Below are 72,089 nucleotides of genomic sequence, written 5' to 3'. Positions count from 1 at the left end.
CTCTCATAACCTATAGTTTTATTATGAATCTCATTCATATAATTAATATTTGAATCTTATTAAAATATATATTATTTTCTCATAATATGGTTTAATTTTGAATCTATATTTAAAATTAATTTAAAAATATCATGTATCTTTATACATTATATTAATTGTATCATATACAATTAACACTAATGTTTCCTTTATTATTTGAACAATTCAAATTCTTCCAAGACTTTAACAATTCTTATTTTACCCTTAATGAGCTAGTGGAGAGATCTAATAGACCTACAGATTAGAAGCTCCAATGATACAAGATTAATTAATTAAACTCTTTAGTTAAATTAATCAATTTGCATTAACTACCAGTCACTCTACTAAAAACCTACAATTGAACTCTTCGCACACTAGATATATTTTTATGTCCATGGATATAACCAATCAATAGTAAGTCGACCTTTCACGAATTGCTTATAACTACAACTAGGTTAAATTACCATTTTACCCTTATAGTTACATCTTGTTGGGATTGGTGTCTTAATTCTCCCGAAGTCTCGTGGTTTTGTAAAGATACACATTGTTCAATGAACAAAATAAGTGTTATTTAATTATGGCATTTACTCATATCCAATAAACAAAACTCCTTGGTTATCTTATGTGAACTTATGCATGTATATGTGATATATAAGTGGATCATGCCTTAAGTGATAACCCAAATAGGTCTGTAGTATAAGGATTAAAGTGGGATACCTGATCCTGGTGACATTATGGATACGGCCCACTTTGTAGAGGTTTGCAAGTATTGTAAACTACTACAGATGGTAGATCCTGACCATTCATGTGGAGACATGGAGCGGGGGTGTCCTACACAAAGAGTTTGTATAAGACCTGGACCATGAGATGACTAGACTTTGTATATAACGTCGTTGATACTAGAGATTTACATCTCACCTAAACGACCATATGTGACACGACCTCAATTCTGAGTGTTTTGAGAACTCCTGCCTTTGAGGGCGATCTTTTGATTAGTATGGGTGAGAGTGGTCAGATTGCCAACTCAACATACCTACCTTTTTGGGGACTTGTCTGATATGGGAGATGGGAACTCAATCCACAATATGAAATTCACTCATTTCCCGAAGCAGGGATAAGTAGAGAGATTGCTCCCTTAAGGGCTGATTCCGGGGCTTGAACATAGTGGCCACAACTTCTCTTTGGAAGAGAAGACTCAGTCATAGTAGGACTATGACTTATGTTCATTAGAGGGATCAATGGTACCTAAGAAGACAGCTGTAACTACAGGGGTATAACGGTTATTGGCCCAGCTGTACTTACGAGAAATCTGTGAAGGGTTGTCGCTCTGTTCATTGGTTAAGATGGGCACATAATATATTTGTAGTAAGGAGTGTTCAACTATCGGTCTTTAGTGGAGTGCCTGGCAGTTAATGGATGGTGGATCCCTTGACTAAAGAGTTTAGTCAATTATTCATGTACCATTGGAGCTTCGGAGCTACAAGTCCATGAGGTCCCTTTGGTAGCTTGGATTCTGTTGAGGATCAGTTCTTGGTGTTAATTTTAAATGTTCAAATTGACAAAAGGTATTTTGATTATATATGATATAATCGGTATGATGTATGAGATACATCTAGTGGAGAATTCATGTAAATGAGATTTACAATAAGTACCATGGAATAGAAAAAGAACTATGGTTTATATGTTTTATGAGATGAAATATTGAAACTATAGGTTATAAATATAGTATGATAAGTTGGTTATCATTTATATTTATAATAATATTAATTATTGGATGACTAATACTTTTTCTTTTAAATAACCAAAGTAGTGGGTGGTTATTGGATCATGGTAACCGTGAGTTTAAAAGAAAAATTGGTTTTCCTATTTTAAAAAGAAGTTTTTCACAAACATTTGAAAAGGTTTTTTAGTTTTCTCTCGCGAAAAAGAAACGCACGAAGTCTTCAAGTAAATTTAGATTTACTAAACGACGGCTGGGTGAGCTAAACGATCGTGCAGTATTTACTAAACAATCGCATAGCTTTGCTAGACGATCGTGGCCTAAGGTAAACGATCGTGTAGTGTCTGTAGGTGACAGACCGAGCTAAACGATCGCATAGCTTTATCTAAACGATTAGGCATCGACCTATACGATAGGTCTCCGCCATCTCCCACTTGCCTAGTCATGTACGTGATCGTTGTTTCCTCCGTTCTTCTGCCTCATACCAAGTCCGAACAGAGCCCACCCTCTGGATTCTCACACCGAGAATACCAAGGTCGCCTTGTTGGTGGTGTCAGACTCAACTTGACACCATCGAGGTTTTCTAGAGATCGTTCGTGGTGCTGTGGAGGATGGTCGTGTTGTTGAGGAGTTCGTGCCTGAGGCGGTTGTTGAGGATGAGTACGAAGAGTTCGTGACCAAGGAGATCGTTGAGGACGAGGGCGAAGTATTCATGTTGTGTTCATGCGGTGTTGCGGTCGTGTAGATCGAGTGTTCGTGGTCGCTGTTGTTCGAACGATCGTGCACATTGAAGCATGAAGATGCGTCTGCATTTGTTCGTACAGTTTTTCCCTCTGTACATTTGAGATTCTCATGCTGTAATTTCTGTATTATTTGCATAACTGCTTGTTTGAAGTCGATTGTAAATGCATTGTTGATTCATGATTGTAATTTGGAATAGTCTTGTTCCACTGCTCATGGAAATCTCTCTTTCGATTTCCTTCAATTGGTATCAGAGCCAGATTCTCTAATATTCCAAATTACAGATCTGAATTGAATGCCATTTTCAGTCGCGGTGGGTTTCTGCATTTGTAGTTAACCGTTTTTTACATTTGTAGATGAATTTGATTAACGTTTCGGGTTTAAATTGCCTTTTCGTTAGAGCTTTAGTTATTACAAAGTGTTAATTATAAAGGCCCCTATGTTTTTGGACGAAATTAACTTTGCAATCGAGTCTGTAATTCGAAAAGTTTGAGTTCGTCAAGTCGTTCGTGTTGAAGCTTCGATGCATGGCGATGTAGTTCTCAACGAAGAAGAAGACCAAGCATTGGTTAGATCGTGTAGCCTCAGGTAAACGATTGTTGGGATTTAACTAAGCGATCATCGAGATATTTTTTTTTAGACGATCGTGTAGTATTTTCTAAACGATCGTTTAGCTAATGTTAAGCGATGGGGTAAATCGTTTACCATATCGTGTAGCGTTGGTTGCGCGACCGCGTAGGCGCTGGAGGTAGGCGATCGTAGTGGGAGCATGCGATGCTCGTCGTTTAATAGAAGGCGCGCGTTAGATGATCATGTAGTTAGCAAGCTTCATCACTTAGTTGCTACCTATGAGATCGCTCGTATGTGATACATAGATGCTAGCTAACCAATCGCTTAGGCGATAGTGCTTCACGGCATCGTAGTCGCTTAGACGATCGCGGAAGGCAGGTGTTTTGCGGAGCGCACTAAGCGATCGTGTACTTCAGACTTCATCACTTAGTAAAGGTACACGATCGTGTAGTAATAACTAAACGACCGTTTGGATTTTTCTAGACGATCGTATAGTAAATACTAAACGATCGTTTAACTCTGGAGCGCTGGTAAGCGATAGAACGAAGTGTTTATTTTATCATGTAGACGATCGTGGGATGCTTAGTACACGATGGTTGGTTGGAGAAGCAATGCTTTACTGAGTGGTTCAAGACCCGGTTCGCCTATTTGAACCGGAGACTCCTTATCTTTGTAATAGTTAGCTTTCCTTTTGCGTTTTAAGGCAATTTTACCCGGTTCATCAACTTTTATTGCTTATACATGTGATATATGGTTCTTATATGTCAAAGTGTTTGTTAGTTAAAAACCCACCTTAGGTTGTGCAATTATTCATGCATCATGTATTATAAATGTTATAATCAAGCATGAACAAATTACTTGAAAGCATGCACATGCATCATGAAATATAAGAGTTATATTTTGCATGCAGTGAGCATTATCATGCATCATCCTTTTATTATAAATGTTATAGTCTAAGGGTGAATGGAAGCATGTCTTACTTGTTTCATTGCGGTTTTGTATAAGTGTTATATAAAATAAGTAGCAATGAATGGACAATGCATTGAACATGACAGTTAAGGCTATTTATAATCGTTATGAATGCCTTGCATGTGTTAGCTTCGCATTGTGGTGGTTGTTTCCGTTTATAAGTGTTATAAAAGAAATTAGACCTAAAATCAATAATTCAGAGTTGCATGCAGACTTAGGGTGAACTCAAGTTTTTAAAAAGGATTTTTAAAATTGAATTGAGATAGACCTAAGTTCAAGTGGTTCTAAAGAGTTTAGTAACCTAGATTAATCTTTTAAAATAAGTTTAATAGGATTAAATTGGTTGGAATAAAAGATTAAATTTGTTGTAAACCTATCTATAAGGGACCTTTTGTCTAAGGCGGGTACTGGCTAGGCTGGGGTTCTTAAGTTGACAGAAACGTAGCACCCTTACCTGGGAACCTACCTGGAAAGGTGAATTAGATAGATTTTCAACATGCATGTGACGATTTGATCAAAGACTCCATTAAAGAGTTTAATGGATGATGATCAAAAGTTGTTCAACTATCCAAGGTAAATGTTATTCTTGGGAAAACCTAAAAGTCACTTAGTTAAAATCCTTAGCCGTGTTTTTTCTAAGTAAGTTAAATCCTAGGTTATAAAATACTCAGTGGGAGGAAGAGGCAAATCAGATATATCTATGATTCCACTCATGTTTCTCCTTGTATATTCACACCGTGAGATTCATGCTTGGCCTCGAGATGCCCAGGATGCATCCCCCTTCGAATGGTGTTTGCATGAGTCAATATCAAGGTGAACGGAGAGAGTATTTATAGTAAGTGGGTGAAGGATGTGTGCCAACACGTCCTATGGTCTCTGTCATTGATTCACATCGTGAGATCATTCTGTACGCCTTTGTGTCTCCTTGGAAGCGTCCCCCTTCAGATGGGTTTTGTGCAGTTGGTCAATATCAAGGTGAACTCCAGAAATGGATAGGGTCGCTTTAGGTTTTGCCCCAATCGGATTTTTTCCCTTTGGGTTGGCCTTTTGGGACGGACCTTTAGGGCTTAAAATGGGGGGTCACACTTACGGGAGATTGTTAAGTAAGTTAATGATCTCTTGGCTAAATCAATGATGGCTTGTCGTTATAGGAACAAAAGTTTTTTTGGTATTAATTACTGGTTGAGAACTTCTCAATTCAAAGGAGGGATAACTGACCTCCATTCGGCGGCTTTTGTCCTAAACCTTTGAAGCGTCATTGCGAAACTAGATGTCACACGGGGTTCGTGTTAGTTTTGCTAAAATCTTATTGGATGTTGTTTTGTTTTACAACGAGTATTTGCTTAAAACCTAACATAGGTCAATGTGTTTTTCTTTTTAGCAACTCGTTAGTATTTCCGTTTAAAGCTTTTAAAAATGATCGGATTATATACAGTGGAAAGAATCGTGTGAAATGAATTTCGTGGCAAACGACCTTGATCCCACTATTCTCCAAAAGAGGAGACAATACAGTAAATATGATTTATTGGTCTTGGAGACGTGTCTGGTAGAGAATGATGATTCTGCTTGGATCCTAGATTCAGGTGCTACCAATCATGTCAGTTCCTCTTGCCAAGGATTTAGTTCTTGGCAAACATTGTCAAAGAAAGAGATGACTCTTCGAGTCGGTACTAGTGAGGTTGTTTTAGCTGTCTGTAGGCAGGCTGAAGTTATTTGTTGACAAGAAACGTTATCTGTTATTGGATAATGTTTTTGTAGTTCCTCATATTAAGAGGAACATAATCTCGGTTTCTTGTCTCATTGAACAAGGCTATACCGCCTCCTTTTCTGAGATTGCTCCCTTAAGGACTGATTCCGGGACTTGAACATAGTGGCCACAGCTTTTCTTTGGAAGAGAAGACTCGGTCATAGTAGGACTATGACTTATGTTCATTAGAGGAATCAGTGGTACTTAAGAAGACAGATGTAACTACAGGGGCATAACGATTATTGGCCCAACTGTACTTACGAGCGATCTGTGAAGGGTTGTCGCTCTGTTCATTAGTTAAGATGGACCCATAATATATCTATAGTAAAGAGAGTTCAGCTGTCGGTTTTTAGTGAAGTGCCTGACAGTTAACGGATGGTGGATCCCGTGACTAAAGAGTTTAGTCAGTTATTCACGTACCATTGGAGCTTCGGAGATACATGTCCATGAGGTCCCCCTGGTAACTTGGATTCTGTTGAGGATCAGTTCTTGGTGTTAATTTTAAATGTTCAAATTGACAAGAGGTATTTTGATTATATATGATATAATCAATATGATGTATGAGATACATCTAGTGGAGGATCGATGTAAATGAGATTTACATTAAGTACCATGGAATAGAAAAAGAATTGTAGTTTATATGTTTCATGAGATGAAATATTAAAACTATAGGTTATAAATATAGTATGATAAGTTAGTTATCATTTATATTTATAATATTATTAATTATTGGATAATTAATACTTTTTCTTTTAAATAAACAAAGTAGTGGGTGGTTATTGGATCATGGTAATTGTGAGTTTAAAAGAAAAATTGGTTTTCCTATTTTAAAAAGAAGTTTTTCACAAACATTTGAAAAGGCTTTTGAGTTTTCTCTCGCGAAAAAGAAACTCATGTGATCAAGTAAATTCGGATTTACTAAACGACGGTTGGGCGAGCTAAACGATCGTGCAGTATTTACTAAACGATTGCATAGCTTTGCTAGACAATCGTTGGTCCAAGGTAAACGATCGTGTAGTGTCTATAGGCGAGAAACCAAGCTATACGATAGCTCTCCACCATCTCCCACTTGCCCAGTCATGTATGTGATCGTTGTTTCCTCCGTTCTTCTGCCTCATACCAAGTTCGAACAGAGCCCACCCTTTGGATTCTCACACTAAGAATACCAAGGTCGCCTTATTGGTGGTATCAAACTCAACTCAACACTGTCGAGGTTTTTTGGAGGTCGTTCGTGGTGCTGTGGAGGCCGGTCGTGTTGCTGAGGAGTTCGTGGCCGAGGCGATCGTTGAGGACAAGTGTGAAGAGTTTATGACCAAGGAGATCGTTGAGGACGAGCACAAAGTGTTCGTGTTGTGTTCATGCAGTGTTGCGATCGTGTAGATCGAGTGTTCGTGGTCGCTATTGTTTGAGCGATCGTGCACATTGGAGCGTGGAGACGCATCTGCATTTGTTCGTACAGTTTTTCCCCCTGTACATTTGAGATTTTCATGCTGTAATTTCTGTATTATTTGCATAACTACTTGTTTGAAGTCGATTGTAAATGCATTGTTGATTCGTGATTGTAATTTGGAATAGTCTTGTTCCGTTGCTCATGGAAATCTCACTTCCGATTTCCTTCACATCTAACTTCTTAAGTACCACTTATCCCTCTAACGAACAAGCAGTTTTAAGTCCAACTATAAACTAACCCCTCTCGGTCCCATGAGGGATGAGACCTCATTGTTTAAGACCCGGAATCAACTATTTAGAGAGTAATTCATCTATTTTTCCTAAAGGTAGGAATGAATGAATTCTATCTTGTGTAGTTGTATTCCCAACTTCCCACTCGGACAAATACCCAAAATGGTAGGTTTATTAAGTCGGCAAAACTGGCCACTCTCATCCATACAGATCAAAAAATTACCCTTATAGGCAGGATTTCACAACTCATTCAGGATTAAAGTTAAGTCGGTCATCCTAGTGAAATGTCAGTCTTTTCAAGTAACAACATTATAAAGAAAAACCAATCATTTCGCAGTCCGATCTTATACAAACTCTTTATATAGGATACCCACACTCACACGTCTCTATATGAACGATATGGATCAAATCAATTGTAATACTTACAAAGTGGGTCGTATATGTAGTGTCACCAAGATAGGCACCCAAACTTATCAATATATTGCAAACTTTTTAGGTTATTACTTGAACACGATCCATTTGTATGTCTGCCAGTTCAAGCTACATTAAATAACCTTGGATCTTAGTTTTTTGGATTGAGAAATGTAATCTAAATATCGAATAAAATACTTTGTATTTTATTAAATAAATAACTTGTATTTATAATTAGAAAACTATGAGATCCATGAGATTTAGGACACTAAATCCAACAGTTGTGTCATATTCGACTTTGCTAACTCTCTTAAAGTTCTTTCTCGTACTTCGCCAACATCGACTTCTTGACTTTCTACTTGCTCTTGTTCTTCCTTTGTATGTTCTCGTTCTTCCTCAAGTCTTTCTCTGGTTCTCTTTTTCTGTCAGATTTGCTTTTCTTCCTTGCATATATCTATAAAGAAAACAAGTCCAGAGCTCCCAAAAGAGTAGGTCATAAACCAAAGAAAATCAACCACACACAATTATTCTACTTTTGGTTTTTTTAGGAATTCAATAATTGACTAAATAAGTTGCCTAAATTCTCTGATAACAACATCAATTTGTTCAGAGTCTATTGGGACCAAGAACAAATGAATTTTTTACTGCTCTCACGAGCTTGTAGGCTAATGGAATAGGGTCGTCTCATAGGGAATCTATGACCTGTTTAGCATAATTATCAAATTCAACTATTACAAGGAGGGTTTTATAGGTGATCATGCAAGAAAATTAAAACCAAACGCTAGGTAAGTTTCAAGGAAATAAAGTGAGCACTGAAAAGATTTTTAAGAAATTCAATCAAGAAAATTACTCAAGGATAGGAACGAATTCGACATGTTTTTCTATTATTAAACACTAAAAATCATGGTAATCATAAATAAATGCACAATCATTCAATGAAACTAATCACTGAACATCCCTAATTATCAAACTAGATTGGATCCAATTTGAACTAAATTCTTCAACATCATTTCGAATCAAAGCAACCTAGATAATGATCTGAATTTGCTTAAGTGCGTTGAGATGATTATTGTGACGGTTGATAGACTAGAAAGCCTAAATCCAACATGTAATTTATCTCTTGAGTTAATTTGTTCATGAATGTCAAGATTCAAGGACTAGCCTCTAATTAAACACTCACTCCCTAATCATGCTACTAAGTTCATTGTTTATGCAAAGTGCTAAATGAACATTACAAACAAGGAATCATTTATCAAGAATTGTCAAATCCATCAAAATGTGAAATATAATCAAAATTCAAGAGAGTTTACAACAATCTTATTAAATAAAATTCAAGTTTTCAAGAAAAAAAATAAGTCTAAAAATCCTATCCCCAAGTACAAATTACCTTAGCCACTCATTATCATCAAGAATCTTCAATGAAAAAAAAATATATTAGGAGAATGATTGAGAGATGGAAGATGGAGATTGGGGGCAGCAGATGAACAGAAGTGGGGGCTGAAAATCATGATGATCATTGACCTAAAATTCATGAGGTATTTAAAAACATTAATAGAGTGTTGCAACGTTGAGGAGAATGTAGCTATACTCTTACCGTAGTGTAAGCTCCCAGCATTACGGCGTTAATTGTTACGCCCTTCAAATGATCAGGTGTGCACACGAGGTGGAAGTTCTATCAACGTTTCAAGCGTTGCAACACTCCATTGCGGTGTCGTGATGCTCCAAAAAATAGGTTCTTTTGCTTTTTAGCATAAAGGAGCAGTGAGGGTTGCTATGCTCGGTCAATGTGATGCTACTATTTTTCTGCGTAACTCTATGCTTGGTGAGAGGGTAGCTACGCTCAATAGTGGCATTTTTGTAATTTTTACTTTTTCAATTGATTGATACATCTAGAGCTCCATTTGAACACGTTTCAACCCTGATTTTGCTTTTTTGGTCTGTTCCAACTCCTAAATGCTCAAAGCCTACAAAAATCATATAATAACCCAATAAAACAAAAAAAAAAAAAAAAACTAGCATGAATTAAACTAGGAAAGATAGCTCGTTTTAGGAGCTATCAATGATCTTTTATAATTTATTTGTTTCATTAATATGATTTAATCAAAACAGCGTATGTGTTCTAGAGTTGAACTACATCAACCATTCTAAATAAACGAAAATAAATAAATAAACTACATCAACCAAAACTTTTTTTTTTTTTTTTTTGCAAACACTACTTTTATTTATAAATTTATTCACTTTCCACCCGTAATTTTAACGAAGAAGCCAAATATTGAAAACTAAAAAATGTAATTTTCAAAAACTTATTTTAATTTTTAAAATTTGACTAAGAATTTAAATATTTTTGTTTAATGTTGAAATCATAGTATGAAATATAGAAGAAACAAGTACAAATTTAAAAATCAGAAAACTAAAGACGAGATGATTATCAAACATGATCTTAAAAAATAGTTTTTAAAAGAGCAAAACTATTGTTTCATTTTTTGAGTTTGATATGTAAGGTTAAGGTGGAGAGTGTTGAAACTCACCTCTTCATTAGAATCATATATCTTAACCAATTACACAAGGTCTAAAAATAATGTTTGCAAAAATAATAATAATAAAAAAAAAAAATAAACGTTATCAATTAAGCTCTTAGTGTGGGTTAGAAACTTACTATTATATTTTCCTCTTTTGGGTTTAATTAAGGTTTATTTTGTTATTAATTACTTATTTATGGGACCGTTGTAATTAATATAAGTCATCTCGAAAGCATTCTACACTACACAGATTGTGGTTCGAGGCGTACACACTTCATTATGGTGCCACCACTTTTCCCAAAACCATTAATCAACTTACATATGTTGTCCACTTAATTAACCTACAAAATTAAAGCACTATCCAACTTTGTCTCTAAATCAGAATCTCATTCGCTTTTAAGTTTAATTGATTCACACTGCTCAAGTTTTTCAAAAGCTAACTAGATTACCAATCAGGCAGATCCTCTCGAGGGTACTGTATTCTGATTATTCAATGATATATACAAAATTAACATTATAACTACAATAAATAAGTGTTCAAAAACAAATTTAGGCTAAAGCATACCTCAAACAAATCACGTCATAAGATTTCCTTGTTTGAAACACTAAATCACTCAAAATTATTTATTTAAGAGATGATTTTTAGTTCAAAATAAATATTAAAAAAATTATTTTAAATAACAAAACTGCTAAAAATATTTACAAATAATAACAAAATATCATAATCTATCTGTAGATACAGACAGTAGTTTATCATGGATAGACAATAAAATTTTGCTATATTTATAAATATATATATATTTTTTTTTTATTTAAAAACAACCCATTATGTTGATTCATTTTTATTATACTGTTGTAAATAAAATTTAAATCTATTTTTGAAAAAGTGCATTAAATATAAAGAAACTCCTCTATGTAGAAAGACAGTTTTTGGAAAGTTGTCTCTTTAATAATGTATGCTTTATCTTTATTCAGTAATCTTTTTGAATTTTTTTGCTTAACTTTTAGAAAGCAATTCCTTAAGAAGTCATTGTATTATATATGATCTAGAAAATGAAATTAAGCTACCCTAAACTTAATTCAAGGTCCAAAAATATAAGTAGATTTTTTTTTTTCTTTTCTGTAATTAAATACAAGTAAATTTTGAAGGATAAACATGTCACTGATTCTGTAAATAAACTTTCGAATATCACTTGAATAACACGATAATATTTAATACCAACTCAATTATTAAGGGAACGTTTGGGACAAGGAGTTGATTATTACAATCCTAATTTATTATAGTTGGGTTATAATAGTTTGTGTTTGAGGTGTAGATTATTTTAGTTTGAGTTATAATAGTATATGTTTGAGATGTAAAACTATTTTAGCTTGAGAAGAAAATAATAAACATGGTAACAAATAATAAAAAAATGATGAATAAAAATAGTAAAAACTATAGCAAATAGTGAATACGATAGCAAATTGGAGTTTTGAAATAATGTTGACTGTAACTATTGGGAAATACAAAATAGTATTTATTATTAAAAAAAATGTGGTTATTATAGTCTTAGGATATTATAACTAGCTAGCTTGAACACAATAATAACTATATTCATTTTTTTTAAAAAAAAAATAATAAGATATTAAGAAAAATGCGGTCAAACTTTATTAGGAATTATTTTATTAAGTAATTTTTTATGACAATCTTTAGTAGCAATTATTGAAAGGAGAGATCCAATATACATATGGGCACATGACGGAAATTTCCCACCGTCAAACGAAAGCCAAACATTTTCTAAAACTAAAATAAAATAAAAAATAAAAATAAAAATTTAATTTAACATTTATTTTTTTAAAAAAAAAAAGAAAGAAAAAACCTAATTTTGATAGGAGTGGTATCAGCCATAGTCATAGGATTCCAATTTTCAATCAAAATACAATTTTTAGTGAAAAAAAAAAATGGAAGGAACAAAAGAGGGGTGGCGCCATAACTTCTTTATCTAAATCAAATTTCTAAATTTTAGATTTTATGCATATTAGTGAGTGGTCTCAAAAACATTAAATCTTTTACTTTCAATTGGATATCTAAAAAGTTAGATAAGAAATTCGTAATTTTTGAAAGTTATTCCTCCCTTAAATATAAACCTACCTACCCTTTATATTTATATTTAATGGATAAAATATTAATTTAATTTTGAGATATGTGATAATATACCCATTAATTAGATTCAACAAAGTTCAAAAAAATATTTTAGATCTCGTAATTAGAAATTCTAGAATTATTGCTTTAAATTTTACTTAAAAAAGTTTAGATTTTAATAATTTGGAATCTATTATGATTTGATATCTCTCCAAATTAGATTATTAATAAAGAAAGCAATTAAAGAGTGGCGTGGCGGTGGCAGTGAGGCGAGAAGCCGAAGCCGAAGCCGAAGCCGAAGCGCGTGATTAGGCGGCGTCGAGAATTAAAATAAAAGAGAATCACAGAGCCACTCCTAAAAAGTGGATATTGGATTAGATTGGATTGGAGAGTCGATCTTGCAAATGAAGAAGAACCCCTTTTTTCTTGTATATTTGCAAAGCAAGCGCGTGTTGCCTTAATTTCAATTTTCCATATCCCTCTGCTCCTCTCCTCTCCTCTCCTCATGTGCTTATTAATCATTCTTTCTTTCTTTTTGTTTCCTTTTCTCTGTGTAACCACTGAAGATATGGTATTGTTAATTATTAAATTCGGGGTGGAGGATTAGAGTCCTGTTGGTAATTAATAAAATAATAAAGTGAAATTAATGTCAGATTGCATACATATATTTTGCGGTGGCGTGGGGTTATTGCACCGACGTTAACGGAAGCATCCGATGAGTGATTGCCAAACCGCGCGCGCGAAGCACGACGAGTAACAGACAATTCTACTTCACGCTGCTTGTGTTCAAAGTTAACAAGGTTTGTGTCTTTGGGTACGCCACGTGCACCCACACTTTTACCCCTTTTTCTATATCATCTATAATTTATATTATTAAATTTTCATGACTTTTGGACATCTTGAATCGACATTTTTATAACGATATCTAAAAATAACTAATAATATGTCATTAATTGAAATATAGTATATAATAAACATGTTAATTTATTTAAAAATCAACAATATTATAAATATGTTAAATTGGATGTAACTTTTTTATATCCAAAGTATTGTTTTTCTTAGTGTAATTATTTTCTTTTGATGAAAAAAACATGGATCATTTTCATAAATTTGGTAATTAAAAAATGAGCAAAGAAGATATATGTCTGGCAGACAGTGCAACTACGCATACAATATTTACAAGTAGAAAATATTTTTCCAAAATGATATTGCCGGAAGCAAAAGTCAATACTGAAGGAAATCAGATTCAAGATTTCCATGAGCAGCGGAACAAGATTATTCCAAATCACAATTATGAATGAACAATACATTTACAATCGACTTCAAACAAGCGGTTATACAATTCATACAAAAATTACAGCATGAAAAAACTACAAATGCTCAAAGGAAAAATTGTACAAACATTTACAGAAGCGTCTCCACACTCCATTGCGCGACCGCTCGAACAATCAGCAACCTCGAACGCTCGATCTATACGGTCGCAACACCACACGAACACAACACAAACACTTCGCGCTCGTCCTAAAAAATCGCCTCGTCATGAACTCCTCTGCAACATGAACGGCCTCCACAGCACCAGAACGGCCTCCAGAAAACCTCGACGGTGTCAAGTTGAGTCTGACACCACCAACAAGGCTACCTTGGTATTCTCGGTGTGAGAACCCAGAGGGTGGGCTCTGTTCGGACTTGGTATGAGGCAGACGAAGGAGAAAACACCGATCGTGTACACGACTAGGCAAGTGGAAGATGGCGCAGACCCATCGTATAGGTGATGCCCAATCGTTTAGATAAAGCTAAGCGATCGTCTAGCAAAAGCTATGCGATCGTTTAGCTCGGTCTGTCGCCTACAGACACTACACGATCGTTTACTTAGGGTAAGCGATCGTCTAGTAAAAATATGTGATCATTTAGTAAATACTACACGATCATTTAGCTCACCACTGCACGATCGTTTAGCTTACCCAGTCGTCGTTTAATAAATCCTTATTTACTTGACGACTACGTGAGTTTCTTTTTCGCGAGAGAAATCTCAAAAACATTTTTCAACCTTTGTAAAACTTTTTTTTTAAATAGGAAAACCATTTTCCTTTTAAACTCACGATTACCATGATTCCAATAACCATCCACTCATTCGGTTTAAATGATAACCAACTTATCATACTATATTTATAACCTATAGTTTTAATAATATTTCATCTCATGAAACATATAAACCATAGTTCTTTTTCTATTTCATGGTACTTAATGTAAATCTCATTTACATCAATCATTCACTAGATGTATCTAATACATCAAACCGATTATATCATATATAATCAAAATACCTCTTGTCAATTTGAACATTTCAAATCAACACCAAGAACTGATTCTCAACTGAATCCATTGAGCTACCAAGGGGACCTCATGGATCTGTAGCTCGAAGCTCCAACGGTACGTGAATAATTGACTAAACTCTTTAGTCACGGGATCTACCATCCGTTAACTGCCAGGAACTCCACTAAAGACCAACAGCTGAACTCTTCTTACTACAGATATATTATGTGTCCATCTTAACCAATCAACAGTGCGACAACCCTTCACAGATTGCTCATAAGTATAACTGGGCCAATAACTATTATGCTCATATGTCTTCTTAAGTACCACTGATCCCTCTAATGAACATAAGTCATAGTCCTACTATGACTGAGTCTTCTCTTCCAAAGAGAAGCTGTGGCCACTATGTTCAAGCCCCGGAATCAGCCCTTAAGGGAGTAATCTCTCTACTTATTCCTGCTTTGGGAAAGAAGTGAATTCCATCTTGTAGATTGAGTTCCCAACTCCCAGATCAGACAAGTCCCTAAAAAGGTAGACATGTTAAGTTGGCAATCTGGCCACTCTCACCCATACTAATCAAAGGATCGCCCTCAAAAGCAGGAGTTCCCAAAACACTCAGGATTGAGATCGTGCACCTATGGTCGTTTAGGTGAGATGCAAGTCTCTCGTATCAATGGCATTATATACAGAGTCTAGTCATCTCGTGGTCCAGGTCTTACACAAACTCTTTGTATAGGACACCCCCGCTCGTACGTCTCCACATGAATGATCAGGATCTACCATCTGTAGTAGTTTACAACACTTGCAAACCTCTACAAAGCAGGTCGTATCCGTGGTGTCACCAGGATCAGGTATCCCACCTTAATTCTTATACTACAAACCTATTTAGGTTATCACTTAAGGCATGATCCACTTGTATATTACATATACATGCTTAAGTTCACATAAGATAACCAAGGAGCTTTATTTATTAGATTTGAGTAAATGCCAGAATTAAATAACACTTATTTTATTCATTAAACAATGTGTATCTTTACAAAACAACGAGACTCCGGGAGAATTAGGACACCAATCCCAACAAATACAATATCAGGTTCTGCAAATCTAATTGAAGGATTTGGAAAAGCAAATATTATTTTGCCTAGAAGAACAAAATTCACAATTGACAATGCATTGTTCTCTAGTAACTTAAAGAGAAATCTACTTAGTTTTAAAGATATATGTTTAAATAGTTATCATATTGAAACTGATAGTAAGAATAATGTGGAATATCTATATATCATATCTACTGTCTCAAATAAAAAATGTATATTGCAAGAGTTGTCTGCTTTATCTTCTGGATTATATTATACTCATATACAAGTAATTGAAACATACGCAACGATGAACCTAAAGTTCATGAATCGAGACATATTTGCTACTGGGCATGATAGATTGGGTCATCAGGGTGTATAATTATGAGAAGAATTATTGAGAATTCAAATGGACATCCATTAAAGAGCCAGAAGATTCTTCAATCTAATGAATTATCATGTGATTCTTACTCTCAAGGCAAATTAATCATTAAACCATCACCAGTTAAAGTGGGGACTGAATCACTGCATTTTTAGGACAAATTCATGGTGATATATGTGGACTTATTAATCCACCAAGTGGACTATTTAGATATTTTATAGTATTAATAGACGCATCCAGCAGATGGTCACATGTATGCTTATTATAAAGTCAAAATCTTACCTTTGTAAGATTACTTTCTCAAATATTAAGTTATGAGCACAATTTCTTGATTATACAATTAAGACCATTCATCTTGATAATATCGGTGAATTTACATCTCAAGCTTTTGATAAGTATTATATGTCAACTAGGATAAGTGTTGAACATCCTGTAGCTCATGTTCATACACAAAATGGTTTAATAGAACCATTCATAAAACGTTTGCAGTTAATTGTTAGACCATTGCTTATGAGAGCTAAGCTTCCTACATCTGTATGGGGACATGCTATTTTGCATGCATGTCACTTGTATGCATTAGGCCAGTATCTTTTCATAAGTACTCGCCATTACAATTAGCTTATGGTCATGAGCCAAATATTTTCCATCTGAGAATTTTTGGATGTACAGTATATGTTCCAATTGCTCCACCACAATGTACTAAGATGGGTTCTCAAAGGAGGTTAGAAATATATGTTGGATATGATTCCCCATCAATTATTAAATATCTTGAACCCCTGGCGATTAATGTATTTACTGCACGATTTGCTTATTGTCATTTTAATGAGACAAATTTTCTAATAGTAGAAGGAGGAATTAAGAAGTTGGAAAAAGAAATTACGTGGAATGTATCGTTATTATCTTATTTAGATCCCCGTACAGAACAATGTGAACTTGAAGTTCAGAAGATAATTCATTTGCATAATATGGCAAATCAGTCACCAGATGCATTTATAGATGCAAAAAAAGTAACTAAATCACATATATCAGCTGCAAATGTTCTATCGAAAATTGATTTCCCAACACAACAAGTTTCACTAATGAGTCTGGAACAAGCCAGAAGCGTGGTAGACCAGTGAGTTCCAAAGATAAAAATCCTCGAAAACGAAAAATAATTAATAATAAAAAAAATACTTGGTTGATGATGTAAATACTCATGAAGAAATGCTTGACATGACTAGTGAGGACGGTGAAATACTTAAAGATAATAATGAGATTTCAATAAACTATGTCATGATAGGAAAAAAATGGAATCGAACTAATGTAGTTATTGACAACATTTTTGCATATAATGTTGCTCTTGATATTATATATGAAAATGAGGATCCTAAACCATTTGTTGAAGAATATAGACATAGAAAAGATTGGCTTCAATGGAAGGAAGTAATCGAGGCACAATTCAACTCACTTTCAAGACCTCAAATTTTTGGACTAGTAGTCTGAAAACGAGAAGGTGTCAAACCTATGGGATACAAATGGGTATTTGTGAGGAAAAGAAATGAAAATAATGAGGTCACAAGATACAAAGCTGAAAGAAATCTGACATGAGGATTTCCATGAGCAGTGGAAGGATTGTTCCAAATTTCATTCGTATATGAACAATATAATTACAATCACGAAATGGAATCAACAGGTTATTCATACAACGAAATTACCACATGCTTTTCTAAAGATCAAGGGAAAAAATACATCCTTGATCACGAACGCTCGAACAAACTCCAAGACTGTAACACATGAACGCTTTTCCACCACGACCGCAACACAACACGATCAACAAAGAATTCGAACACCGCGATCTCCAAGATCAAGAACACAACAGACTCCACACGAACACCATGAACGGCCTCCAAATAACCTCGACTATGTCAAGTTGAGTGTGATACCACCACAATGGCTACCTTGGTATTCTCGATGTGAGAATCCAGAAGTGTGGGCTATGTGTGGACTTCGTTAGAGGCAAAGACCGGAGGAGAACAATCGTGTAAACGATTGAGCAAGTTGGAGATGGCAAAGGTCTATCGTATAGACAATGGCCAATCGTTTAATAAAAGCTATGCGATCGTTTAGCAAAAGTTTCATAATCGTTTAGCTCTCAGCCAGCTAAGTGAACTATCGTGTACTCACTCCGCTATCGGCCAGCTGAGTGAACTGTCGTGTAGACTCACTCCACGAACGTCTAATCTTTCTTCAGCTGTCTTTTAGCAAATCTAATTTACTTAACAGCCACCGTGAGAAAATTTTTGAGAATGGAAATCTCAATCATCAACTACTAAATTTAGGAAAACATTTTTCCTTTTATCTCATGGTTATAATGAAACTACCAATAACCTCCCACTCAATTGGTTATTAGAGAAACAGAGATAATTATCTAATAATTAATACTATTATAAATATATATGATAACTAACTTACCATACTATATTTATAACCTATAGTTTTAAAATTTCATCTCATGAAGCATATAAACCATAACTTTTTTCTATTTCATGGCACTTAATGTAAATCTCATTTACATTAATCCTCCACTAGATGTATCCCATACATCACACTGATCATATCATATATAATCAAATTACCTCTTGTCAATTTAAACATTTCAAATCAACACCAAGAACTGATTCTCAACTTGAATCCATTGAGCTACCAAGGAGACCTTATGGACCGATAGCTCGAAGCTCCAACGGTATGTGAATAACTGACTAAACTCTTTAATCACGGGATCCACCATCCGTTAACTGTCAGGTACTCCACTAAAGACTGACAACTAAACTCTCCTTATTACAGATATATTATGTGTCCATCTTAACCAATCAATAGCGCGATAACCCTTCACAGATTGCTCATAAGTACAGCTTGACCAATAACTGTTATGCCCCTGTAGTTACATCTAACTCCTTAAGTAACATTGATCCCTCTAATGAACATAAGTCATAGTTCTACTATGACTGAGTCTTCTCTTCTAAAGAGAAGTTGTGGCCACTATGTTCAAGCCCCGTAATCATCCCTTAAGGGATAAATCTATCTACTTACCCCTACTTCAGGAAGGAGTGAATTTCATCTTGTGTAATTGAGTTCCCAACTCCTAAATCAGACAAGTCCCCAAAAAGGTAGGCATGTTTAGTTGGTTTTTCCCCACTCTCACCCATACTAATCAAAAGACCGCCCTCAAAGGTAGGAGTTCCCAAAACACTCAGGATTGAGATCATGTCACCTAAGATGTAAGTCTTCAGTATCAACGGCGTTATATACAGAGACGAATCATTTTGTGGTTCGATCTTATACAAACTCTTTGTATAGGACACCTCCCTCACATGTCTCCGCATGAATGGTTAGGATCTACCATCTGTAGTAGTTCATAATACTTGCAAACCTCTACAAAATGGGTCGTATCTGTAGTGTCACTAGGATCAGGTATCCCACCTTAATCCTTATACTACAAACCTATTTAGGTTATCACTTAAGGCATCATCCACTTGTATATCTCATATGCTTAAATTTACATACAATAACCATGGAGTTTTGTTTATTAGATATGAGTAAATGTCAGAATGAAATAACTTTCATTTTATTCATAATGTGTATAAATTACAAACAACGAGACTCCGGGAGAATTAGAACACCAATCCGAACAAAAGCAAGACTAGTTGCACAAAATTTTTCACAAAGACCTAGTTTTTATTATGAGAAGACATATTCTCCGGTGGTGGATGCAATTACATTATTAATTGGTCTCTGTGTATAAAAATCTGGACATGCATCTTGCGGATGTAGTCACAACATATTTATATGAATATCTTGATAATGATATTTATTCAGAATCCCAAAAGGATTTAAGGTACGAAACATATAAATAAAATTCCTGGGAATTGTATTCAATCAAGTTACAGAGGTCATTATATGGATTGAAACAATCATGATGAATGTGGTATAATTGCTTGAGTAGATATTTGTTGAAAGGAGGATATCAAAACAATACAATATGCCCGTGTGTTTTTATAAAGAAATCACAGTCAGGATTTATTATTATAACTGTATATGTTGATGACTTAAATATAATTGGAACTCCTGAAAAGCTTTCAAAGACAATAGAATATCTTAAGAAAGAATTTGAGATGAAAGATCTCGGAAAAACAAAATTTTGTCTTAGCTTACAAATTGAACATTCAACATATAAGATATTTGTTCATCAGTCAACTTATACAAGAAATTTTTTGAAAAGGTTCTATATGGACAAAGCACATCCATTGAACATTCTAATGGAAGTTCGTTCATTAGATGTGAAGAAAGATATATTTCGACCTTGAGATGATAATGAATAACTTCTTGGTCCTAAAGTACCATATCTTAGTGCAATTGGTGAACTTATATATCTTGCTAATAATACAAGACAAGATATTGCATTTTAGTAAATGTATTAGCAAAATATAGTTCTTCTCCAACAAAAAGACATTGGAACGAAATTAAACATAAACTTTGTTATCTCGGAGAAATTATCGACGTGGGTTTGTTTTATTCAAATAAGTCAAATTTTAATATAGTTAGTTATGCAGATTCTGGATATTTATCTGATCCACACAAAACTAGATCTCCAACAGATTATCTATTCACATGTGGAGGAACTGCTATATCATGGAAATCGGTGAAATAGACCATAACAACCACTTCCTCAAATCATGTTGAAATCTTGCAATTCATGAGGCTAGTCGAGAATGTGTATGGTTAAGATGAATGACTCAGTACATTCGTGAAACATATTATACAAAAACAACACAACATGTATATCCCAAATCAAAGGACGATATATTAAAGGAGATGGAACAAAGCATATTTCACCAAAGCTTTTCTACACTCATGATCTTGAATAAAATGGTGACATCATTTACAGCAAGTTTGTTCAAAGGATAACTTGACAGGCTTATTTACAAAATTATCACCAATAACAACCTTTGAGAAATTAGTACATAACATTGAAATGCGGTGACTTAGAAATCTCAAGTGATGTTTCCATGAGGAGGAGTAAATATACTTTATTATTTTTAAGAGTCTTGGATTATATGAAATATGTACTATTTTTCCTTCACTAGGATTTGTTTCTCAATGTTTTTTCCTAGTAAGGTTTTAACAAGACATATTTCATATATATATATAATGGGCATCTAATGGGGAGTATTATAAATATGTTAAATTGGGTGTAATTAGATGCCCAAGCCATGTGTAATTCTACCCATGTGTCTAATGGAACACGAGACATACGCAGCAGAATTAGGATCTAATTACACTCTAATTGCTTTTAATTCAAAGAAAACTAGCATGCAATTGAAGGAAAAAAAACAGTAAATATAATTAACTTGAAGCTCCCGAAATCTGCTTTTCCTCGTTGAATCTCGACTCGAACACGAACGAACCACCACTAGAGTTGACCTACTATCTTTTGGACTCAAAACCGAGTTGTGGGACCCGGTGGATGAAGAAAAACCGAGAGAGAGAAAGAAGATGGAAAATGAAGGAGAATTTGGGTAGGGTTTGGGTTTGTTTTTTCAGCCCAATTTTGAAAACAAAAATTGGCAAATTGTCAAACCTCTTTAATTTAAATTCAAAAACCCATTTTATAGAAAAAACCATGCAACAATTGCATGAACCAAATTATAAAAACCCAACACCTATAATTCACTATCTTAGTGGGCTTAATGTCTCCACTATAGGTCAATACCTAGCCCACTATTTTGTTAGTGGAATTATCCAACAAAAGTTTAGATTTTCCCACTAACTATAGTCAAAGGGCAAAATTGTCATTTAGTCAAAGTCAAACTTTGACCAAAAAGTCAACATTTTGATTTTTTATGATTTTTTTCGTGTTGACTAATTTTGACCTCCCGAGCATGAATCCGCATTCATTTTCTCGAAATTCAAATCAATTTGAATATAAGGTCAGTCAAAGTTTGACTTTTCAAAATAAAAAAGTCAACTCTTTGACTTTTTACATCTTTGACCATTTCCATTATTTTCGAGCTTCCGAATATGAATGTATTCATATTCTTGATATTTAAATCACATTGAAATATTAAAGTTGTATCTCTAAATTGAAAATCTGACCACTATATCACATATACTTGTCGGTTTCTCTCTCTTCACCTAATTCGAACAATTCGAATTATTCTATCATATTGTTCTAAGTTTGTTCCATATGAACTAGTAGGGGAACCTAATGGACCTATAGATCATGGGCTCCAACGATCCGAGATTACTAGCTAAACTCTTTAGACGGAGCTAATCAACATTCGTTAACTAACGGGTTATTCCATTATAGTCTCGTAGTTGCACTCCCCTCACTATATATATATATTTGTGTCAATCTGATATAACCATGATTAGTAAGCTAATCTTTCATAGGTTGTTCGTAATCTCGGTTGGGTCATAAAAATCGTTTACCCCCAAGACTACATCTTGTTCCTTAAGTTCCACTGATCCTCTAATGAACAATTGATTTAAGGTCCAACTTATAAACCGAATCCCTCTCGGGCCAAGGAGAGGGTGGGGCCCCTTGTTCAAGACCTGGATTCAGTACTAAAGAGAACAACCTATCTACTATCCCTATAATAGGTAGGAGTGAATTCCGTCTTGCACTCTATGTTCCCAGCTATTCACTCGATCTTACTCTTGAAATGGAAGGCTTATTGGGCCAGCGATGATGAGCTGCCCCACCTATGCAGATCTAAGGATAATTCTGAGTAAACAGAAGTTCATAGTTAGCTCAGGATTAAGATTAAGTTACCTAGGTCATTAATTAACGAAATAGTCGGTTTTATACATAAAACGACATTTAGAACGTAAAAAGTGACTATTTCATGGTTCAATCGAAACTCATTGCATAGGATGCCCCCACTCACATATCTCTATATGAACGATTCAGAATCACATCGTTTGTACTAACTATAAAGTGGGCCGAATCCATAGTATCCCCAAAATAAGGCGCCCAACCTTCTTCATATACTATACACCATTTTGGCTATATATTTGAACTTGGTCCACCTTTATGTCACTACATAAAGTTCAAACTACATTAAATAACCTCAGGACCTTAGTTTATTGGATTCAAGATTACTATTTCAATAACAACTTTATCGAAAAACAAAACAGAATATGTTTATTAATTTACAAAACGAGTTTTAGGACATAAAATCTAACAGTGTCTCACATCCACACATTATTGGTGTCCATAATAAGCCACCTCTTACTTGCCATTTTTGCCTATAAATAGAGGCATTTAGTATAGCATGAGAAGAGATATAAACATTGGTGACCAATCAAAAAAGATGAGAGAAAGTTGAAAAATTCATATTTTATTATTTTATTCACTTTTGTTATTTATTTATTTTATATATTTATATAGTATATTTTGTTTATTTTAATATTGTATTTTCTCCATATACGTGTTCTCGTATATGTCGTTGTGCTCTTCAAATTCACAACAAATAAATATTTATTTTCTAGTTTTAATTTTTTGTTTTCATAATTTTTTAGTAATAGATAGTGATATTTTGCTATATTTGAAAATATTTTCAGCAACTTTGCCATTTAAAACAATTGCCCTTTAAAATTTGCTATATCTGCAAATTCTTTTGAACTGTGCTATATACATTTGATATTGAGAGATTTTCAAAAATAGAAAAATAAGGGAAACTATTTATACAAAATAGCAAAGTTTAATCTTTTTCTATAGAAGCTAATAGAGGCTAATAGAAGTTTATCAGTGTCTATCAGTGATAAAAATTAATAGCAAAAATCTATAAGTGTCTATTTTTTTTTTAATTTTTTAATTTTTGTAAATAATTTGACATTTTTTTCTATATGTGAAACATTTCTTTTGATATTGTTTTGTGTCTGATTGCTATATTTACAACTGTCAATCATAATTAATATGTTGATATTTTAATCTTACATTTAATTTATTTATAGCTTTCTTAAATGTCAAAACACAAGTTCAAGAAGTTATTATGCCTTTTCAAACGTCAACAATGAATTAAATTTAAATTTAAAAGTTGAAGAACCTATAGATTATACAATTTAAAGTTAACGAACTCATTATATACAATCTTAAATATTCATAGACTGTTAGTAAACATTTATTTTTCAAATGAAAAAATAAAACTTTTGAGAATCCCACATTACTAAGATTGAATAATGGAACCTTGTTTATAAGCCTCCCCACCTTGAGTTGTGGGTTTGGCCCCTAAGCGATACTCAAGTTTTAGAGAGAGTGAGGAGATAGGCAAATGTGGGTATGATGGATATCCCACATATGGGTGTGGCAAGGTGAGTGTGTTGTGGAATTATTTTTATTTAAAAAAATAATAAATTTTTTGTTATTAGTATTTCTTTATTATTATTTAAAATAAAGAAAATTTCTTTCAGCCTTCACGATCCGTTTCGTGCACATTCAAAGGATGCCTCTCTCTGTCTGTTTTGCGCATGTTTAGAGGCTGCGTGCATTCTTCTCGAGTTATTGTTGGCTCGCGAGGCCTATAAAAGGCACCCTTTTCCATTAGTTTCATACATCAAAAAATTCTCACTTCATAGTCTCATTTCTCTATCATTTTTCTCTTCCTTTACATGTCGAGTTTTCCAAACTTATCAATCTTGAAGGGTGTGAGTTTTCTGGCTAGTTCCAATCAGTCCCGTTCGAGATAATTTTATTTCAATTGTTTTATTTTGAGGACGACGTGACAATTTTCGAACTGCTTGTACAAGGGGCAAAGTCACGAAATGTCTTAAAGAGAGCGAGCTCCATGACTCAACTTATAATAGTTTTCTATTTTGCAGGTTCAATTTCGAAGTCTGATGCCATTCGTTCGTACCGATCTTCCGTCCACCAAAGGTTTCCATTCCAATAACTTTAAGACATTTGTCCATCTGCTGCTATTGTGATGGCCTTTTCTCATAACAATATTATGTCCTCTGATCTCAATTGTCCGTTCCAATTTGAAAAGGCGAACTTCAAACGCTAGAAGCAGAAGATGTTGTTCTTCCTCACAATCAAGAAGATTATTGATTTTGCGACCTAATAAACCAAGTGATTATTGAGTAAAATGATGCTGACATCTTTGAGGATAGATTTCCTTTTAAATTTAGGAATTGTGTGGGCTCGAGTTCTAATAGTCTACCATCTGTTAGAAGCCTAACTCTTAATGAAGAAGTTGACCCAAAGCTTAGAAGAAGAAAAAGAACTAGAACTGTCAAGGACTTTAGAAATGACTTCCAGATCTATAATGTAGAACAAAATCCTAAAGACCTAAAAGAAACCATGTTCTTTATAGATGCCAACTTATGGCAAGAAGCTATTGTTGGGGGGTTGATGCCCTAAATTTCGTGGGTTCTGTAGTTTGTAATTGTAATGTACAAACGATTTATTTATTTAATAAAATATGAGATATTTTATTCGACATTTAGAAGCATTAACCCACAAAACCTATAAACTAACATCCAAGGTTATCTTTTGTAGTTTAAACATGTATGAAGAGACTGAAGGAACCGGTGAAGGTCCTTGAGCGGAAGCGAGAATCGGACCCAAATCCCAATTTTACAGAAAAATGACAGAAGAATTATGCATTTAATTTAAGTTTTATAGCATGCTAATATGAAAAGGAAATTAAAAAGAGAGAAAAAGAGGATTACCCTTGAAGATCTAATCTTCTCGTATGATTTCTCTTTTTCGGAGTTGATCAAACAACAAACAATCCAAAACGACCACCACCAATCAGAAACTCTTGTATTCTTTGTAGGGGAAGATAATCTCTAAGGAGTTTTGTGGGCTTTTAGGTTTTTGAAATGGGGGAAAGTTTTAGAGAGGAAAAGGGTTTCTAAAAATTTTCTTGTCAAACAAATTTTTGCAGAGAACGTTTTTTATAAGTCTCAATCACTGAAATGAATAAAGAAGAGACAACCCTCAACTGTCCCTACCACTCAATTAGTGAGTTGAGAGAAAATAGGAGAGAGAAGTTATTTCCCTCCCATTAATTCAAATTAAAATTAAAAATACAATAAATTAATTTTAATTTAAATAAAACTATTATATATGTAACACTCCAAAATTTTATTGTAATGTAATTTTATTAATTTATATTAATTGATGGCATTTTTGAAATTTTGGAAATTTAAAATGTAGTTGCTGAAATTTAATTGTTGCGAAGAGAATGTTTCAATTTAATTGTTTATCGAAGGCCTATTGTAGAAATTGGACTTTTATGCTACCCTTTTTTTTTAATTTGAAATTAATTTCGAAAATTAATTTCATTGTGGAAGGTAATGGGTTAAAATCTTTTGAATTGAAGATTTAAAGGGAAAGAGGGATTAAAAACAAAACTGGAAGGGAAAGAATTAAATAATATAAAATGAGATATGAAGTATTTTATTTTATCTATTATTATTTTTTAATTATTTATAAAAGAAAAATTCTCTCTCCCATCACCCCTCACGTTTTTCTGAGACCTCCCCCCTCCGTCTTCATCTTCTTCTTCGTGCCATAGCCTCACCCGACTGCCTTTTCTCCAACCGGCCACCACACACGTCTAATCGAGCTGCCACCAGTTCGCTGGTCATTCGTTCGTGGGTCATCGTTCGTGCGTAGGTCGGCTCGGTCTCGTCAGCAAGCAACGATCGTCCAGATCCCATCTGTCATCTCGCCTAACGCCTTCCATTTATGAGCATCTGTGCCAGATTCGCCCGGCTCGTCGCACCGTTCGTCTCCCAATCGGTCTCCTCCGCCACACCGCTCGACTCGTCGCGCCACTGCCTGTACTAGTTACGACCTCGAGCATTCTCCCTTCTCTCTTTAGCTCGCAGTCGGCCAAAGCCTCCACCAGCCAATTGCGTTCGTCCAGCGCCGCCTAGCCCCTGCCGCCGTCGTGGTTACCGTCAGATTTATTTTGGGTAAGTTTTTCGTAGTTTGGTTTCGTCGGATCTTGTGGATTTGGGTAAGTTGGTGATTCTTTTCTCAATCAGAACTATTGGCCATGTTGTTGTGCTTCATTATTTTTCTTTACACGCCTTTGGTTGGATTTTGAAGTCGAGTTTTGGAGAAGCTTGGAAGTCAAAGGGGTGTTGTCGAAAAAGGTGGAAGTGGTTTCATCATTGGGTAAGCTCTTGGGCATTTCAATTTTGGTAATCGTTGCGGGTTGTGTGGTTTGGGTATTTTTGTTTTTGGATCTAAGGTTTTGCAATTGTTGTTCGGACTGAAATTTGATGGTTGTATTCGTGTTAGGACCACTACTTCGAGTTGCTGTTTTCGTTTGGTTGTTTGATTTCATCTGTGGATTTTTTACTAGGGTAAGTAATCTTACTATTGGAACTGTCCACGGGCCAGACACTAGGTGTATGCTAGTAAGATAAGTTGATACCATGTCTGATTAACAACATGATTGGTTGATGGTATGATTCTGGTACGTCTTCTTCGATATGAGGGCCTGAGGGATTAAATGTGCATATATTTGATTTCTAGCATGAGATGAGTACGTGTTATTCTATGAGATTATGTTGGATTCCTAGCAGAGATGAGTATGTGTTGTCCTATGAGATTATATTTGAACGCTAGCATGAGATGAGTACGTGTATTCTACGAGATTATGTTTGAATGCTAGCATGAGACGAGTATAGGTTATCCTATGAAATTAGAGTCTAAGGTGTATGTACATGTATGTTATAGAGTCATGCTATGTGTTGCATTAGCAATAGCGCCCTTACTATTAGTTAGTTACCCACTAGAGGTTGTGATTCCTTTCGGAATCACCAGAGATGGTGTTATCCTTTGGGATTCACCAGAGGTTGTGTTTCCTTTGGGATTCACAAGAGGTGGTGTTATCCTTCAGGGTTCACCAGAGGTTTTGTTTCCTTCGGGATTCACCATAGGTGGTGTTATCCTTCAAGGTTCACCAGATGTTGTGTTTCCTTCGGGATTCACCAGAGGTAGTGTTATCCTTCGGGGTTCACCAGAAGTTGTGTTTCCTTCGGAATTCACCAGAGGTGGTGTTATCCTTCGAGATTCACTAGAGGTTGTGTTTCCTTCGGGATTCACTAGAGGAGGCGTCTCCTTTCGGATCACCAGAGGTTGTGGGTTCTATGGGACTCACTAGAGGTAGTGGGTACACTTAATTTTTATTGTTATTACTTGGGAGGGAGTTAAGGGAGTTATAACTTCCTCCCATGTTTTCTCTCATTTGATAGACGTGTGTTGGTGAGGGTTGGAGAAGATTTGACTTTCTTCTTTCTTCTTGCTTCACACAGAAATCTCGTTTGCATTCTCCAAGAACTCACAGAAAGAATTCCTCCCTCAAAATTCTCTCCCTCTACCTAAAAGACTTCAGAGCCCACACCTCCTGAAATTCTCAACCCCTAAGGAGAATACAGAAGATTCAACTTGTGGTGGTGTCAACGTTGAGATCTATTTCATTAGGTATTGTTTGTGGTTGTTCGTAACCAGAGAGAAGGAATTTCGTGAAGAAGTTGTTCTTCAAGGATTAGTTAAATTCATAACCCTTTTTCCCTTTATTCCTTTTTAAGCATGTTGTAAATTTGTCTTGATTCATAATTAATATTCTGTAAATTTTGATTCTGTGAAATAATTAAAATTGGGAACAATCCTGTTTCTGTTGTGAACCTCACGGTTCCTTCAGCTATAAATGATGAAATGGACCCTCTTGAGTTAAATGAGACTTGGCATTTGGTAAATCTACATCTTGGTTGCAAAGTAATAGGCTGCAAATGGATCTTGAGGAAGAAACTCAAACTTGATGGAACAATTGACAAGTTCAAAGGCAAACTTGTGGCTAAAGGTTTTAGACAAAAAGAAAACATAGATTTCTTTAACACTTCTCCCCTGTGACTAGGATCACCTTATTTAATGTGTTGTTTTCTTTCACTGTCTTAAACAACCTTGTAGTTCATCAAATGGATGTAAAGACTGTATTCCTTAACGGTGAACTTAAAAAAGAGATTTACATGGAACAACCTGAAGGCTTTCTTAGTCCATGATCAAGAGACCAAGGTTTGTAAGTTAGATATGATGTAGTTGACATTCAACACACGGAAGCTATTAGGATCCTAAGTACTCTAACTACACCAATTTTTGTGGATTAGCATGCATATTCATGAAAATATCAGAAATGGGATTTCAAGAATACAACCTTTGATGAATTCACTTGATTGCTCCAAATCTCCTTGAATTTCTTCTTCAACCTCTGAAGTAGACCACCGCAAGAGTCTTCTCTACTAATCTCAAGCCTTAGATTGGATTGTAGGATCTAAATTGAGAGAGATTTGAGAGGATTATAAGAGTTAAAGGGAGGGGAAAAACTTGACAAAATTTATTCTTTAATTTTTTTAGATTGCATGCCATATTTTCATTCAAATAAACCTTTATTTATTCAAATCTAACATGCAACTATGTTAATGAGGGAGATTGACACTCAATTGACTGGATTAGGTGTAGGATAAAATGGAAAAGTGGGAAAATCCACTTTCCATTTTAAAATAATTTTCTTTTAATTTAATTTTAATTTTTAAATAAAATCAAATTAAATTAAAAACTTAATTTTTGAGTTTGAAATTTCAAATTCATAATTATTTAAAATACTTTATTTTAAATAAATAAATAAATAGTTTTAATTAATTAATCAAGTGATTTAAAACCTAATCCAAAACATGAATCGTGATTCATGTAATCAATATTTAAATCTCATTTAAATATTTTCAACTCTCCAAAACCGTTTAATTCATTAATTAAATGTTTGATTATATCGAATATAATAATCTAAACCCTAAATCAAATTTTAACATTTTTAATTCTCTCAACACGCTATTCTAAAGTTTAATCCTTTTACGAGCTAGTAAAGGGACCTAATGAACCTACAAATCATGAGCTCCAACGATTTGAGATTTAATTGGTTAAACTTTTTAAACCGAATTAATCAATATTTGTTAACTACCGAGACATTTCACTATAACTTAGTAGTTGCACTCTCCTCACTGTAGATATATTTTTGTCCATTTGATTTAACCATAATTAGTATATCGATCCTTCACAGGTTGTTCGTATTTACAGCTAGGTCAAAATTACTGTTTTACCCCGGTAAAACATCTTGCTCCTTAAATCTTCATTGATCCTCTATTGAACAATTGGTTTATGGTCCTACCAATAAAACAAGCCACTCTCAATCATAGAGAGGGTGGGGCCCTTCTGCTCAAGACCAAGAGTCAGTACTTAAGAGCAACCTATTACTAACTCTAAAATGGGTAGGAGTGAATTTCGTCTTGCAGGACTATGTCCCTAGTTGTCTATCCGGTCTTACCCTTAAAATGGGAGGCTTATTGATCGGCGATGTTGAGTAACTCTCATCCATGCAAATTAAAGGATAATCCTGAATAAATAAGAGTTCATAATTAGCTCAGGATTGAGATCGAGTTACCTTAGGCCATTGAATTGAAATAGTTAGTTTTAACATTAAACGATCATTATAAAGAAAAGTGACTATTTCGTGGGCCAGTCTTATGCAAACATCTTTTATATAGGATGCCTCCACTCGCATGTCTTCAGATGAACGACTTTGGGATCACATCGTTTGTATCAATATACAAAGCGAACCACATCCATAATGTCCCCAAGATAAGGTACCAAATCCTATCCATATACTTATAGATCGTTTTGGCTATATACTCAAACTTAATCCTCTTTTATGTCTCTCTACATGAAGTTTAAGTAGTCATGTTATAGCCATGGATTCATTAGTTTATTGGATTTAGAAATCTATAAATGCAATTTACATATTTAATAACAACTTTGTTGAAAAAATCTCAACAACATCTTTATTGTGAATAAAATATGTTTAAAGTTTACAAACTACGAGTTTTAGGAAATTTTCCAACAAGGTAAATATCTCTAAAGGTAGATTTCCCAACAAGGTAAATTTCCTAAAAATTTGATAATCTAATCTTGTCTAAAGATTTCAAAGTCAATGAAAGTGACAAATGCATCTATTATAAGTTTGAAAACAATCTTTGCACTATCATATATTTGTATGTAGATGATTCATTAATTTTTGGCTCAAACTTGCACGTTATAAATGATGTGAAATCCTTGTTAGGTGCAAACTTTGATATGAAAGACTTAGGAGAAATATATGTAATCTTAGGCATAAAAGTAACTAGGTCTGTAAAGGGAATTTCTTTAGATCTATCCCATTATATAGAGAAGATTAAAGAAATATAATTACTTTGAATGTAAGCCAACATATACTCCTTATGACCCTAGTGTTTAGTTGTTCAAGAACATTGGTGACAATGTTAATCATTTGAGTATGCGAGCATCATAGGCAGTCTTAGATACACTGCTGACTGCACTATGCTTGATATAGTTTATACTGTAGGATTACTTTACATCTTTACAAATGGATCTAGTATAGAGTACTGGAATGTATAAAGGGTTATGAGGTACTTAAAGAAAACCCAGAACCTAGGATTACATTATCAGAAGTTTCCCACTGTCCTGGAAGGGTTCAACAATGCTAACTAGAACTCCTTCTTAGATGATCCAAAGGCTACTAATGGCTATATTTTCAATATAGCAGGCAGAGCTATCTCTTGAAAGTTCAAGAAATGACTATCTTAGTTCAATCTACGATGGAGTCAGAAATGATAGAACTAGTTATAGCTAGGAAAGAAGCAGGTTGACTTAGAAGTCTGCTATCAGAGATTCCTTTAGAAAAAGCTGATACCAGCCATATTGATCCATTGCGATAGTACTGTAGCAATTGTAAAAGTTCAGAACCATTATTACAACGAAAAGAGATGATAAATACGTCATAAGCACGGTACCATCAGAGGGTTCCTCACTGCTGGTGCAGTTAGAGTAGATTACATAAGAATTGATGAAAACTTGGCAGATCCTTTGACGAAAGGACTGGTTAGAGAAAAGGTTTTCAAAACCTCAGAAAGGATGAGACTCATGCCTATAGGGAGATAAATCACTGTATGGAAAACTCAACTTGTAGACTGAAGATCCCAAGAAACAGGTTCAACGTGTAATAATTGACCACAAGTGATATAAAGTGAATCATGCTAAAACTAACACAGAGTTCCCTTCCAATGACCTAGAGTTTGAGCATGATATCCTGATGTGTAAGAAATATTGAACTTAGTTCTTAATGTGATGTATACTTGATGTCAAGTGGGTACCTAGCTACAAGAGTACTCTTGATAGATTCACCTATGTGAATGTGGAAGTGAGCGCCACTTCCTATGGAGTTTTAGGCAAACACTCTTGAGCACTCACTAAATTGGAATACACGTGCTAGGCCTTAAAGCACAGACTTTCGAATTGCACCCTAATGATGCTGTGTGTGAGATGTTTAAGAGATAAAGTTCAAAACCAAGAGTTACTCTAGTATATTCTGAATCATCTACACTACGTAAAGATACAAGTTGTAAGACACCTTTGTTTATGCATGGTGTTGTATGGACTGATATTACTCGATGAAAAATGCTTTTCTTATGGTTTTAAATTTTCAAGCGAGGGATTATTAGTGAAAATTTAAGTTTTAAATGAAAAAAAATAAAACCTATTATTATTACATTTGCTTATGCGCAACGTGGTGAGGTGAGGCGAGTGGAATTATTTTTATTTAATAATAATAATAAATTTATTATTATTATTTAAAATACAAAAAAAAAAATCTTTCAATCTTCACGGGCTGTTTCATGCACATTTAGAGGTTGTGTGAACTTTTGATCTCAGTTTATTTTGCGCACGTCCAGAGGCTGCGCCCATTCTTCTCAAGTTATTGTTGGCTCTCGAGGCCTATAAAAGCCACCCTCTTCCATTAGTTTCAAACACAAAAAAAAAAAAAAAAAAAAACTCACTTCACAGTCTCATTTCTCTCTCCTTTTCCTCTTCCTTTACGTGTTCAGTTTTCCGAGCTTATCAGTCTTGATGGGTGTGAGTTTTTTGACCGGTTCCAATGAAGTTCCATTCGAGATAATTTATTTCGATTGTTTTATTCTAGGGACAACATGACAATTTTTGAACTGCTTGCACAAAGGGCAGAGCTACAAAAAGTCTTAAAGAGAGTGAACTCCGCGACTCAGCTTGTAATAGTTTTCTATTTTGCAAGTTCAATTTCAATGTCCGACGCCGTTCGGTCGTACCGGTCTTCTGTCCATTGGAGGTTGCTGTTCCATTATAGACTAAACTTATAATTTAAGCTCCAACCTTCTAATATTTTAATGGTCGAGGCTTGTGATTTTTCAAGAGAAAATTAAGGACTCGTTTGGATTGACTTGAGAAATAAGTGTTTTTTAAAAAACTTATTTTTATTTAAACACTTTTAATAAAAATTGTTAAAAATACTCAAGTTATTTTGAGTGGTTACTAAATACACTATTTTCTTTTTCTAAAATGATTTATTTTTTAAATTAAATACTTGAAAGTATATTTCAAGCACCCGATGAGATAAATTGAACCCTGGTTAATTTAATACGGCTGTAAATTCATTTGCTAGATACACCTTTACAAACGGTTCTTTTATGTGAACTAATCCTACTATTCTTAAAAGTTGAAATTTTGAACGATTCACTTATTTTTAGATTATTATATTATATATTAGAAGAGACAAATAAAGTGAGAATAAAACGGTAAAGAAAGGAATGCAAGCTTAATCATTAGAAGTCTATTCATCTTATTTTTTCAACTAGTCTGAGTGAGAATTTCAACCACCAATAAATGTATAAATGTATGAAACTCTTGAGTTGTGTTTACCTTCATCTTTCTTAATTAATGTATAAATGTATCAACTCTTGAATTATATTTATGTTGATCTTTCTTAATTAAATTGTAAATTATTTTTTATTCAAAATTAATATAGTCTTAAATTTTCAAATTCACATCATATTTAAAAAAAAAAATTAAAAAAAATTAAAAATTATTCAATCCAAATTTAGTTATTTCAAAGTTCTCTCAATATATACAACAAGTGTAATCTACAAAATGTAGGATGCCAAATTATACAAAAATGAGTATTTCATTTCCACTCCATTAAATTCAACTATGTGATGTGAATATGTATCATCTATATCATTAAATGTAATTATTAAAGTAAACAAATACATAGTAATTAACATGTGTTATCTCGTTTAGATTTTGAGTTCCAAATTTTTCATATCACTGTATCAAAAAGATCATTAGTTTCAATTAAATTTGGTCTTTTTAAAGAATATATTGAATCAAAAGAAGTTTTGGTTTAACTAAATAAATTCTTAAAATATAAACAGAAGTATGAGAAATTTTTAATGTAAGTCGTAAATAACAAAGGGCCGATCTACCTTGAAAATAAAAAAAGGGCCGACATCTGCGGGGAAAAGTGGCGAACCATTGCCCTCCAATTAGGCGGCGTGGGGCCATTAAGCGGCGGTGTCTTAGGGTTCCCATCTCCTTATTCCACTCGTTCCGTCATCGAAGGACACCTTAAAAAATACAAAATGAAATTAATGAAGGAACAGAGATGATGGAAATTGAATAACTCTGCTTTTTAGTTCTTTTTGCCAACTCCACCACCACGACACATGGGTCACTTAGATCCGTCAAGACCCATCATTTAATTAATCTCTCATTAAAAAAACATGGACCCATCTTTTTTATTCTTAATGGGTCCAAGGCAGTGTCATCAAAAGTTCACTTACAAGCAGAAAGATTCGAGAATGGAAGACATGGGGGACTGGACAAGAAGCAAGATCGCATAGTAAGAAATAAAATTGTAGAAAAATTCTATTGGAATGACATTGAATTGGAAGATATCTGTGGGAGTGACAAGTATGTAATAACAATACCAAGATCGCATATTTAATATACTGTTTGTAGGTTCAATTGCCAGCTGGTTTCTGACACAAGTTTCAGATCTACTAAAGAGGATGAAGAGGGACAAAAACAAACTTGGAGACTGTGTCACTTGGGAACAAGAAATGGGTCAACAAGAAAACAGAACAATTGATGTGGGCATACGGGAAATCATGTACTAATATTTTCCTATGATTTTGTACCATGGAAGATGTACCAGAAAAATCTTGTCTTGGATTTATTTACAGAGTCAGTGAGAGATAAATGATGTTCTTCACTTCAACTAATTTAATAATGTAAAAGATCTACATATGAAAGATTAAAAATTGAAACTTGGGTTGATTAGAATGAAATTAAAACAATTTTGATGAGTAAAATGGGGGAGGAATTAAAGAGGATGTTGGTTTTCCTTTGGGTTTCACATGAACCATTAAAACCCAGGAAAAGTTTGGGGTTCACATGGTGTTTGGTAGAGTGGGGCATGCTCTACACAGAGACCCAGACAAAAGTAGCATATGGGGACATAACGACATGTCGTTTATCTTTCCGTTTCCTTACGATAATGGACCACAAATTTCCCTTGTTGGTTTGCTTTGGCTACAATTCCATTCTTCAGTCAAAATCCCCGCTCTGTTCTTCTGCTTCTAAATTCTAATGAAGTTAAATGTAAGAGGTTAAATAAAATATTAAGGAATTTGTTCTCTTAATCAGGAGGGTACATATATGGGAAGACAAATTAGACACTTCATCAAAAAGAAAAAGTTGTAAGCAGTTAGCACTTTGCCAAATTCTGTTAAAAAACATGCTTTAAGGACATATTAATTAAATCACTTAATGAAAGCCGTTTATTTATTGCTGTTTAATTACATAATTCCAGCTTTGGTAGGTCACTAGAGGTACGGCATCTTTCACTTTTTGTGTATTGTAGTTCACATTTACAGTCCCTAGTGAACCTGTGGTGGATTTCGACACTTGTGACTGTCGGTGAGTGGAGGCTGTATATAAAGCCAGGTATATGGGTTCCATTAATTTGCAGTCATCAGAGGCTCGGATCTGAGTGCCGTGTTCAAGCTGGGAATGAGGCTCTGTTGCTTCGTTTGTGGTAGCAGATGCTTGGAATAAACCAGTAGTAAAAGCATTTCTTCCTCTTGGTGGGTTATAGATCTTTGCATTTCAACTTTCCCTTCAACCCCAAGAAAGTTTTGGGTCTTTTTTTTTTTTTTTTTTTTCTCAAGAATGGCAACCAACTCGGTTTCCAAGGTTTCAATGTTGGTTTTGGGACTATTTTGGTTTCTGGGTATTCAGCTTGTTCAATGTAGTGTGACATATGATAGGAAGGCTATTTTGATTAATGGGCAGAGAAGACTACTCTTCTCTGGTTCCATACATTACCCAAGAAGCACTCCTGAGGTACACATTTCTCCTTCCCTTTTTTTGGTTTTTTGGTGGGAATGTTTGAGGTTTTCTTTCTGATTTCTTGAGAAATGAAATGTGTGTAGATGTGGGAAGATCTGATACAGAAAGCAAAAGAAGGTGGTCTTGATGTTGTTGAAACCTATGTGTTTTGGAATGTCCATGAACCTTCCCCTGGCAATGTACTGTAACTACTCTATCTAAGCTTCATCCCATTGCATTTCTTTGTTTGTTTTGCTTCTCATATCTGCTTTCGCACAAACTTCTCTCAAGGAATTTTTTGTTTTAATTCTCATTTTGCTTGTCCTCTATGCTTTCAGTATAATTTTGAAGGGAGATATGATCTGGTGAGGTTCATAAAGACCATTCAAAAAGCTGGACTCTATGCAAATCTACGCATTGGACCTTATGTTTGTGCGGAGTGGAACTTTGGGTACCCCTTCCTTATATGATCTCCACATCTCTCTTTCTCTCTCTCTCTCTCTCTTTCCACAATTAAAATGAATCGTTTCGTTAACTTCTCATCTTCCATTTTTTTTAGGGGGGTTTTCACAAGTATAAGCTTGATTTTGCAGCAACATTTTCCTTTGTTTTAATCTCTAACTTTTCCTGCAGAGGGTTTCCTGTTTGGCTGAAGTATGTCCCAGGCATTAGCTTCAGAACAGACAATGAACCTTTCAAGGTATTTTCATATGCATGCCTCTTTAATCTATATGCTAAAGCTAAAATGAAGGGGAAAAGCAGTGCTTTCAATAGCAATGGGATTGTTTTGTTTGGTTTGCCCAAATTTTATGGAAAAATCCGCTAAGTCGCTCTTGCTGTTTCAGAGAGCAATGCAGGGATTTACAGAAAAAATTGTGGGGTTGATGAAAAGTGAAAACTTGTTTGAGTCCCAAGGTGGCCCCATCATTCTCTCCCAGGTACTAACATCTAGTTAGATAATCTACTGGGGATAAAAAGTTGTAGTTTCTTCTTCTTCTTCTGAAGTATAGCTCTAATTCAAGCGAATAATTGAAGTTATGGAACTACATAATCGGATTTTGATCTTGTAGATTGAGAATGAATATGGAGTACAAAGCAAGTTATTTGGGGCTGCTGGGCAAAATTATATGACTTGGGCAGCAAAGATGGCTGTAGGACTCGGAACTGGTGTCCCATGGGTGATGTGCAAGGAAGAGGATGCCCCAGATCCAGTGGTTAGCACTTCTCTTCACTATATTACTTAAATTTTGAAATGGAGTTCAGGGTTGTTATAGCTTGCCTGAGAAACTCTGCTTTTGTCTGTGGCAGATCAATACATGCAATGGCTTTTATTGTGATGCATTCTCTCCCAATAAACCCTACAAACCTACAATGTGGACAGAGGCTTGGAGTGGCTGGTTTGTAACAGCCTTTCTCTTATCTCATTATAGTCATTCCATTTTTTGATTGTATGATAGGTTCTTATTTCTCTTGTTTGCCTTTGACAAACCTGAAGGTTTAATGAGTTTGGGGGTCCAATTCACCAGAGACCAGTTCAAGACTTGGCATTTGCTGTTGCTCGGTTCATTCAGAAAGGAGGATCGTTTATTAACTATTACATGGTTGGTTTTCCTTTTCTTTGACACAAGCATTACTTTGTTGTGAACTATTTACCTAAAAATTCTCATCTCTTCATGTGACAGTACCATGGAGGGACGAACTTTGGACGCACAGCAGGAGGACCTTTCATCACTACCAGCTATGACTATGACGCTCCAATAGATGAATATGGTGAGAATTGAATCTCACTTATTCTAAATTGTTTTCCAAAACATTTCAATGAAAAATACAGTCGATACAGATGCAAGAAACGAAAAGGAACAAGCTCATGACTGCAAAAGAGCCACCTTATCTTTTTACACATTAGAACTTGTGGATGTAATGTGGCTGTTTAAAAGAAAGGAAATATACAAAAATGGCTAAAATTATGTTCCCATGTTATCGATAATTGAAAGTATATACATTGACTTTGTTCAAAAACTATGATAGGCTTGATCAGGCAGCCAAAGTATGGTCATTTGAAGGAGCTTCATAAGGCGATAAAGATGTGCGAGAAAGCTTTAGTTTCAGCAGATCCAATTGTGACTTCATTAGGGAGCTCTCAACAGGTGTTTTATTCGTCATCCATAATTCTCATCTCTCACCTTCTAAGCTTAATCAGAGTTACTGAGGCTCGATCTTCAACATTTCTAGGCTTATGTTTACACATCAGAATCAGGAAATTGTGCAGCCTTTCTTTCAAATTATGACACAAATTCAGCTGTAAGAGTGATGTTCAATAACATGCACTATAATTTACCTCCATGGTCTATCAGTATCCTTCCTGATTGCAGAAACGTAGTTTTCAATACTGCTAAGGTTTGAAAAAATTTCCTTGCATTATAGTTTATTAGCAAGTGCCAAAAACTTCAGTAGACTCTGTTTCTGGCTCACCTTGATTTTATTTTCGACTTGTTTTCCAGGTTGGAGTTCAAACATCACAACTGGAAATGATTCCAACAAACTCTCCAATGCTCTTATGGGAAAGCTACAATGAAGACATTTCGGCTGAAGATGATAGTACAACAATGACTGCTTCTGGTCTACTGGAGCAGATAAATGTTACCAAAGACACTAGTGATTACCTGTGGTATATTACTAGGTGAGACCAATTCTTCCTTGACTAACGGTGCCGGTCAGCTCTTGCTTGCTTACAATTAGATAACGATTGACTCTGCATTTTATCTTTCTCTATCTAAATCATAACATTATCTGATCTTCCAAAAAGCCTAGAAGCATTATTGGAAAAGAAATAGTGTCAAATAGACTTATCTTTGGTAAAATAGAAATGTCGAAAGTTTGGTTAGGCTACTTTGAAAGATTTGCCTTGAGAGCTTAGCTCATGTTATCTGATGGCATTGGAGCTGGAGTGCACTTGGTTAGTGATTTGAAAACAAGCAATTCTATGAAAAAGAAATTTGTATTTCATGTCTTTAGTGGTTTTGAATGTTTTGATAGCAGATTTAGAAACAAATTGGACCCTAAAGGCCTAAACAATTATTCAAAATGTGTTTAGCAAAGTTGTAACTACAACTAAGTATTAGGTTGAATCTCTACTATTAGTAATTAATTAATGAATATGTTTTATGTCATAGATTCTGTATAATTATATACAATATCATCTTATTTATATTATATTATACATATTTTAGTTTAACAAAATTGAAATGAGTTTATAACATGAAATACTATAATTTTTAATGTAATTTTGCTTCTTAAAATTTCAAATTTAAAATCTAGATACATTGAAAACATAAAAATATTGTTTTAAGACTTTCTATTATTTGGATTACACTATCTAAAAATGATTCTATGAAACAAATCTGTCAAATGGATATCTCTCAAATCCATTCGACTCAAAATCTGAAAACATAAAACAAAATTCAAAATTGCATACTAAACAGGCAATACATTCTCTTTTCATCCCTCCAGTGTAGATATTGGCTCAACAGAATCCTTCCTGCATGGTGGAGAACTCCCCACATTGATCATTCAGTCAACTGGCCATGCTGTGCATATCTTTATTAATGGGAGGCTTTCAGGTGCAATACTATCTCATTCTTTTTTATGTCTCCTCATCAAGAAAGCAAGAAGTTTAATAAATTTTGGTTGGTTATCAGGTTCTGCTTTTGGGTCAAGAGAAAATCGAAGATTCACTTATACTGGCAAAGTCGATTTTCATGCTGGACGAAACACAATTGCACTCCTGAGTGTTGCTGTGGGACTGCCAGTGAGTTTTATTCCTGCCTTTTACCTCTGATTGTTCATTTCAATTGCTCTTGAAATAAGTCTCGAAGAGAGTCCTGACCTGCAGTGTTTTATTTTTACTAAATTATAAAAGACACGATTCCTCTTCATCACTCCCCCAAGATGGGTGGAGTGATTTTTACAAGTCACTCCACAAATTTCAAAAAAGAGTATTGAAAACAAAAATTTGAAAACCGCTATCAAAGTAATTATCAAAATGGCCCCTTAACTTCTAATATGTTTTTTGGTTTTCCCCCCTATTTGTGGCTGATGTCACATTTTGAATTGTTGTTATTGAAGAATGTTGGGGGACACTTTGAGACATGGAACACCGGAATCTTAGGTCCAGTTGCTCTTCATGGACTAGATCAAGGAAAATGGGACTTATCCTGGTCGAAATGGACTTACAAGGTTTGATCATTCAACTCCAAGATTCTTGAATGTTATAATTTCATCTGCGACAAAGCTTTTCTCACTCCTAACTCCTCTAAAATAGGTCGGGCTGAAAGGAGAAGCCATGAATCTTGTATCTCCAAATGGTATATCTTCAGTAGAATGGATGGAAGGATCATTGGCTTCAGAAGCACCGCAACCACTGACTTGGCACAAGGTACTTCCTGACTCCAAATTCAACATAACTTTACAATGAAAAATGAGATGACCCTTAAAAGTATGAACCTCATCTTTTACTTGCAGAGTAACTTTGATGCACCTGAAGGGGATGAACCATTGGCTATAGACATGCGAGGAATGGGGAAGGGTCAAATATGGATTAATGGAGTGAGTATTGGAAGATACTGGACTGCCTATGCTACTGGTAACTGTGATAAATGCAATTATGCTGGAACCTTTAGACCTCCCAAGTGTCAGCAAGGCTGTGGCCAGCCAACACAAAGATGGTAACTTCTTCACACTAGGGAAGTTCATCAATGCTGAAGAATGAGTTTCTTTTACATAACCTAACTATATTTCATTTTCAGGTACCATGTGCCTCGTGCTTGGTTGAAGCCAAAAGACAATCTGTTAGTAGTCTTTGAGGAACTCGGAGGGAATCCCACAAGCATCAGCTTGGTGAAGAGATCAGTGACTAGTGTCTGTGCCGATGTCTCAGAATACCATCCAACTCTTAAGAACTGGCATATCGAAAGCTATGGAAAGTCAGAGGATTTACATAGACCCAAAGTTCATCTCAAGTGTTCTGCAGGTTATTCCATAACTTCCATCAAATTTGCAAGTTTTGGAACTCCATTAGGAACCTGTGGGAGCTACCAGCAAGGAACTTGCCACGCTCCTATGTCATACGACATTCTAAAGAAGGTAAGAAATTTTGTTTTTCTTCTTTCACTGTGTATATAAATCCCCACTCATATTGTCATCTCTTTCTACAGAGGTGCATAGGGAAACAAAGATGTGCTGTTACCATATCCAATACTAACTTTGGGCAAGATCCATGTCCAAATGTGTTGAAGCGACTATCAGTTGAAGTTGTATGTGGTCCAGCGACTACAGCTGCAGAACCCAACTGGAGGGGTTGATTGGGTTGGTTGAAAAGAGGAGATTTAGCTGTCTATAAAAAGTTGCATGATTCAATGACTTGAACTGCCAACTACCAGCAATGATAGATATAGAAGAAGTACGTTTTCGAGTTGTATCTGATGATTTGGTTTTCATATTGAGCGAGTTTTTCGTTAAGGGTGCGTGTGGTGCCAAAGGCAATAGGTTTTTAGAGGTATAGGTGGTAGAGTTTGTAAATGCCGGGGTTCTGCAATCTAGGCCCTGAGGTGAATTTCAATTCCCATTCCTGGCATTTTAACTGGAAATGGGTTTTGGGAAAGAGAGTTAATTTATATTCTGTAATTTATTTCAGCTTGTTATTTTGGGGAAAAATCAAACCCAAATTTAGGATATTGTTGTCTGTGACCTCGTGTGACTAGTGCCTTATGCAATACAAGGCCAGTTTGAAGCAAAAAAATTGTTGACATTCTACCTTCTAAATGACCCTTTTTCTAGATCTCTATTTCCTTTTTGTTTGAGTGGAACAGAACTTTTATGTATAGAATATGAAATTCCTTTCTTGTGGTAAAGCAGCAGCCATTGTACTGGATGATAAGATCCAAACATTCGGATTCCTCCAGTTATGGAGCAGGGTATATAATTTCATTCCAAAATGCACGACACTAAAGTCTAATCGAATATTAATAAGGGTGCAAGTTCAGAATTATATATAACATACATTAAGCAAATCTTCCTCCTAAAGAATCGATTTCTTTTCCTTATGGAGAAAATTGAATATCAGATTCCCAAGTCCCAATTATACTAATGCAACAATAATATTGTTTTTACAACTTAAAGAAAGAAGAAAAGACAAACAATATAAACCACTTCAAAAGGGAGAATATACCATGTTCTAACAACAAAGCGAGCGGATAGAAATTGATAATCAAGTATAGAAAATGATAGCGAGTTCATAGTGTAATAAAGTTGTTTATCGTTGGTGGGAATATCAGGCAGAAGCAGTAGCAGCCATGTGCTTCAATATTCTCTGGTGCAGTTCTTCCTTCTTAGCTCCAACCACCCTGTCCACAATGCTTCCCTCTTTCAGGAACATAAAAGTAGGCATTGCCTCCACCCCCCAGTCTTTTGCCACCGACTGCATCAATCAACACAATTTAACAAAAGTCACATACAAGGGTTGGAACTTCTAACCTCTTGGTCGATGATATATGTTTAAACCAATTGAGCTATATTGCAAGACCAAGTGAGAGATTTGTAAATGGCGATTTATAGTACCTCCAGATCATCCACATCAACCTTGAGAAATGTGACACTAGGAAATTTCTGAGCAAGTTCGTCTACAAACGGTGCAATAAATCGACATGGACCGCACCATGATGCAGTGAAATCCACAACTATCTGCATCAGTTTTAGGACTCATGAACAAGTATTGTACGTTCAAATGTCAAGAACTCAATAATCGGTAGTCATTATTAGCTATATGAAATTTGGTTCTATTCTCGTGAGAAAATGATTGGTAGTGAAATTTAGTCAAGGAATGGATTGGGATTGGCTTTGTATAATCATATCAATCTACTAATATATAATATATATAATATTAAAGATGGTATCCCATTTGTTTGGTCAGGAAAGCAATTAAGTGGGAGACAAAAATGGTATTGATTGTTTGAATAAAGAAAAGGAAGCACGAAAGATTCGAAACATTTCACACTTTGATTACTACTTTTTTCTACCATACCACAAAAGCAAAGAAAAAGAAAGGAAAAGTTTCTCGAGCATATCATATCAATATCATTTTGAAATACACACAACACAAGAGAGTGGTGGTTCGGATGATCAAATCAAGTAATGGCGATGCATTGAAAATCAATAAACATATTACTGAGGATCAAATCAAGTATTGGCGAAAACACAAAGCGATTGATCAAGGAAAAAAAAAAAACAGAATTGTGAAAGAATGGAAATTGAAAAGGTTATACCAGTTCTTGAGAGGCATTGCCCTTCTGAATTTGGTGGTTCCATGAATCAATGGTGGTACAGCGGATGACTCGTCCTTCAGCTGCTGCTGCCGCCATTTCTCGTTTCCGTCTCTACTCTCTTTTACGATTCTCTGATAAAACCGACACGCTCAACAGATTTTCAATACGCCCAGAATTTCTCCTTTAAATAAGCAAAGAGAAAATGCTTTTTTTACACAGAATTGGACCTTATTTTTTCATTAATCACGAATTTGCCACCTCAATTAATGGACCGCTCTCCGAATCAAAATTCCATGCAACGTTTTCTCTTCCCGACGTTGTGTTTTCTTTTTTCTTTTTTCTTTTTCCTTTTGGAGTATGCGTGAAAGTTTCATTTTCAATTGTTCCACGTTTGCAAATTACAATTCACAAACGCCTACAAATTTCTTTTAAGCGTTTCTTATCATTATAATCGAACCGTATTTTGTCTTGTCGCATACATGATATTAAATAACACTAATGAAAGTACTTGCATTAGCGTAGTGTTAAGTCAAGTACACAAAGATTTTGAAAAACCAGATTTAAAGATAATTTTGGGTGAAAGTAAATGATGGAAAGCATACCATATCCATTGATTATAGGGATTTAAATACCCTCGAGATTACAACCATATTAGGTGCTTAGAGAATCATGGTGAATAACTTTCTTGTAACCACTTGCACTACTAACCACGATAAACAATTATAAATGAAGAATAACTGATACAAAGTAATATAAATTTACAGATAATAAAAGAAAAATCAACTATTGTGAAGCTTCTTAAAGAAACAGCCGCGTGGTTTATAAAAATTAGTGAGCTGCCTTTACAAGTACACTTCCATACTTGAGTTAATATAAGAAGTATTTAGCTTAGTGGTCACTAATTGATATCCCCTCTCAAATTGTCGAAATGAGAGACTATTTATATGGTTATTTCTCTTACTCATGTTTGGGTTACATGTAATGTTGATGATGGGTGTGGTCTTTAAGGTTGTAGAGTGTCAGTGTTGAGCTTGGCTTAGTTATTTTTTCTTTGATGCAATTTCTTCAGCTCGACTTGTAGACTCGAAATCTAAGGGTACAACTTTTTCCTTTTTAGGACACGCGGTATGTAGCCCCTATTTCACTTGGGCTTTGAGATTTATCTGAGACAACCCTCGACAATATATTTAAAGATTCAAAAACATCATTTAAATTAAGAAACATGCGTTTCACACTTTTTAAAGAGTATTTAATTTTTTATTATATATCAAGTCCAAGTTAGTGATATTCTTTTAACATTTTTTTTCATATCTCTAGGATTTATATAAATATAACAGAAATGTAGATACAATATGAAAATCCTATCAATTTTGGAAATTAGGAACCTTTTCTTGACCCTTAATATCAAATTCTAAAATTTTCATATCAATATGAGGTCAATCTAAAGAAAAGAATTAGGTTTGGATTACCTTTTCATCAAAGATTAAAAGATAAGTAGAAATAGTTTCTTAATTTAAATTTGAACGCTCTACAACCAAGTTGACCAGACCTACTTGAATGTTTTTAATATGCTCAAAAATTGCAAAGTTGTGATGAGACCTACCAAATAATTTCATTTATAAATAAATTAAAAGTTCAAAACCTACCGTACAATGTTCCCCTTCAATCCATAAAACCTACCATGCTTAACCAAAAAGACTTAAAAATCTATTTTACCCCTAACTCAAAATTTCATATTTAACTAAAATCCCAAATAAGACATATGTAAGTCTAAAATGAAAATACCAAAATAAAGTGTGCTTGCAAATAAAATAACACTAATGAACTTTAACAAACGTCAATCAATTTCATATTGTAGCATCATACTAAACTAATTATAAAGCTTCTTACTAGATTTTATCGTTTGATTCTTCTCAATTAAGTTGCTTTATGTTTGTATCTGGAAATTCAGAGTTAACTGTAGCTTTTTGGACCTTAAACATGTGATTGGTCTTGAGATAACTCAAAGATTTCATAGTTTATATCATCTTCATGTCAGACATTATACTGTTCAGTTACTCTTTTTTTAGAACTCAACTATATTTGAGATGGAGTAATCGAACCATTAGCTATTAGACATCAATGATATATATTTGAGAGTCGTGGTTAGGTTTTGAGTTTTTACCTTTTTTTTTATTTATTATAAAATGCATCAACTGGTCGAAATATATACTTCTCGTTGAATTTTAATGTAGTTAGTTGCTAAATAATTTTTCAAGCAAATATGCATGTTAGAGCTTAGAGTAATTTCTCTTTTTAATTTCAATAGAAGTGAGAATCATTGAGAGTTGAACCTTTTAAATTTTATTTAAATGTAATATTGTGATTAATGTGTCCATGTATATTATCTACTATTTTATCTTTTAGTTCTATTATTTTATTGGATCAATTAAGTAAAAGATAATTACAATTTAGTAAAGATAATTTCTTAATCAAACATTGTGATGGAAGGTGTTTATATAAAGATAAAACCTTAGGATTGGTCATCTCTCGTCCTCATGGAGTAGTTCTTTTTCTCCACATTAAGAAATCTAATTAAATTCTAAAGAAAGGCCAAGAGAGAGAAATATCTAACTAATGTTGAAATTCATCTAATTTTAAGATCTTGACATTTATTGTTTTATACAAAAATAAGGTTTTATTCTATAATCATGAAGTCAAAATGTAAATGTGGTATCAGAGTCTTGATTGAGAATTTGTGATTTTTTATTGATGTTTTAATGTATGATTGATTTTATTTTTTCACATTAAATAAACTATTGTTTGCCGGTGATTATGCTTTAATCTGTGAATTTGTAATTGCAAATCAATGGGAATTTTTATGTATTAAATTGTAAAATAGACTCGGTCTTTTCCGCCAGTAACAAACACAATGACCCAGAATTTTTCATAAAACCTTCAAATTGCATCACCTTTAATTTGATTGGTTTTGAGTTATGAAAAGTTGCTTAACTTTTAATAAATTTAATGGTATTATGTGTTAGGTTATTAAATTGAGCAACTATAGTTTTCCGATGAGAAGAGAAACTTTCCTGTTGTCGGCGACAATATTAAAAAGTTTTGCTGTTAAGTTTTTAATGCAAACCAATTATGAATAATTGAGATTTTTTTTATTGTTTCTGTACTCATATTCTCTTATTATTATTGTTTTCAATTCATATTAATTTTAAGTTGATTTAAGTTTATTCATGCTTTTGAGTTTGAATTTTGATATTGATGTTTCTATATTATACTTTTTAAATTTTATTATGTTTTAAGGAAATATATTATGCTTCGATTTATGTATTATGAATGTTATAGATAAAGTTCTTTTTATCCTTATAATTTAAATCACAATTTAGTTGTTGTATGAAGTTTTCGATAAAATTATTTGCAATATTAATAAAGTTTTGCAAATTTTATGATGTAAATTACTTGGATTATGTTTTTAATGATATATAAATAATTTGTATTAAAGTGGCCAAATTAGCAAGTTCTATATACATATCAAAATGAAAGTTAATTCATGAAAACAAGTAAGTTTTAAAAATTGAAGGAAAATTTTTATCTATGGGTAAAAAGAAAAAAAATAAAGACAATTAAAGATAATCATAAGATAATCACTATCAAGATTAGAGTTTTAAAATTCAAATTATATATTGCTCAACTTGAATTCAAATTTCTTAGATTAACGTAATGCAAGATTTAATTATGTTATCTATTAATGTTTATGTATTTTCATACGGTTAGATTATTCTATTAAGTTTAGAAGATAATAAATTATGCAAAATTCCATAAAGTTTGTTATAACAACTTATATATTTATTATCTTTTATGTGTTAGGTATATATCACCAGAATAATTTAAATTATGTATTTATTTGTGATTATTTTATTATGTTATCTATAGTCTAAATAATTTGCTAGTCTCCAAAGGTAAGTTCTACAGATATCAAATTAAAGTTAATTTAATAACTCATGTTTGAGATTGTTTTATAATTATGATATATCTATGTCATGGATAATTTGTTAGTCACCAAAGTGACCAAATTAGTAAGTCTTATAGATATTCTATTATGTTTTGCACATTATATTTGTGATTATTTTATTATGATATCTATATTATGAATAATTTGTTAGTACCAAAGTGACCAAATTAGTAAGTTAAGTCGAAATCAAATTAAAGTTAACTCAAATTACTTATGTTTATGTGATGCTAATGAAGGAGATGATATCATGAAACATTAAAGATATTATCATGAGTATATCAATTTTCATTATTATAAAACATTTTAAATTGCCTAAAGGTTGATTAGTAGTTTTATAGTTTTAAACTTTATTATGGCTAATTGAGATGTTTGGTTAGATATTTTTAGTATATCTAAAGATAACTAATATATTTAATTTGAAAATTTTGATTACCAATTATATGAAATTAAATTTAGCATCAATTGTGTATAAATGTTGTATGTTTGTTATATCTTCCAAAGAAGAACTTCAATATATTCTTAATGATTATTTAATGTTATTTGACATTATATATTTAAGTTTATTTCTCAAAGCAATAATATGTAAGCATATTTATTATGTATTTGCAAGTATATGTTTTTGTTTCTCTTCATTCGCAAGCTACATCTATAAAGTTTAATGGACTCATTTTCTCTGATTAGTTGCAACAAATCCAATTCCATCTCGGTATTTTGGATCTTGATTTGACACTCTTAAATGAGAAACCTGCGGCATTTACTATAATACTAGTGGTGTAGAGGAAAGATTTTTCTACAAACTTTGGAAAAGATCAAATAGATTGAGCCTAATGTTTATACGACTGACTGCAGAAAACAATATCAAACTCACAGTTATCTTATGGTCCTGTTTTTTATGATTTGTATATACATAAATAAATTGTGTAAATTAAACAAGACATTGTCTTTAATAAAGACACTTATTATTGGACCATTATTGTTTATCTTTATTATAGATCATGTTTGATGAAGAACTAAGTTTGTGATACATGGAATGGAGTACATTAATACAATGATGTACGATAACCATGATCCTTTAGTAGTTTCTTTGACTTGACATTGATATCATAATATGAAGATACCTTTTTTTTATCTTCTCTGCCCGTCATGTTTATAACCTTATGTGGCAAATAATGTCAATGGGCCAAGTGGGAGAATGTTAGATTTTATTTAAATTTAATATTAGTATTAATGTGACCCATGTATATGATCTACTATTTTATCTTTTAGGTCTATTATTTTATTGAGCCAATTAAGTAAAAGATAATTACTCAATCAAACATCCTAATGGGAGGTGTCTATATGAAACTTAGGGATTGGTCCTCTCTTAACTTCATTAAGTAGTTCTTTTTTCCTCATCAAGAAATCGAATTAAGTTATTTTCTCCTTCAAATCACTCATTTTTATCTATTTATCCAATTGAAAACTTTGTTAAAGTTTGATTCCATAAGCTAAGGACTTGATTCAAGAGCAAAGTCAAGCTGGATTCCTTTCTTTACAGCCACAGCTTCAAGAAGTTGGTTAGTTGAATAGATCTTCGAAAATAATTTGTAGTAGCTACTCTTTTTTCTTTTAAGCTAAAAAACAAGTGGATTGGTGGATTCGAATTTTAGATTTTCATAATCTGGTGGGAGTTATTAGAAAAAAAATATTTTTCTAGAAAAGTCATTTTTTGTTTAAACTCTTTTTATAGTTTAAATCACACTTTGAAAGTGTTTCAAAAACTATTTTTAGTGATCGTAAAAAAAATTATTTTTAAAATTAAACACTTAAAAAATTAATCCAAATAAACTTTTAATCAATAATATATATTATAGTTAGTTAAGTTATACTTTATGTTTTGTGGTAGCTATGATATAGTGTTTTTAGGATTTCAAATGATCATTCCATTGTTGAGATAATTTTTTTTACTATGTTGAATATAAATTTGACCGGCCTTATTAAACCTTCAAAATCAATCTCTATATGTTTGTTTATGAATAATAAAAAGAAAAATAAATCTAAAATTGAGTTAAAAGAAGTTGGACGGCAAAAAGGTGAAAATTGCGTTCATTAAGTTTGAAACAAAAAGAATGTCAAAATTTGCTTATAAATATAGTAAAATATTATTATTTAACAATAATAAATATTGATAGACATTTATTATGAGAGAATGATAACCAATTAACTATAATAAAAATAAAAATGTCGTTGATGATGTTTACTAAAAAAATTGAAGCACTTTGAGGGACCAACACCAATTTGGAAATAAGGAGTAACTTAATTCTATTCTAAATACTCATCGATTTCATTTTCATACTCATTTGCTAACCTCATTAACATTTCTTTTTTCTTTTTCAAAGACACATTCCTTATTTTGTAGGCTATATAACTTTTAAATTACATTATTTTACCTTCTTTCATCTATAAATAAATGACACTCACATTTAATATTGTAATTCAATAAATAAAAGTGTGAGGGTCATTTATTTATAGCTGAAAGAATTAAAATAAACCTTCATCTAATCGAATTAAAATAAACAAACCTTGAGATGAAAAACCTTCATCTAATTCAAATTAAGGTTTTTCATCTAATCCTATAAGTGATAGAGTTAGAGATTTTGCAGATGATACAATAGGAGAGACGGAGGTAAATGAGAATAAAATGTTAAAAGTACGACCAATGATGTTAATACAAGTGAAACTTATACTCAAGGGAGAGAGAAAATGAGAAAAAAAATGGTTCAGGTGTTGGGTCATCTAAGATGTCAAATAAATTAGATCGTCTTTATGATGTTATTGAGTACAAAAGAAGAGATTTACCGAGTTGCAATATTCTTGAAGTAATGGATACTTTAACGAGCTTTCCTGAGATTGTAGAAGGTGACGAGTTGTATATGAAGGCGACTCAAGTTTTTACCAGAAGAGAAAATAGAGAAATGTTTGTTGCTATAAAGAAGTCCAAGACAAAAATTAAATTCTTAAGCAAAAAAAGTTTTGCATTGATACTTTTTGGTGTTTGGGTCTTTTAGATGTGAATTTCTAGTCTTCTTTAGATCAAGACTTTAATTTTCTTTTGTTGTTTATTTTTCTTGAACTATTGAAATTGTTTATTGTTTAGAAATGTCATCTAATATGATTGAAAGACATTTATGGTTAATTGTGTGTGTGTGTGTGTGTTTCTGTTAACAAAAATGTCAATTGATATAATTGATAATGATGATACTAATAACTCTTTAGACAATAGTGACGATGAAGAATTTGACCATTTAATTAAAATTGGATGTACAATGGTTATGAGTCATTTTGAAAAACATGTTGACAAAGAACCATATAGGACTTCGTTTCACACAAGTTTCAAGTTTGTTCCAGAAGTTTTAAATGGGCATGATGTTAGGTGTCATCAACAATTTAGGATGGAAAAACATGTGTTTACTCAATTATTAATGACACTTAATCAAAATTATGGCCTCAAAAGTATTTCAGATATGCCAACAGAAGAAGGTTTAGTCATGTTCCTTATCACATTAGGGCATGGGTTATCCAATAGAATGATTCAAGCAAGGTTTCAACACTCGGGCGAAACTGTTTCTAGATGGTTTAGTTTGGTATTAGACGTTGTTTGTCGTTTGGTAGTGGACATCATTAAACCAAGTGATCCGCAATTTCGAGCAACTTCAAGTAAAATTAGAAGTGAGAAGTGATGATCGATATTGGTCGTACTTTAAAAATTGCATAGGAGTAATTGATGACACCCATATATGTGATACCCTTACCCATACATAATTCCTTAAAAGGTAGGAAGTAGCCTAGAATACAAGCCTTGGAGGGGAAGTTTGGCTAAGTCCATAAACTATGCCTTGGAGTTAAGAATAGTTGATGGGAACCCAAGCTGAAAATTTAGAGGGTAGAATTTTGGCTAAGTGTCTGAACCATGCTTTAGAGGAAGCATTGGCACTCAGAAAAATTTCTAAGTGTTGGGACCATGTGGTTACGAGTGAAGCATGCATTGGTCTAGATAAGGAGGAGAGTTTAGCTAACTGTTAAGAAATTCAAGAGTTGGAAGTATCGTCGGTTGAGACCAGAAATTTGGCTAAGTAACAAGACTATGCTTTGAACCTAGAATTGACTTGAAAATGGAAGATTTCAAATTGGCTAAGTGTTAGGGGACAAGGTAAACGTCTAGGCCAAGGAAGAAGGAGGAAATTGGACTAAGTGGTAAGTATGAAATGAGTCATCTCAGAGTTAGAAGCACAATTGGAAATGGTAAGGACCTTGGACGCAACCTTAGGATAGAAATGCTCGATTGGATGCATGTTAGGGCAACTTTAGCAACTCTGGATAGGTCAAACACCTAGGGGGGAGAAATGATTAAGTGTTGGACAATCATACTTTGATCTAGACACAATCAAGTGAGAAGATTAGGGTTGGACGCATGGTAATAAAGTAAGGAACACATAAAGGTCCAAGCTGGAAATTTGGCTAAGTGTTGAAAAGCATATGATCTAATCAGAAGTTAGAACCCTAGAGTTTGAAGGTTAGACGCCCATGGAGTATGTTGGATGCATGGGGGGATAAATAAAGGCCGATTTAAACCTAAGGAAAGGAAGATTAGAGCTTGAGGTAATCATGGAAGAGGAAGCTACAACAAGAACCCTAAGAGAAACAAGGAAAATGCATGCCTTGAGGATATAGCATGCTTGGACGCCTAAGTGAGGGAGTTGGGCGTTTTGGGAAGCACTCAAGAAAGTCTATATCTCAAAGGATTGGTCTTGGAAACATAAACACAATTAGGTAGGCGTTGAACTTCACCTTGGACGCATGATAGAAAAGTTAGAAGTTTTTAAACACATTTAAGGAGCTAGACGTTAGAGTGGAGCTAAGTAGGGTTGATGTTGAAGGAACTCGTATGAGAGAACCTTGAGTGGAAGTGAATCGACCAAATTCCATAATTTATTAAATACAAAGTTTACAGTAAACAAACAACTAGATATGCATTTACAATTAAATTATAGCATGTTGTGCAATAAAAAAGGTTTCAATAATTTCACCTTTGAAGACCTTTTTCTTCATGAAGTTCCCTCGAACTGATCACGAACTTCTTGAAGACCTTCCTCAAGATAACCTCGAACAAAACCCGGACACAACCACAATGAAACCTTAGTATTCTCAGGGTGAGAACCCAGAAGTGGTGGGCTCTAACTATTTTGGTTAAGAGGGAAAGGTTAATGTGTATGAGGAAGAAGATTGAGAACTCTTACAACTCAAAACAAAGTATAGAACCCTTCTGTCCCTTTTCACTCAATCGTTCAACAGAAACAGTAACGTCAAGAACAAAGAAAAAACAATTTTCTTTTTATTCTCTTTTTGTCAAATAGAATAACCTCCCCCACTAATGTAGAATAACCTTCCCCACTAATGTGAATGGAGAGAAAAGATGGAGAAGGGAGTTAATCAAAATAATAATAATAATAATAATAATAATATAAATATAAATATGATAACTAACTTATCATATTATATATATATATATATATACATATTATATTATATGTTATATCAAATATAACATATAACCTATAGTTTTAATATCGTATCACATACAATATAAACTATAGTTTCTTTTCTCTATTTTATGGCATTTAATATAAGTATTATTTATATTAAATTTAACATCTATGAATCTCATTCATAGAAAATATATTTGAATCTCATTCAAATATTTATTTCCTCCCATTAAGCTATAATGTATCAAATATATTATGACAATTATATCACATATAATTGAAATAACTTAATTATATTTAATTATATCATATATAATTAAATCCCTCTATTAATTTGAACAATTCAAATTAATCCAAAAACTGATTCTCAACTAAACCCTATTGAGCTACCAAGGGGACCTCATGGATTACACATACATTTTTGTGTCCATTGGATATAACCAATACGATAACCCTTCACAAATTGCTCGTATGTACAGTTGGACTAAATTACCGATTTGCCCCTATAGTTACATCTAACTTCTTAAGTATCACTGATCTCTCTAATGAACAGTAGATCATAGTCCTACTATGACTAAACCCCTCTCGAGCCAGGAGAAGGTGTGGTGTCACATTGTTTAAGACCCGGAATTAGCCCTTAAATGAGCAATTTATCTACTTACCCCTACCTCAGGGAATCAGTGAATTCCATCTTGTGTAGCTATGTTTCCAACTCCTCAATCAGACGAATGGTAGGCTTATTGAGTAGGTGATCTGGCCACTCTCACCCATACAAATCAAAGGACTACTCTCATAGGCAGGAGTTCACAAACTCACTTAGGATTCAGGTCATGTTACCTATGGTCATCATGGTGAAATGTAAGTCTATTTTGAATGGTGTTATATAATGAGACGAAACATTTCGTGGTCCGGTCTTACATAAACTCCTTTGTATAGAATATCCCAGCTCGCATGTCTAATACATGAATGATTAGGATCAAATCATTTGTAGCATTTTACAACAATTGTAACACCTACAAAATGGGTCATACTCATAGTGTCACCAGGATAAGGTACCCAGCCTTATCCATCTACTACAGACAACTTAGGTTATCACTTAAACATGATCCACTCGTATGTGTCCACATACATGTTTAAGTTACAAAGATAACCTTGGAAGTTATTTTATTGATTTGTGGTTAATGCAATAAAATATCACATATTTTATAGACAATGAATAAAATATCAAATATTTTATTAAATACATAAAGAGTTTGTTCAACAGTGTTTACAAACTATAGGACCCTACGAGATTTAAGGCATCAAACCTAATAAATATGTCTTCATCAAATGTAACCTTGGGAGTCTCAGCAAGATGTGGACAGTTTAGAACCAAGCTTGAAGCATGCAAAATGTGAGGAAGACACTTCAAGCAAGCACCAGGCATTGAACATGGTGAGAGTAGGATACATCAAGTAGCACGCAAGTAGGAGGTGGCTTGGGATGGATGTTGGCTTCACCTAGAGAGGACACTTCAACTCCATACAAGGTGGAGGTATCAGGCGTCTGAGACATGTGGGAGTGACAAGGAAGAGTTGCCAATGCCTATAAATACCTTGGAGCTCTCATTTCACTTCCATCATTCTGAGTTCTCTCAAAAGGATTTAGAAAAGAGAGAGTTGGAGAGAAAATTAGGGTTGGGGAAGTTTTGGGCGTTTAAGGTGAGATCTAGGCATTGAAGGAAGAATTCCAAGCGTTAGAGGAGGTATCCAAGAGTTGGGTTTGAACACTAGGTATTTTGAAGGTTGAACAAGCGCTGGTAAAGTTGGCCAGGTATCCAAACAAGCAGTCCAAGCACTGGGTAAGGAGATCTAGGCGACTAAGAAAGATGTTCACTTCTTAAAATATCCCATATACGTAGGTGGGACCATCCAACTGACAAACTGGGTGTAGAAAAGACAGCTTTGCGTCCAACAACTGTTCTTGCAATTTGGAGGTTTGATTTAGGTCTTTTGGAGTTGGTAAGCTAAGTTTAGGGGCAATAAGTTATTCCAAAAGTTATTTTAGCCCTAACTATGAGAGTATGAGCTGATTAATGATCTAGTATAGGCTCGAGAGTTCAGAAGGAACCGGGGGAAACCAAGGAACGTGCAAGGAGAAGAAGATTCCTACAATTAAACTATAAGTGGTATTCTTTTAAGGAATTTAAGAATATCCTTTAGATTCTATATTTATGTTATGAATGAATAGCCAGAACGAGAATGAGAATATATGACAGGGATGGTCAGGGGGTCAATTGATTTAGTTTTTGAGCCCATGGCAGAATCTCACAGAATGGTCGGGGGGGCAATAGGCCTAGTCCCTGAGCCTGTGGGAGGAACCTCATATGGAATGGTTAGAGAGCTGATGAGCCTAGATTCCGAGCCCATAAGAGAAGGATCTATGTGCACATGAGAGATATAATGGTTATAATAAGTATTAGCTTTAACTAACTACCGTGTGTGTAGGTAGGGCGGAGAACAGACTCGGTTGAGGTTAAGGTTTAAGTATTAATCTCGTAATGTGATATGCTTTTATTTGTTTGCGTTGAAAGAGGCTCTTTAAGTTGTTGTCACTCACTAAGCTTAAGGCTCATGTTCTTCTTTTATGTTTTCTTTTGCAGATAGCAGAAGAGTCCAGGTTGCTAAAAGATGAAGTCTGCCACGAGCTAGAATGTTATTAACTAAGTTGTATTCGGGATGTAAATATTTGTAAAACTCTAATGCAACTTGTATTAAGTAATGATTTTCAAATGAGATGTGTTTTTCAATCGTTTTCTTAAATTTCGACTTAAACTAAGAGAAGTTTCGGGCAATAGATATCTCAAACGGGTGGTGTCTGTTGTCCTCACACCTCATTTTGGGTTTCAAAGATGAACTCGGGAGGGGGTTGACAATATATCAGTTACCTCCTAAAGATAAACAAATACCATTTATTGGCAGAAAAGGTACTACTACCCAAAATGTTACGGTCGTATGTGATTTTAATATGTGCTTCACTTTTACTTGGGCTGGTTGGGAAGGTGATGTTCATGACTCACCTATCTTCATGGAAGCTTTACAAAGACCTCATTTAAATTTTCCTCATCCACCTAAAGGTTTGCTTTGAAAATTTTAATATTAAACTTCACATGGTTTAATTATTTTTTCTTTTAAAAAAATTACTATGCATTTTGTAAATAAATATTATCTTGTTGATGCTGGATATCTACAAATGAAAGGATATCTAGGCCCTTATAAAGGTGAAAAATATCATCTTCCTGATTTTCGTCTTGGGAGTCAACCAAGAGGTAAAAAAGAAATATTTAACCATAGACATTCATCTTTAAGATGTACAATCGAGAGGACATTTGGTGTTTGAAAAAATAGATGGTGAATGTTATGCCATATGCATAGTTTTCCTTTTGACAAACAAGTGAATATTGTTTTTACATCAATGACACTTTATAATTTTATAAGAACTCATTCTACAACTGACTTTGAGTTCAAGCCTTTTAACGATGATGAAGATTTGCTCACCTCAAGTGATGACCGAAACGAGTTGAATGTTGTTGAAGAAAGTGAAATTTCTTGTCATGGAAGGAAATGGAAGAGGAGTAGGAGAAAATTGCAAGACTTCTTATATCTCGCTAATGTTTTTATTATACGGTTTGTATTTTAATAGATAATATCTAGTTTTAATATTTTGTAATGATATAAACATTTCTAGATTGGATGAGATATATGTTTTGAATTTTCTTTTGTTTTTATTATGTGTATTTTTCTTATCTCACATATCAATCATGTATATAATAATTTAACAATAAAACAATGAAAAAATAAATTAATAAAATTAGATATTTATTATAAATAAAAGTCCAAATATAAAATACTTTTTAGTAATTTGGTAATTTTAAAATTACTTTTAGAACCAAACATAGTAATACAAAATCACTTTTATATATTTGAAAATCACTTTAAAAAGTTTGGAACCAAACATAAATTTGATTTGTTTAAAAATTAATGGTTCAAAAATCTCTTTTTATAAAATCACTACTCCAACTATCACTTCCAAACACAACCTAAGAGTTGTTGAAGTTCAAAGAAAATGGTGAAGAAAGAAAAAAAATGTCATTTTATCTTTCCTTTAGGTGTCTTAGAGAGATATCTAGTAATTTTATAATTGTTAACTTTCGTATACATTTTATCATTTATTATGAGTTAGGATGTTTATTTTTAGTAAAGATTTTGTGAAAAATTAAGTAGGCTTCAGATAATACATTATATTGTATCTAATTTTAATAAATGCGTTTTAATTTGAGTTTTCCTCTTTCATCAATATAGAGAAGATGACAAGTGTCAAGTGACGGATTATAACAAATTATCAAAGTTACATTAATATTTTAATAGATTATTCTTTTTTATGCATGTTTAGTCAAAGATATACTTATATATCTTAATTATTAAATTATATTTGAATATTTATAGGTTAGATGGAATAAAAAATGCACTCTTGTTGGGTTTTATGCTTTCAAAATAAAATTTAAATAATGAAATAAATAATAGTAAGTTGTTAAATTTATTTGTCATAATCTATTGAATTTTAACTATCTTATACTTTAATTTCACCCATGCTCCAAATTAAAGATCCATTTCACAACTGACTTTTAGTTTTTAAAGTTAAGTTTATAAATATTAAATTTATCTTTCCTGATTAAGTTTCCTGGTTTAGTGATTCACTTTTTAAATTGGTTCTAGATTTTAAAAGTTTATTTTTGTTTTAGAACAAATTATTAATTTAAATATTTTTTAAAAATAGATAAAAACTATATTATGGAAACAAATATACAGTTAAAAAACATAAATAAAAAATAATTGAGAGAATCCTAAATTTTTTATCATTAGTTAGAAACTTTCATTTGAGTTGTTGTTAGGTTATATCTTCACCTACTGGTTTAAGTTGTTGAATCAATTGATGATTTAAGATGGTATCAGAATATTTTGTCTACATTTTCACTAGTTGTTCTAAAAAAGATTATTTTTTTATCTAATATTTGATTTATTGGTTAATAATATGTATAAATAGTTTAATTAGTTGAGTTATATAGGCTGAAGTGGCCACCTTTATTTTAATAATTATTAGACCATAATCTATATTTTAATTTCAAAATGGAATCCATAAATATGTTTACAAAAACAATTAGAGTGAGCTTTTACATCAAATACTTTCAGGAAAAAAGTCTATGGAAATATTTTTTTCCTGCTTTCTTTTGATGATTATGACTACTAGCTACTAACTATTAAAGGGCTTTGTGATATTTGCAATTTAATGAATCTTATTACCCTTTTTTATTTTTTTGTCAACTTTTATATTCTGATTGAAAACTCATTATTTTAATTAATGATAGGAAACCACTTGCATAATATATGAATCTCATTATTTCATAAAAAATCATATCTTGAAAGAAAATGTAACAAATGACTCTATTCTGACTAAATAACGACAACAAACATTAGAGATTAATATAATGCATTCAACTAAAATATCATTACACTAAAAAATAAAATAAGAATGTAACATTCGCCGTCGAGTCCAACACCTTGAAAATATATACTTTTTTAATATATTATTCAACCATAGAGTAAATAAATATCCCTTTTAATCATAGAGGGCCACTTTGGATGGTTTATCAAGAGTGACCATTACTAGCCACACAAATGGGACTTTTCATGGACCAGCCACTGTGGGATCAGACTATTTCATTATTCATTTTGACCATTTCTCTTAAAGCTACTTTAATTCACACTACATGGTTAATTGGCATATATGCCTTTTACCAAAGTCATTCAACCAAAAAGAGACTTTCTTTTTCATATATAAAAAATTATGTTATTTTTTTCCAAATAGGGACCAACTTTCTTTAAACCATTTGTTTTAAATATCTTTATATTATATTATGTGGTTTTTATTAATTGAACATGTTTGCTAGATTTTCTTTAAATGCCATGTTATAAACATTTACTTCCAATTTCCACGTGTGTTTTCTATTAATAAATTGAATATGTAATACAATGTTGTTTGATTGGCTTAGATTGATGGCCGATGTGTCAAAATTTGACCTTTGACTTCATCGATATATATATATATCACAAAGGTAAGTGGATGCCGGATCTAGTTTTAAAAAGTTCCCAACTTTTTTCTAAACATTCATTATCTTATAGGGCGAGGTTAACGTTTAACTTCTCAATTAATTTACTTTTTCCCTTAATTAAGTACACAGATTTAATCTTAATCCAAAATAAGTTTAAAAATTAGCTAAAGTCTAAATATTTCAGTTAAAAAAATTTCTAATGATCAATTTATATAAATATTTTATTTCAAAAGAAATAAAAGTGGTGAAATAGATGAATTCTAGATATAGTATTTGAATCTAGTATGAAAATTCTAATTTCAACAGCGGGAACACATAATTGAAAAAAATGCTTATGAATTAAAAATTAAAGAAATCTTATAGAAGTTCTATTATAATTATTTAAAAGAGTTATATTATTATTATTATTATTATTATTTTTTAATAATTGAGATAAAAGAGACAGAGTAGAATCAAGTATCAACTTTTAAAATGATAATAATTCATTGATATTTTATCTATTGAATTATATTTAAATTGATAAATATTATAATTTGTATTAAGTGAGAATTAGAATAAGTAAATATTTTTCAAATGGTATTGTAATCTAATTTTATATTCTAATGATAATCTTTTTTTTCAAATGGGTGGATGGTTAATTCTTTTTTGTTTTTGTCTTTACAAATTTCATGTGTTTATTTAAATTAATATGAAGCTCACTGAAGTTATTAGACTAGATCGATAGAAAAAAAAAAGTCAAAGATAAAGAACCTAAAATTTTTGTTGAAGAAAGCTGAGGATCTGTTTGACGGGTCTGAAAATAGAATTTTAAAAATAAGAGTTTCAAAGAAAATATAGTTGTATTTCATGTTTGTAGATATGTATTTGGTACCAGATTCAGAAACAAAATGTCAATTTAAACAATTGTTCAAAATATGTTTGAAAATATATTTAGTTACCCACTAAATGCTATGTTGAATTTAAATCATTACTAATCAATTTCTAAACTTGTTTTATATTAAAATTTTTATATAATTATTATTTTGTAATATCATATAATGTATAATATATATAAGAGTTGTTTTCAAATATAAGAAAATGGGTTCAATTATTTACAAATATAATAAAATATCATTGTCTATCAAGAGTGACATTTTACTATATTGAATATATTTCCAACAGTTTTATATTTGAAGCAATTATCCTATATATAATATATTACATATTTTAAATTTAACAAAAATAGTATATTTGTTATTATTTTTATTATTTTTTAATATAATTTTGCATTTTAAAATTTTGAATTCAAAATTGGATACATTGAAAATATATATAAAAAAAATTGTTTTCAAAATCTGCACTATTTGGATCACAGAATTTGAAAATAGTTTTCGAAAACAGAATCGAGACTACGAACCAAACACATATTCACCGAGCTCAGTAAATATGAAAATATAAAATATAATTTGAGTTCCTACCAAATAGGTCCTTAATTTTCAAAGTTTCAAAAAAGTATTAAAATGAGTTAAAAGAAATTTTAAATTATGAACTTTTCAATTTTGTCTATTAGAAATCATGAACTTAAAAATATCTAATAAATATTCAAACCTTCAATTTCATGTCCTATACGTTCTAGACATATATGAATTTAATAGACATAACATATAAAGTAATGTTAAAGACTTAATACACATTTAACTTTTAAGTTTACACTTTTTAAAATTTATGGATAAAATATATATAAATTTTAAATTTTAAATACTAAATTTGTAATTTAATCCTAAAATATATTTTAATTTATTGAACCATTAAATGATAATTCATATAACTTTTTAAATTTAAAGTGAACAGTTCGAAAATGGGCTTAATGAGAGGCTGGTTGGAAGAAATTTTGATAACTAAAATGACAACGTTTTATACTAATTTAAGAATGCATTTAGTTTGATGGAATTTGATGGGCCTATGGTAAATTTGCCCCTGACTCCATCCTTATGCTGAGAGATGGAGATCTCTCTAAGAACAAAATTTTATATTCAAAGATGATTTAAGACCTCTTTTCGTAACCCTTTCCTTTATAGTTTTAAGAAACACTTGAATTACTAGTTAATATCTAAAAATAAAATCAAGTTCTTGAAAACTTTTTTTTTTAATTTTCAAAATTTAATTTGATTTTTTTGAAAACATAACAAAATATAGAATCTTATTCAATAGAAGTAGTATTTATAAACTTAATTTTTAAAAACAAAATAGTTATCAAACATAACGTAAATTATATAAGATCTCATTTTGTAACAATTTTATTTTTTCTTTTTAGTTTTTAAAAATTAAGTTTACAAACACCCTTCTACTTTTAGGTTTCTTGCTTTGTTATCTACTTTTCTACCCATGTTTTAAAAATCAAGTCAAAATTTGAAAAACTAAAAAAATAGTTTTTCAAAAGCAATTTTTAATTTTAGATTTTAACTAAGAATTCAACTCTTATACTTCAAAAGATGTAAACCATGATACGAATATAAGATAATATAGGTTTAATTTTCCAAAAAAAAATAATAATAAAAAATAATCTAACCATTCTTTCTCATCATAATCTAACTATTCTACGGATCATTGGTAAACTTCCACCATTCAGTATAACGTTTGTTAGAAAATGTAATTAGACAGGTGAATAATACTTGGAATAGAATAACTTACTTTGTCAAAACTGAAAAGGTGACGGATTTGATGCTAAAATTCGTCTATTAAAGTTGTTTTAATCAATGTTTTATTCTTTATATATATATATATATATATATATATATATGTGTGTGTGTGTGTGTGTATATATATATATATTAATAAAGTCATATTTCAATAAAGTGAGGTGGTATTAAATTTTATTTTATTTTATTATTTTTTTAATAAACAAAAGAGCAAAAACTTAAAACAATGAATATCAAAATAAATAGCAGAAGCCACTCGTAGCAGAATGCCGATACAAATGGGTATGAGAAGTTAAAGCCAGCTGAATTATACCACCTGTTTACCCACAAAAAATCAAGGATGGAACCACTCAGATATAAATTTCAAATAGTATCAACAAATAACCAAATCTTGTACGTTATATCAGCCTCAGGAGCTCTATAAATGTCACTAAACATAGTAACAACCTCTTCTCCATTGCAAGTATGACTTCACCATAAGTCAAAGCATTGCATGTCGAAAGAGAGTTGATACAAGCGCACCAAAATTATATTTGTATATTTACAAATTTTTAATATTTTTCACTTTTCTTAGCCATACATCTTGATTTCTAAAGCTAAATTTTTAAAAAAATAGAAAAAAGTAATTGAAAACTTATTTTATTTTAAGTTTGTTTATATTTTTATTTTAAACCAGTACACATAGGTTTAAATTATCCAAAATAGAAAATAGAATAGTTATCATATTTTAGTTCAAGTAGATATATTTATCCATAAATTTTAAACTTGACTCATGAACGACAACTCATCAATCCAAGACTATAAATATATATATATATAAATTTAACGTAAAAACAGATGGGTTTTTTCTTAAAAAAAAAAAAAGAAAGAAAGAAAGAAACTTAGAATGGATTTGGTTATATAATACCAAAAAGGCTTAAAAAGATTGGAAGAAAATTAAATATTTAATCCAACTTAAAGATGAAAATTACTCGCTGGATTTCTTTATTTGAATTTTGATGAATTGGTATCCAAACAGAAAACGAATATTCCTACGTATCACGTATATAAAACCATCCGTCCACCGGCATTTACGGACTGCAAACAAGTTATTTATTTATTTACTATTATTATTATTATTGATTTTCTGGCGTACAGAATTCAACAACCAAGTTATCTTGAAGTAATTATTGCATCTGCCTCTCAAAATTCAAAAACCCACCCTTCATTCTTCAACTTCCCCTCCTCGAATCCCCTGCCATGGCTGCCATTTCGCGGTTCATAGCTCCGCTTCTATTGCTCTCTCTCGTCAATCTCTGCAATGGAGGTATTACCAGTAGATTCATGAGGAAACTTGAAGCCTCCGTCGATATGCCCGCCGAAGCTTTCCCCTCACCCGCCGGTCACAACGCACCGGAACAGGTCTCGCCCATCGAAATCCTGATATCCAAGATTTTCAGCGACAATCATTTTTCGACATGGTCTTTTATTGTTTCCGTGAATTTGCAGGTCCATATAACACAGGGAGATCGCCATGGCAGAGGCGTTATAATTTCTTGGGTGACGCCATTGTCGCCTAAACCTAATGTTGTCAGATATTGGGCCGCGAATAGCGACGAGAAGCACGACCACAAAGTACAGTCGAGAATCACCACTTATAAATATTATAATTACACTTCGGGATTCATCCACCACGCCACCATTAAGGATCTTGAGGTTCGTTCTCTCCTTGCTCTGTTCGTTAAACCCTATTCCCTTTTTCTTTATCCAGTTTGTTCCTGAAAAATTGCATTGCAGTACGACACCAAATACTTTTATGAGATTGAGAGTGGCGATGCAACGCGTCGGTTTTTTTTCACAACGCCTCCCGCCGTCGGTCCTGATGTTCCATACACATTCGGCATCATTGGTAACTGTTTGATCGCTTTCTTCCTCGCACATGATTCGATCCTATTCTTTGTTTTGATAAACCAGCTTTTAGTAATTGCATTACCTCCGTAGGCGATCTTGGACAGACTTATGATTCGAATCAAACGTTTGAGCACTATTATTCAAATTCGAAGGGACAAGCGGTGCTGTACGTCGGAGATCTTTCTTACGCTGACAATCATCCGTTTCACGATAACAGGAAGTGGGATACCTGGGGTCGATTTGTCGAGAAGAGCACTGCATATCAGCCGTGGATTTGGACCGCCGGTAACCACGAGTTGGATTTTGCTCCAGAAATTGTAAGAACAGAACAGAACAAGAACAATATATCTTCTATTTATACTTAAATTTTGAAGCTAATCTTCTTTTATTGTTTCAGGGAGAAAACACCCCGTTTAAGCCTTTTACGCATCGGTATCACGTCCCTTACAAATCAGCTCAAAGCACATCGCCGCTCTGGTATTCCATCAAGCGTGCTTCTGCCTACATTATAGTCCTTTCTTCTTATTCTGCTTATGGTATGTAATGTTTAATTATTGTGATTTGGGTATTCAATTACTGTAAAAAAAGGGGAAAAAAGAGCTCAGAAAGGAAGCTTCGTTGTTCTTTCAGGAACATATACTCCACAATATGAGTGGCTACAAAAGGAATTTACGAAGGTGAAGAGAGAGGAGACACCATGGTTGATTGTTATGCTTCATTCTCCTTGGTATAATAGTTACGAGTACCATTATATGGAAGGGGAGAGCATGAGGGTCATGTTTGAACCCTGGTTTGTTCAGAACAAAGTGGATCTTGTTCTTTCTGGCCATGTCCATGCTTATGAGCGTTCGGTATTTGAGCTTCTTCCATGACTTATTTTGACAAGCTTTTGAGATGGGGATTTGATAAAATATTGATTGTTTGTTTTTTCTTGTGATAGGAGCGAGTGTCCAACGTGAGATACAATATTACAAATCGATTAAGCACTCCAATTAGAGACATTAATGCGCCAATCTACATAACAATTGGCGATGGCGGCAATATTGAAGGCCTGGCTAACCAGTGAGTAACTGAGTATCATCATATCTTTGATTTTTGTTAGATTAAACTTGAAATCAGAAAAAGGGATGAAATAAAAAATAGAAAAAAAATATCTTTTTTGAGCCTCTGCTTTTTAGAGATTGTGTGGGGGCTAGGCTAGGTATGATATATGTTTAGAATATAATAATGTAAAGGTGTAATGGGTTTGGTTTATGCAGATTCACAGAACCACAACCAAGTTACTCGGCATTTAGGGAGGCAAGCTTCGGACATGCAGTGCTTGAAATAAAGAATCGAACTCATGCATATTATACATGGCACCGCAACCATGACAATGAGCCTGTTGCTGCAGAATCGCTTTGGATATATAACAGATATTTTTACCCCGAAGATGAGAGTTCTCAATAGCTAGCTTTTGAGTAGTCTAACCCATTCAAAACAAATATTTCCTTTTCGCGTTCTGTAGGCCAATGGTAGTGCCTTTCAATTTCTACTTTTTTTTTTTTTTTTTTTTTTAATGGTCTGCTAATTTAATATCTTCATTCCTGTTGCCCACAAAAGTGAATAAAAATTAACTATGGGTTGTACTTATTCTACATGTTCCCTTTTCGTGAAAAAAAAACCAATGGTTGAAGCTTGTGTGTAGTGGACATTTTCAAGTCGAAGTCCACTCTCCGGCCAAAGGAACAAATTGTGGATGGGAGAAAATAGCAGAATAACTACAAGTTGCGTTTCTATTATACAGATATAAAGAATCTCTAATCTATAACCATTCAATAAATATAATGAATAAACATGTCATTTCTGATCGTAACTTAACTTGTCAAAATTCTATAATTTGTACTAATTCTGTTAACATAATATATTTTAACTAGATTTGTGGTTGGTTATTAAATACTGAAGTGCATCCAGATATTTGTCTAATCATGTCATAATTTGACAAAGACAAAGTCTTTTTATTTTTTATTTTTTTTGAAATATTTTAATTATTTTTTAGATGGGAGTGAGATCCACAAAGATAGATGTCACTCTCGCCCTAACATAAAAAGTAAATCAAAATATTTATGATATGGGAATTAAATCCATTATAAATGAATGATGTTTGACTTTTTTTAAAAAAAAAAAATTGAAAACATGATGTTTACCCCTAATTAAGGCGTTAAGTCTACTTTTGAATTGTAGAAATAGAGATTTCAATAGCAAAGACTAATAGATAAATTGATTTTAATAACCACTAAGTAAATTAGAATAAGCTCTGTGCTTCCATGGTAAAATTATAAGTAGCGTGTAAGTAAGAATCAATTAATTTTAATTATAGGCTAATAAACTCATCAATCAAATAAATATAAATTAATTGACAAAATATGGTTTCAATAGAATTGGTTTGAATCTTCTAAAAAATAGTAAATTACAAAAATCACCCTTGAAGTATGATGATAGTTGCAATTGAACCAAACTTTCAATTGAAAAAATTGGGCCTCTAAACTTCTAATTATAGAAATCGGGGGAATGGGAGAGGGAGTGGGGAAAAAAATCCCAACAGGGATGGGAATGCATTCTTCTTCTACATATTTATTTAATATAGTTATCTAATGTTACATTATTATTATTATTATTATTATTATTATTATTATTATATAAATATTACATTTAAATTACAAATTTGATTATTTATTGGAAAAGATAATGAATATATTTAAATTGAATGTTTAAATTTAGATTATATATGTGAATAATTTAATTTATATTTATTTCTTTCTACTAAAATTAATTAACTTTTTTAGGTCAAAATTTGAGTAATTTATTTTTAAATTTAAATTGTCATATAAAACTAACTATAATAAATAATTTAGTGATAAAGTTAATTATTTAATTAAAATTTGTTCAAATTAGTGATTTAAATTAATTGGTTTTTTTTTAAAAAAAAAAAAGGAAAAAAATTCCCCATGGGGAATCCGATCTCCGCGAATTCCCCGGGGATGGGATCCCTGGCCCTGCCCCGTCCTGTGAATATCTCTAATCGGGCCTATAAATGATAAAAAAAAAAAAAATTGAACTCTCGAACTTTACAATTATGCAAGTTTTATGGTTCAATTTTAGCACATGTGAACACTCAACTTTTAAAATTAAAAGTTAAAAAAAAAAAAAAATAGTTTGAAATTGAATATTTATAAATAGCATGGCTCCATCGATAGTATATATTCGCATTCTAACCTCCATAAAATTTTAAACTGTTTATCAATATTTTTTTTTGAAAGATTATTTATTTTATTTTAAATATAATTTTGTTTGGAAACAACATTACCTGTGTTCAGGAACAACATTACACTTATGAAAGAGATTGTTGGTTTTAGATTAAGGTGATCATCGATCGATCGGGATCGATTTTTTGATCAAATTGACATCGAACCAAGCATAATCAGTTCTATACCTTGTCAAATCGGTCCGACCATCATCTAAACAAAAAACACGTCGGCCGATCGATCGGTCAGTTTGGTTGGTTTTGGATTTTTAAATTTTGTTTTTAAATACTTAGATAGTCTAAGAGAGTTTTATAAATTTTCAATAGTCTAAGTTAGACTTAGAAAAATGCTATATTTAATTATTTACATTTTACCACTTAGTTGTTAGTACTAAGTAGTTAGTACTATTAGGTAAAAGTTATAATTAGTTATAAATCATTATAACGCTTATAGATAGTAAATTTCTAGTATGATAGAAACAGAAACCAGGAATAGAAACAGGAAAAAAAAATGGCAATGGAACTTCAATCAACGGTTGTGGCTTCATTTTTAGATAGAAACAAAAAGTAGAAACCCCAGGCAAGGCACGCGTGAAGTGATATGATTTAAAAAAAAAAAAAAAGAAGTAACATATATCGGTCGGGTCGGTCGAGACCCGACCTGCCATCTTGGGCGACCGACGTGGAAGTCGGTTCAAATAATGCCTAACCGACTCCAACCGAACTTCACTAATTACCGCTCGCCCGACTTGATTTCGGCCGGTTTGGGTTGTTTGGGTCAGTTTTTTGGTATGTCATGCTCACCCCTATGTTAGATAGATATATATATATATATAGTTAAAGAAAGTGAAATAATTAAATATTGAAACATAAAATTGAATTTAATTGTGTAGATTAAATTCATTGTTGAGAAACTTTCAAATTGGATTGAAACTTCAAATTAAAATGATGTTTCATATACAAATTTAACATGTATGAAAGTTAAATTAGTAGTATCTTCAATTTGAATGAGTTATCTTTAATTTTTGTCAAGTAACAACTTAATTGAGTTAAAATTGACAAATTATTCAATTTTTTATTTATTTGATTTTATATTATATTGTTGAAAGTTACTAAATTGTTAGCGTATGTTAGAAATGACTTTGGGCTTTTCGCCCATGGCAAAAGAAAAAAGAAGTTTTTAACCATTTTGTAATCATTTATTTAAATTAATGCCAAGAATTAATTGAATTAATTAGTGTAAAATTCATTCTACAATAACTTGTAAAACGGTTTTTATTTAATTCTTCAATTAATTCTAAAAAGGTCTTTATTCTTCAATTATTTTTCCTTTAAAAGGGGTTCTTAGTTTTTGAAAAAGGAGAAGAAGATTTTGCCTTTTCTTCTTTCTCATTTTTTTCTCTAGATTTACTATTTTCTGAGCAAATTTTCATCAATTCCAACCCATTCTCCGATGAGTGCATGTCAAAAAGCGAGAGTTGTGTTAACTTGGGGAGAACCAGCTTTGGCTATTTAGCATTGAGGTCGCGCCGATCTTGCTTTCAAGGCAGTGAGTTTATCTACAGCATAACGATCAACATTTGGTTCCAACAATTTGAAAGCAAAATAGTTTCCATTCTGTTCTAAATGTTGATCAAATCCAAAAAGGTCCTCCTCAATAATAATGAAAGATGGCACAAGAGACCAATGAGGTAAGATCCGTATTCGTTGGATTATGGTAGTAACATCACATTTTGGAATGATGCCCCATCTTCAATACTCCCCATAATCAAGAATCTTGTGGTGGAGGCCTTCGCATAGGGGTTTATAGAGGATTTGACGGCATTTGATGAAACTCCAATTGAGATTGTTGATGATGTTGTTGTTTGTTAATGTTTATACCCTATACCTTTTGTCCATAATGTCTGGATGTTTTTTTCCCCTGATTGATGGAGTTGATGAACTCTTCAACTTGGTTGCCTCTAGTGTTAGAATAATTTATGATTTGGCATAAAATTTTGTTGAAATGTGAGATTTTGAAAATAATATCATGAGTTTCCACATGAATAGGTGTAAATAGTGGATGTGTAATTAAGTCATATAAAAATCAAGATACATACTCAAGAATATAAAAGGCTATCATTGTTCCAATAGTGTTAGGCCATTGCATTGAAACTAGGATGATATGGAAAATAGAAAATGTTGATTAGTTATTGAAGGAAATTTGGATGTCACGAGAATGAGATTATAGAAGATTCACATTAATAATCCATTTTCCTTGAGTCATGCATTGCATGTTCTCTCTAAAACTTTTTATATGAAGATCAAATCATATCAATTGAATATGGTTTTGGTTGCCAAATTTGTAATAGAAACCTAAGCATGAGGTTAGTGATACAAATCTTCTATATTTACATATACACTAAATAAAATTCAGTTGAGATTTATAAAAATTTCATAAATTTGGCAAGAAATTATGGATCATTATATTAATTGAGGTGTTGATTGTTGATTTGTTAGACTGCAATTTATTTGTTGATATTTTTGGTTGAATTTACTCTTGATTGATTCGATGATGGTTGATGTGACATGTGTTGACGTGGCTAGCTCATGTAATTTATCAATTTATTCCATAAATTAAATTTTTACATTTGGTATTTATTTAATTGTTATATTTAACCATGATATTCAATATATATTTGAATATTTCATGAGTAACAAATTGTTCATGACAAGTGCGATAAGAAATAATAATATTATTATTGATTATTGTTAATGGGATGTTATTTTGATCAATTTTGAGTAAGTAATTATCATGTTAGCATGGATGAAATAATATTCCACGTGTTATGTTTGACAAAGTTAATATATGATTAATGTCATGAATTCTCATATATTATGTTTGCCCATTAATTCCATGAAATAGAAAAGTATGTCTGCCATCATACTTTTAATTGAGTATTATTCTATACTGTTATGTTGATTGTCACATAGCTTGTTGATAGTATGACAATATGCAAAATTTATTATTTAGGAAACTTGTAGACATTGATGGTAATTTAAGATATTGTCTAAGTTATAAAATATGTGATATTTTGTAAGGACTTTTCATATATATATAAGTGAGAACAACTATCTCCATTGGTATGAGACTTTTTGGAGTCGAACCCAAAAACAAAGCCACGAGGGCTTATGCCAAAAGTAGACAAAATATCATACTAATGTGAAGATATTTAGAGATTTGTTGTCCCTAATAAGTGGTATCAAAGTCATGCCCTGGTTTACTCATGTTGATATAATCCTTAGTGTCGAACAAAGATGTATTGGAACCTCAAATGTATTGTGGTGTGATCCATGGTTGAACTATATGGGATAGGCAGTATGTTCTGGTGAAAAGGAGTTAGCCTAGATAAGAGTTACAAAAATGGATGGCTACTTCAAGGGAGGCTTAGTTGGTCCTTTGTTCGAAAGGAGGATTGTTGGGAATACGGCCAAAGTCCTACATTGGTTAGATAAGATAAGGGGTACGCAGGTGTACATATATATAATTTCAATTTACTGAAAGTCTTTATTGAGCATGCTAGGATTTTGAAAATAGAAAATTGTTGGGAATGTCCTAGAACTCGTAGTTCGTGTTAAACATTATATTTTATCAATAACAATGACTTGTTGATTTTGCATCTCATTATGAAAATCCAATAAACGCATCCTTGGCTATAGTCTGAATGCTGTAACTTTATGTAGTAACATAAACAGGATCAAGTTGACAGTATATAGCCTAAATGGTCTAATAAGTATATGGATGAAATTGGGTATCTCATCCTGGTAACACTATTGGATGCGACCCATTCTGTAGTTGTTACAAGAAGTTGTAAGTTGCTACAAACAATGTGATCCACAAATCGTTCATGTTGAGACATGAGAGTGGAGACATCCTATGCAATGAGTTTGCATATAGACTAGACCACAAAAATAGTCACTTTTCTTTATAACGATCGTTTACTGTTAAAACTAATTATTTCATTTATTATATAACCTAGGTTAACTCGATCTTAATCCTGAGCTAGCTATGAACTTCTGTTTGTTCGGGATTATCCTTTGATCTGCAAATGGTGAGAGTAGTCCAACAACACTGCTCAATAAGCTTACCATTTTGGGGATAAGACCGGATGAATAGTTGGGGACATAGCCTTGCAAGATGGAATTCACTCCTACCCTATTTAGAGTTAGAAGATAGGTTGTTCTATTAAGTACTGATTCCAAGTCTTGAACAATCGGGGCCCGCCTTCTCATGATAGAGAAAGAATTTGATTCATAGAGATTATGAATTAGAATTGTTCATTAGAGGATCAATAGGAACTTAAGGAACAAGATGTAGTCATATGGGTAAAATGGTATTTTTGACCTAGCTGTGATTACAAACAACCTGTGAAGGATCGACTTACTGATTATGGTTATTAAGTGGACATAATATATCTACAGTGAGGAGAGTTCAACTATGGGCTATAGTGGAGTGTCCCATTAGTTAACGAATGGGGGTTAGATCGGGCTAATGAGTTTACCTGATTAACCTCGAATCGTTGGAGCCCATGATTTGTAGATCCGTGAGGTCTCCATACTAGCTCGTAAATGAATAAGCTTTAGAGTAGCTTGAGAAATTAATTTGAAACGTTCAAATTAAACGGAACAAG

At 32.8% G+C, this 72,089-nt stretch overlaps 3 protein-coding genes and 2 pseudogenes across 4 annotated transcripts; 4 read left to right on the top strand and 1 right to left on the bottom strand.

Moving 5' to 3' along the window:
- The first annotated feature begins 36,131 nt into the window (after nucleotides 1-36,131).
- Nucleotides 36,132-42,393, top strand: LOC120073333 (beta-galactosidase 3). 2 transcript variants are annotated; one of them, XM_039026112.2, is made up of 19 exons: nucleotides 36,132-36,588; nucleotides 36,678-36,773; nucleotides 36,912-37,024; nucleotides 37,207-37,273; nucleotides 37,419-37,511; nucleotides 37,644-37,787; nucleotides 37,882-37,970; nucleotides 38,069-38,174; nucleotides 38,256-38,343; nucleotides 38,602-38,720; nucleotides 38,806-38,970; nucleotides 39,075-39,253; nucleotides 40,084-40,193; nucleotides 40,272-40,381; nucleotides 40,699-40,809; nucleotides 40,895-41,008; nucleotides 41,095-41,297; nucleotides 41,379-41,715; nucleotides 41,787-42,393. In XM_039026112.2, the coding sequence occupies exons 1-19, from the start codon at nucleotides 36,415-36,417 to the stop codon at nucleotides 41,931-41,933; spliced, it is 2,565 nt and encodes an 854-aa protein (XP_038882040.1). In that variant the 5' UTR covers nucleotides 36,132-36,414; the 3' UTR covers nucleotides 41,934-42,393. The 2 variants fall into 2 exon arrangements, with proteins under 2 accessions (XP_038882040.1, XP_038882039.1); XM_039026111.2 differs by having other exon boundaries at nucleotides 36,135-36,588; nucleotides 40,084-40,381.
- Nucleotides 42,394-42,661: 268 nt separating this feature from the next.
- On the bottom strand, nucleotides 42,662-44,492 carry TRX1 (thioredoxin H-type 1). The gene is made up of 3 exons (XM_039026114.2): nucleotides 43,893-44,492; nucleotides 43,189-43,311; nucleotides 42,662-43,048 (listed from the first exon to the last, which is right to left on the bottom strand). Exons 1-3 carry the CDS (start codon nucleotides 43,986-43,988, stop codon nucleotides 42,902-42,904), a joined length of 366 nt encoding a protein of 121 aa, XP_038882042.1. The 5' UTR covers nucleotides 43,989-44,492; the 3' UTR covers nucleotides 42,662-42,901.
- A 6,615-nt stretch (nucleotides 44,493-51,107) lies between these two features.
- On the top strand, nucleotides 51,108-51,699 carry LOC150037093 (uncharacterized; annotated as a pseudogene).
- A 3,980-nt stretch (nucleotides 51,700-55,679) lies between these two features.
- On the top strand, nucleotides 55,680-57,070 carry LOC150037092 (uncharacterized; annotated as a pseudogene).
- A 6,250-nt stretch (nucleotides 57,071-63,320) lies between these two features.
- Nucleotides 63,321-65,768, top strand: LOC120074041 (purple acid phosphatase 5). Its single transcript, XM_039027021.2, has 8 exons — nucleotides 63,321-63,647; nucleotides 63,735-63,941; nucleotides 64,023-64,134; nucleotides 64,227-64,453; nucleotides 64,534-64,672; nucleotides 64,767-64,987; nucleotides 65,077-65,198; nucleotides 65,396-65,768. Exons 1-8 carry the CDS (start codon nucleotides 63,486-63,488, stop codon nucleotides 65,583-65,585), a joined length of 1,380 nt encoding a protein of 459 aa, XP_038882949.1. The 5' UTR covers nucleotides 63,321-63,485; the 3' UTR covers nucleotides 65,586-65,768.
- Nucleotides 65,769-72,089: the final 6,321 nt, after the last annotated feature.

The sequence above is a fragment of the Benincasa hispida genome, chromosome 3 (assembly GCF_027475165.1).
Source record: "Benincasa hispida cultivar pf3 chromosome 3, pf3_genome.v1.1, whole genome shotgun sequence".
NCBI classification, from domain to species: Eukaryota; Viridiplantae; Streptophyta; class Magnoliopsida; order Cucurbitales; family Cucurbitaceae; genus Benincasa; species Benincasa hispida.
This window is presented reverse-complemented; position numbering and strand designations above follow the sequence as displayed.

What these genes read in the sequence shown, in the direction of transcription:
- LOC120074041 (XM_039027021.2), top strand. Translation starts at nt 63,486, where the DNA reads ATGGCTGCCATTTCGCGGTTCATAGCTCCGCTTCTATTGCTCTCTCTC. An exon ending in CCACCATTAAGGATCTTGAG is followed by an intron (nt 63,942 to 64,022) that starts GTTCGTTCTCTC and finishes ATTGCATTGCAG; the next exon opens with TACGACACCAAATACTTTTA. An exon ending in TCCATGCTTATGAGCGTTCG is followed by an intron (nt 64,988 to 65,076) that starts GTATTTGAGCTT and finishes TTCTTGTGATAG; the next exon opens with GAGCGAGTGTCCAACGTGAG.
- TRX1 (XM_039026114.2), bottom strand. Translation starts at nt 43,988, where the DNA reads ATGGCGGCAGCAGCAGCTGAAGGACGAGTCATCCGCTGTACCACCATT. An exon ending in GCAATGCCTCTCAAGAACTG is followed by an intron (nt 43,312 to 43,892) that starts GTATAACCTTTT and finishes AAACTGATGCAG; the next exon opens with ATAGTTGTGGATTTCACTGC. An exon ending in TTGATGTGGATGATCTGGAG is followed by an intron (nt 43,049 to 43,188) that starts GTACTATAAATC and finishes TGATTGATGCAG; the next exon opens with TCGGTGGCAAAAGACTGGGG.
- LOC120073333 (XM_039026111.2), top strand. Translation starts at nt 36,415, where the DNA reads ATGGCAACCAACTCGGTTTCCAAGGTTTCAATGTTGGTTTTGGGACTA. An exon ending in ACAGAGGCTTGGAGTGGCTG is followed by an intron (nt 37,971 to 38,068) that starts GTTTGTAACAGC and finishes ACAAACCTGAAG; the next exon opens with GTTTAATGAGTTTGGGGGTC. An exon ending in CATACGACATTCTAAAGAAG is followed by an intron (nt 41,716 to 41,786) that starts GTAAGAAATTTT and finishes CTCTTTCTACAG; the next exon opens with AGGTGCATAGGGAAACAAAG.